The following is a 72,089-nucleotide window of genomic DNA, read 5'->3' on the forward strand; positions in this document are numbered from 1 at the left end:
AGTTTCTTTGTGGAGAAAGGTTTTTGTGATCTGACATTCAGCAAAGATCTTCTAGGTTCCATTTCATTGACAGGCCACAAATAAATGTGGATCCACTTTGACTTTTGGACTTAGAGATGTAGAAAGCAAAGCACCTGTTTAAGTAATTTGCTGAATCAAGCCCACAGTGAACTGAAACATCAAAAAATTATGTAAATATACATTTATCGCTTAGCAGAATGAACATGCTCAATGTATAACTGAAGAAAGCATTTACTGAGCGAATCTCATCTCTCTTTGTGTCTGCTTTTGAAATAGCTCTGACCACATCCTGCTTTTTTTTCTTAATATTTATTTGTTATTTGAATGTAGTCAGCAACTACCTTTAACAAATTTCTTTTTTTATTTTCTGGTCTGATTATTTAACATTTGAGATTTATTGTTTGATGGAATACCTATTGAAAGGACTGGAAAGATTCCCATTGGCTTCAAAGGACAACAAATTTTGCCCAGAGCTCTGGTACAGCAAAGCATTTAGACACATGTTTAAACATTGATGCTTTCAATGGGACTTGAGCACATGTTTAAGATAACGCATGTGCTATGGTCTTTGTTGCATAGGGAAGCATTCAGCACATTCTTAAATGCTTTGCAGAACTGGCACTACAACTACCTCTGCTGCCAGCTACATTTTTTACTTTTATGGAGAAAAAGTAAAAGCAGTAGAAGAAGTTACTGTTACTTTGAGATAAAAATATATCCAGCCTTGAAAGGGTGGATTTGCCTCCTGTTTGTTCATAAGAAAGTTTACATACACTATGATCTATTTTTGAAGATTAGAATTTAAGTCCATCTCAATAGGAGATGAATGAATATTTTTCCATCCCTTTTCAGCAGTTTTAGTTTGACACTTGTTTAAGGTGTTATTAATGTGCACATTCAAGAGAGTCTTAGATCCCTCAGTAGGTCTCCATCATGAAATGCCTTTTTCAGCATGTAACAACTTCTGCCTACTACTCACCATCCACTTTTAGTTGTCTCCCTGTTATCACTTCAAATATTTTCCAGACAGTGAAGAAGTAACAAGAACGCTCAAATAAACGTTGTCTTCTCTAACCGTGTGCATTTTCATTAAGACTGTCTTAGCCCCTCACTCCCACACACCTTTTTCCCTGAAAGTGAGAGGAATGTGCTCTGCCAACTATTTATCCTTCATCAGAACTAAATATCAGCCTAAACAGACAATCAGGAAATGCAAGATGCTGAGTCTTAAAAATTTACTTCTTTTTTTTTTTCTTTGGAGAACTGAGCCTGTACCAGATGAGATGAACACCATCATACTTCAGCTAAAACATGAGCAGCCAGGAGCTACAGAAAGTATCAGTGAGTCCAAGGTTCAAAACCTCATGGTTTTTCACAAACAAAGCATTCAAAGAGAAAGCTTCCCCAGAAAATGGGGGTGGTCATGTTCCCATGCTCACAAAATCTCTGACAGAAATCCTGTGGAGTTCCAGAAGAGCAAAACTATACCACTCACAGATGAGTTTGTCTTTGAGCTTCAGTGAAGAGAACAGTGAATATATTTAACCAGTTCCAAACTGTCATGGGCAGTTTTAATAGTCTTGACTGTGCTTATGATGCAAACAGTGTAAGAATTCTATTAAACAACCTTAAAGTGCATTTGCTCTGTAACTGGAACATGTGGCTGCAATTCCTATTGGCATATCCAGTCTAGCTGCAATAATTGTGCAGCCTGATGGAGTCAGAGCCCAGCTTGCCCTGGTGAAACGTGCTGACATGGCCGAAGGTGAGCAGCCACTCTGCTCATGTCAGTATTTCAGCCAATTCATTTAAAATCTGGCTTTCATGTAATTATCTCAAACACAACAACAGATGAAGATTGCAGAAAGGGGCAAACATGAAACACGTCCACACATTCATGCTACTTTAATGATACAGATAAAAAACTATTTAAAGAGTTGTCTCAAACCTAAAATCTAAAAAGAAAAAAAATGGAGAGCTACAGATAGTCCAAGGCTAAATATATGAAGATTAGACTCAAAAGAACAGGAGACTAGGAAAGACAAAACATCATGCAGGCTACCTCATGTTTGCAGGTACTTTCAGCTTTGACTTTTTGAAATGTTTCTTGAAAGCACTATCATTTGAAAGAAAAAACTTTTTTATTTGGTTACTATTCTTCTCTGAGAAGGGCTTGTGGTTGTTTCATTAATAAAATGGAAAGAGAAAATAGAAGCATAGATTTTGCTGAACTAAAAATTATGAATAAGCAAAATCTTCTTTTCTCATAGGTACATACTGAGGAGAAGTTATGGAAACATGATGTTATTAAAATAGTTTCCTATTTTCCCACCTCTTATTTTTAATATCTCAGATGGTCTTAAACATTTTTTTTTGCCTAGAAACCTACACAACATCTCCTTGAGAAGCTTCACATGATCAAAATTAAAGCTTTCACAGCCAGCAAGAAGCCCAGTTCTGTTCTGACCACATTTGTGTTCAATTTTTCAGGACATGGGTTTCACCCTCTGCATGCTGTAGTGCAGTGAATATGAGCCCATGCCAACTCCTGAATCTCTGGCTACTTTCTGCAGAGCATGAATGGCCTTTGAAACTACCTCAGGTAAGACTTTCTGGGATGATTTTTCTGCTTCTGTGTTGCCAGTGTTAGTGGTTTAGAGCAAAGGCAGGAAACACCTTTAGTATTCAGTAGAAATATTTTGAGGACAAAATAAATAAAAAAGAAAAAATAGAAAGAAGTCAAACAGGTAATTATTTGTAAAGGAAAAAACTATTGATTTTCCTTTTGATACATAGTCTAAATTATCCCTCAAGAAAAGTAGTAATGTATCTTTAAACAGATTTATTACTTACAACAGTAAAAAAGTGGCTTATTTAACTTCAGTGCCATTACTGTTTTAATTTGATACAGAGATAGAACACCAGCACAGACACTGGAGAGGAAGTTTGATCTGGGGATCAAAAAGATTCAAGGAAATTTGAGGTCCCTTCCACAGGGAAGTCCCTTCTAGGACTCCTCCACAGCTTTAATTTTTTCTCCCACTTTCCAGTTTTCAGGTCCCCAGCTTCCCATCCCTCCTGTCGGTCTGTCCAAGAAGACTCCTTTATCCCACAACTACAGGCTCAACCCTTCCTTGGAAGGCAATGTTTTTGCTGCATAGGTGTCCACCACAAGATGTATATACTGTTTTCTACTCAAAGTTATCTCATATACACTCAGATCTGAAGGCAAAGGAAATCCATCAAATCAAATCCAAAATTACACTATTACCATAGAATAATGATTTATAGTTGGGACTTCACACTGATACTTTTCTACCAATCTGCTGCTTTTGCAGTTTTTTTTTTCCCCTGGCATTCCGAATAGTTCATCTGTAAAGGTAGTCCATAAACCAATCTTATGCACAAGGAAAGTTAAAGGAAAAATTACAGCGTGTTACAGTATAAAAAACCCTGCAAATGGGTATGATTTTCCAAAGTATAACCAGGTGTCTGGCTGGCTGGATGGATGTATGACAAAAGAGAAACTCTGCATAGTGTCATTGCCAGTGAAGTTTAGACAGAGTCTGTTTCTCACCTTTGAGCTTCAGGTTCAGATTTACCTGTATTTGCTGAAGGGTAAGGCACAGCAGAATTTTACCTGGAGAAGACACTTCATTATGATTTTGCATTCCCATCATTGTCTTCTCCCACTTTTTCCTGAGTCTCTTCTCTGGAGTCTAATGACATAGATGCATTCACTCTTCAATCAGTCTTTGGTGGGAGTACTAACTTCTGTCTCTTTCTTCTACCCAGGTCATATGTGCATAAACTCTGTGGGACCCTGATCCCCCAAACCCTCAATATCAGTTTGAGAAGGTCAGCAGTGCATCCAGGAGTTTTTAGGGAAAATCTGATCGACACTCAACTCACTCAGAATGAGTGTGGGCTGTTATTCTTAGGAACACCAGGAAATGCATCACTGGAAATGCTGTCTCTTGTGGTGATAAGGAAAGGCTTAAGAAAACGGCCATGACTTTTACCACTCTCTTGCAAGAGGAACAGCAAAACACATGGAGATAATTCTCTTTGAAATAATGTCTTTGTGCTTGAATGGCAATTGGGCAGGAAAAGAGTGATACACACAGATTACATGCATATCACAAAGCGATATTACTGGTATCCTGGTGATATCCCTGTGGGGTGTAACACAATGCACAAAACACAATGGCAGTAAGGGACTTAGAGTGTTTGAAGACTATATAACCAAAAGCTGTCTCCAGCCAGTCAATGTGATGATAATGTGTAAATACATATACATGCATACATGCATGGATGAGCAGCAGTGATGTGCTATTGTATGTCAGCTATTGCACTGGGACCTTTGGACAAGATGGAAGATACAAGCACCATTATTGGAGCAGAGAAGACAGGAGGAAGATTATTTATTTGCTATTGTAAGGGGCCATGACAACATCACTGTGTAGAACACAGGATGAAATAACAATTCTATGCTCTTATTCTCGCTCATACTCAAGGACCTTCATGCACACTTGCACTCTCTTGACATCTGCAGAGAGCAAAGGGAAAGGCAGAAAAACAATGTGTAGACAGCTATAGAAAATAAAGAATCCTTGTTCAAAAAGCCTGAAAAAGTTGAATATTCTGTCCCATTGTTTTATACAAAGTGAGAGAAATACCAAGTAGAGCTTATAATATGGTTTCTAATGATTTACAGTTTTTCTCTTGCACAAAAAAAGTGTTCTTCTTTCAAAAGAATACTAATCAAAATTGTACACCACCTCACCTCTAAGAAGCAGCAAGAGAAAGGTTAGGCAAAAAGCATCTGTGGTTTCCTTCTGGCCTCATGTGATTGTGTCCTAGCCATGCCAGTGATGCAGAAAAGGTCAGAATTCACCCTGTTTCACTTTTCCAAACCATATCAAGCAGTCTTCAGTCACCAAGGAGGGTCTGACCCAGATTTTGTCTCTTTCTTCTTAGCTCTTTGCCTGTACCTTTTGAGCATCTACTTCCCCAGGCCAACTTCCTAAGCTTCATCGTCTCCCTCTCATGTGCCAAAACAATCTTATTGCTTTCAGGTCTTTTACTCCCTTTGATCTTTCTTTCTCTGTGGACATATTGCCCTTCTGTTTCTTTTCTCCCAGAACCCCACTTCTCCTTTCCTCTAGATCCTCCAGGTTGATTTCTTCCTTATCCTTCTATTCCCTCAGGTTTTTCCCATATTATAGACATAAGACCCAACTCTTTATTACAAATTTTTCCCTTAGTAAGGGTGGAGGAGGGAACAAGGAGAAGGTCTGCAGCTTTTCCAAATGTTGTGTTGTTGGGAATACTTCCCTTATTGTGCCTGTCTAAAATATAGTTTATACAGGTGGCAGAATGAAATGTGCCATCTCGTAATTAGTCCCACATGCACTGCAGGCAATTTATCATCAAAACAATCAGCAGTCACCATTTGATTCAGTGAATACCAGAGATTATCAGAAAATTGAGCTGAGGGAAAGGAGGAAAAAAAGATAGAGCACTTTGGCTTTTGTAAATTTTTTTCTCCCTTCTTTTTTCCCCCGAAAATATCACTTTCCCTCTAAAGTAGTGACCAACCCAAATGACTCCATAATGAAAAGATTCACAGAAGAGCTGTTTGTTGGCCTTTACAACTTTTCTCTCCCTCTGAATTTGTTGTATTGGACTGTCTTGTATTCTTAATAAACTGCTTCAATAACAGCAATCAGCACAAATGTGCTACTGGCGAGGAGGATGCTCTTTTTCTTAGATGAGCACTGCTGCTGCTCTTTTTAGTGATGGCGAGACAGATTGTTCTGTCTCTTTTGTGCAAGAAAATGTGCATGGCAAACTCTGGACACTCATTCTAAACACACACACACACACACTCATATATTCAAGCACATGCACTCTCACACATGGGCATAGCCAGAGGTGTTAAATGCCTGAGGCAAAAAGAGGTGTGAAGACATTCCCCCACAAGATAATTTAGGATTATTAGAGTATCATTACTGCTAGTACTTTTGATGTAGAAACCCAATATTTAATGGAAAACCAGGATGCAGGGTGCCCCAGCTTGGAGGAACTGCTGAAATCCACGTATCAGCGTAATCAGGGTACAGAAGAGAAATGTCTGCAGGGAGAGACAGCAGTAGCCCCACAGCCCTGCGTGAGGGCATGTCTGCCCCTACCCTACATGCAGGAAGTGTGGACATATATTATCTTCCTGAAGAGCTATGCAAGAATAGTCAGTAACATGGGGCTTGCTTGCCCTTTGTCATTAAACCTTTCACTGAAGGGCATAGCCCCCAGGGTGGTCACCAGCAGACAGAAGCACACAAGTATTCCTGATGTTTTTGGGAGTTTTTTACTACACACCAGCTTCAGAAAAAAAAAATAGTGCGAAAACCAATAAACTTTTCTCTTATAGTCTCTCCCAATAACTGCTCAGGGTTTCCCCATCAGTACTTCAATAACTGCAACTCTTCCCTATCCCAGCCTCTTGCAACCCCTCCTTGTACCAGATACTGCTAAAAAACCTCACAAGACAGCCTTTAAAAATTCTTCCACCACATGTTACAAACTGATCATTACAGTCTATGAGTCAAACCGAGTTTACTTTTTAAACAAACGATGTGTCAATAAGACAAATGTTCCAGTGTTAACTTCAATTACCATAGACATTCCTGGTGATGAAGAGTGTTTGATCTATTGCTACTTCTTCAGGGCAACTTCTTTTGCAAGAAAGGCTTGTATTGCTGTGTTCTCTCTATCCTCTGCTTCCATTCTATCAATGTTCCTTTTGTTTCAGAGGCTCTTCAGTTAAATTAATATACTGATCAAAAGCAGAGAACTGAGTTCAGGCTGGGCTTAGTAAATCTAGAGTTGCTTGAAAGATAAATTGCACAGCTAGAATGGATCCTTTGAGGTGAAGTTTTACAACAGGTAGATAGGTGAAGGTCATGTTATTTTAGCCACAATATAGCATGACCTAAGTGACTATTTCAAAATAGTGCAATGTTTTACTACTGCACTGTTGAACATCAGCTGTGTTATACACTCACCAGAAGCCAATACATCCTGCATATTCTGCTATTTAACATAAAATACCAAATGCAAATATTTCCATACTCTGCTTTGGACAGTGAAAGTCATCTGTGATGGTCCCAGACTGAATTTGCTGTATAAAGGTCTTTAAGCACAGGACATGGCAAACACAAAATCACACATAAAGGGAGTTCAAAGAAACTTGGCTTAATCCCCTTCATTAAAACACTTCCTTCAGAGCTGACATGAAAACATCACTCCTTCCCTAGCTCTTAGATGAAGCATTCATGGACTGTACATGTGCAGCACACAGCAAAGTGCTATCATCTGCAACTGAGGGTTTACCCCACATCGACAAGACAAATAAGCAACGATCCTTCACAGCTGCTTTAAGACCAGCATTTCTCTCTGTGCCCTAAAGCACTGACAAAGGAAACAAACAAGGCACCCAGGAACACACAATACTCTGCCATTGGGGGAGGAAGGCAGAGTCAGGAAGAGCAGTCAATCATCAGCCTTCCTAGTCCTCACCCCTCTCAGTCCTTTCAAGTATCCCTGCTACTTCAGACAGCAGAGAGGTCTACAGCAACATCCGTCCTCCTCCCCAGCTGTGAAGAGGCTGGACAATCTTCCTTGTGGACACATGTTAGGTCTTGCTCATAAGGCACAGAAATTTTTGTCTCACTTGGAAGTTACTTTACCATGTGACCCATGGACAGACATTTGCAGCTCTTAAGTCAGGGTGGGTCCAAAAGAAGGTCTCAAATCTGCATAATGTGTCCTATTGTAGCCAAACAATAGGCTTCCAATAATAAACTGGAAGACATTTGAGAAAAGCCTCATTTTTAACAACTTTGTAACCTTTGTAATGTCCAGCTGTGCCAATGAAGGCATAAGAAAAGGAATGAGTGGAGGTCCCCAGCTCCCAGCAGTATCTAACAGACCATGGAGTCTGTGGAGGTGGGTGGCTCCCCTGCTGTTTACAAACCAGCACTGGTGGGCTGTTAACACTGGAAGCAACAGTACTTCACCAATGTCATCACTTAGCAATATAATATGACAGCATGTATAGAACCGATTAGCATAAATCAACATAATACCCACTTTGCAGCATTAGTATTGAAAACTTTCATCCTCAAGTAGTGGGGAGGACACAATACGTGATGAATTGTAATGATGTTTCTGAAGTGCTCTCACATGGCAGAGTATGTTTGCACAGTATGTGCATGTGAGGCTGCACACACATGTATTTTAAGAATATGCATAATACTGTAAGTTACGGCATTAGTTTCTAACAATAATGTTCCAATATTTCTGTGATCTTTTCTTAGACTTAAAAAAGAGACAAATTTGCAGGAGCTGCCAGATGATGAAGGGTGGAATGAAAGGGGTGTGTGTCTGTGTCTGTGTGTCTGTGTCTGTGGGTATATGTAGTCATTTTGATTTCAAAGTACATTGACCTGTCTTTCTGTGTCCAAAGGGTCATCATGTATAGAGTCATATAAATAGAGACTGCTTAAAAATATAACTTGAGGTCACTCAGACTCCTAGGTTTGAATTACAGATAAACATATTTCAAAGTGTAAACTTTGGACATGAGGTACAACCTCACATGCCACTTCCATCAATTTTGATAAAGTAGTTTCAATTTTCAGTGTAGTAATTCAAAGGTCTCACGGCTTTTTGACAACACTGAGCTCTGCTTCTTCCCCTCATTCTCTGTTCTTCCCTCCAGTGCTTTGTTCACACTCTGATCATTACCTATTTCAAACCTGAATGCTTAATCACATACAAGTGTAGTTTTGACAAGTCTTCCAAAGTCTTCACTTTAGGCAGCATTTTCTGAACACGAGATCTCCTTGGGGTTAAGATGGCATGCACATTTGGAGATGGCAGGCAAAGTACAAATAAAGGAAAAGTACTGTGCAGGATACAAAAGGAATTCTTCTCCTAGGAGAAAAATCCTAGGGGGAAAGTCTGTAAATTCTCTAGACTCTACAGCAGGTCAGGACAGTTAAATTCTCCATTCCTCTACTACCAATGATGACACAGAAAACCTGAGGAAGATCTTCATGAGTGGTGCTTTAGTCACCCTCCACTGCACTTCCCTAAGGTGACACCCTGTTTCCCAGCAGAAAGCTTACCACAGGCCTTGCTTACCACCATATGGCATCATATCTCTGCACTCACCCTTTCAATCATATTAATGCCAATAATGCAACAATCTTTTTCTTTTATAAAGGTCTTAACCTGGCTTGTGCATTAATTTAGTCTGCCAAGTTATTTATGCACCTATAAAAATGCAGACTAGGCATCCTTACAAGCACAGGCACATCCTATTAATGCTGATCTGAAAGAGTTCTGAGCTCACCGTTACAGGTCCTTGATAGTGTTGGCCCATTACTGAATGTTTTCAGAGAGGCCAGAGGTGAACAAGCTGATTCCAAGGGGGATCCATCTGTGTCTTCCAGCTTAACCTAAAGTTTATTTTATTGTATGGAATTCTATTCTATTCCCATTGGACAGACTCCCTCTTGCTGCACCCAGACAATCTTGTAGTATTTCCAGACTGATGAAAACAAACAATGCTGATGTATGTCCAAACACTTCTGCTGTGGTATTTCCAACTTATTTCAGCTACCGTTTCAGTGAGTGTTGGAAATGTATAGTACTGCTCTGAAATGAAACTGTATTCACAAGCTTTTCTTGGACATTTTGGCAAAACCTGCTCAGAAAACACTGAGAGTTTTGTCCAAGTGAAGCCTGGAAGATTAGGCTGCATGTGGTACTCCAATAATAACACCGAAGTAAGGAGTATTATTAAGAGGCAGTTTAATTTTTGAACATATCATGTAACACACTGTGAAAGTAGCACAAGGTCAAGGAAAACATCTATTATTTAATTTGACTTGGAGCCAAACTAGTGGTGATGTTGAAGACCACACTTCCCACTCTGAATGGAACTTCATTTATTCAGTCCTTGCAACTTCATCAAAACTTTCCACTCACTCAACCTCCATCCATCTCTTTCTTAGCAAATATATCACAACCTCTGAGGGTCCTTCCATCTCATTCTTTATTTCTCTGCCAGATAAATGAGGAACACTCTTTACTCCTCTATAAGCTACATTTTTTGCTTCCATTTCTGCCCTCAGCTGAATCTTAGCAGCTCCAGGAAAGTCAAAGCAGCAGAGATAACAGCAGAACATCATCATAGAAATCAATGTCATTGTCATCTAAACCCTTCTTCCCAGACAACATTGCCCCTCCTTTCTTGTACAATAAGGTGGTGATTTCACATCAAAGGTAACCATGACAGCATCATGGCAGATATATTTGTTTGGTAGGTGGGTTAAAGCAGCTCCTCAGTACTGTATGCCTATTAACATTATTATCCACAGACTCAAAAAAAATCACTATTTCAGTCATTAAAAAGGCACATGTGAATGCAAGATTTACTAAGCCTGAGTGGATGTGATCAATAATTTAAATATTACTGGATAACAAGTAAAGAAAACAAAAATAACAGCTTTGGTTTCAGGATATATGTAGCTGTCCTATGAACGTAAATATATTAAAACTTTTCTGCTACATTTTATGGCTCTATATAAATATCAAAATAGGTTTATAAGTTGAAAGGAGAACATGCCAATTCTAAAATCATCACTCACAGCACTTCAGTTTATGCAGTTAAATTTCCCAGCTAACAGCATTCTGCAGGCAGTTGCTCTCCTGCCCAGGAGGCAAACTACACATCTGTCTTTCCAATACTCATGGTAAATAACATCAGTCAGGAAATGCAGGCCTGCCAGAGCACATACAAGGACAGTAGGGGTAAGGGGACTCATCACAGCCACTAGGTGCAACACAACCTCTGCTGGGTAGAGTAGGGGGTACTCAGACAAGACAAATGTCTGCATAAGGGTGTCTTTGCCTTGGTGTCTTTTCTGTTTCCCTTGGCATTCTGATCTGTTTCTGTGCTTTTACCTGACCAACATCCTCAGACAAAGCTCCTGTCTTTCTCTCCCCTTTTCTGAATGAAAAGGTCAATATGAAAAAAGGTCACTTTGCATCCTGTACTGAACAGACCACCTATCTCTGGCACCAGAAGTTAGGTTGAGTCCAATGAAGGCCACTTTATAAACCTCTATAAAAGCAATGCCTTCACAGGATGTGAAGTGTGCTTAAAATTGAACCTCTTGTGAGAAACTTTATGGGTACCACAACCACTTGGCAATGGGATCCATTTATTGGCCTTTTCCCAACTGCAGTAAACTGGAATTTCCATAACCCAAATGACTCTGTAGGACTCCAAGGTGGTTTGATTAAAGGTTTCTGTGAAATGCACTATGAAGTTCTGCAGTTCTCCTTTCAAGGCCAAGAGGAAGCTGGGTCCCATTTGTTTTTTCCAGATTGTTGTTTCTTATAAAATCAATTTATCATAAAGGAAGTCCTGGAAAGGACTGGAAAGGAAAATGAAAAATTTGATGAGCTTCTGCTCTTTCTTGCCTTTTACTTTGGTTGTATTTTTCTTGGGATTATGGCCCTTGGACAATATGCAAGGCAAGTTTGGCTTAATCTGTACAGCTTTCTTTTTGCATTATCCAGAATCATTCATTTGGCATCAAGAGACTTCACTCAGATAACATAGATAAAGTCACAGCAGAATTATACTGCCATACAAACCCAACTTTTTATTCAAAAAAATATCCTCCTCCATCCCAAAACCTTCCTTAAATCCTAAAGGGCAAGACCAGAACAAATTATAAGGAATCAAATTTCCTAAAGCTGTTCTTTCACTGCACCTTACTACTCAGTACCACTCAGTACCATCTCAGTACTCACCTTAGTACCATCAGAAAACCTGATGCATCTACTGATCATCTGATGGAAGAGCTCACCATCAAGCTTTCCCAACCACTTTCCAAGCTACCTTTTTGACTTATGGTGTGGCAAAAAGTCACTGTCTCCTGTCAGACTCTGTTCTTGGCTGGGTCATTGCATCTTCTTGGGTGGAACCTTTTCCACTCAAGAGAGTGAAATGCTCTCTAGCCCCAGTGGGTACCTTCTGGCACAGTGGTGAATGAAGCTGTTAGAGCTCTGTAGCAGGGTGGTGCAGGAGTGCTGATCTGAGTGGGAGTCAGATCAGTTCCCAGGGGCCACTGTGTAGCTGATGTGGGCAACCTCAACTTATTTTCCATTAGATCATAGGGCCAAATACTGTTTTCCCATGACTGGGAAAGCTCCTGAACAGCTCTTCCCCAAGCTCAGTGTAAGAGAAAGAGCAACAAACAAAAAAACAGGCAGCAGTTTCCCTCAGACTTTGTAAGACAAATATTTCTACTGATAGTTTCTCTGCAGCCCGCTTTGTCATGTTTTTTCTCTTTTTAATTTATTTATTTATTATCATTTTCAGTACTCCTTCTGCACCAGAACTTTATTTAAGGCTGCTGGCTGGGAGCCCCTGGGAGGGTTCCCAGTCCCCTGTGTGGATTCCCCCGTATGCCACAGTATTACGAGTGTGACCTCCTGCCTTGCCAGGACTTTAAAGGGCCCATCTGCCCTGTCAGCATCAATCACATTGGATTTTATAATTCAGCCCCTCCAAAATACCCAAGTTGTAATTCCCAGTCCTAAACAGTGTCCAAAGCTATTCTCTGCTTTTATTTTTGCGTAGCAAGAAAAACACCTCATTTAAAGCCTTAGAAGCCTAAGTTTCCCCCTCATAACATTTATGCATAGACTGTGTTACTGCTATTATATTCTGAAAAACAGTTATTTCACCAAAATAAAAATCCCTTTTCATAAGTGCTTTGCTCCCTATGTTTTTTTTATTTTCCTTTTATGTTGCATATACCAACAGGGGCCAACTTTATTTCAGTATTGACTTGGATTTTGATGAATATGCTTCTATTTCATTTATTCTTTATTTGTGCAAAAGCTAGGCAGTATTTTTACATTGTTCCCCACTTCCTTTTTGATTAAACTGTTATATTTGATTTTCCAGAAATAAAGCAGCACAGAGATAGAGAGAGTGAGAAAAATACATCATCTTTGATTCTCTCCTGACTCACAGCTCTCTAAGCTCTGACCCAAAAGCCCACCTTAACTCACTGGAAATAAGTGCCCAAAGGGAGCCGTCAGAGAGGAAGCTCTTCAGGAAGTGACTACCCAAAGTGCTAACCACAGGAGAATGAGGCCTTTTCCACCTAAAATTAACTGAGCTGCTCAAACAAAAACACTAAACCTACTATAACCCTACTAGAATAATAATAATAATAGATGACCCAAGTCAGGCCTTTTAAACTAAATTGCTATAATCAGTATCAAAGATCAAAGATCAAAGGCCATGAAAACTTCAGTGCCATTAGTTAATGTCAGAAAAAGCATGTCAGAAAAAAACCCAGTTCACACAAATTCTGGGGATAGGTTGTGTATCTTTTTTTCCTTCACATGTAACTTCCCAAAGCTCTCTTCCTTGGGGCTGGGTGTATCCCCATTCTTTGTTTCAGCTTAGGCAAAGAGTTTTCTGAGCAAAAAATATTGCCATCTACAATACATAGAGCATATATATAGAAAACTTCCCTTTTTGCTGTGTACCCATGACAGTATTTGGCAGTAAACTAAGACCAGGACAACAGCAATGGGAGCACAGTTTCACCAGTGACACTTGTTAAGGGAAGGAAATTTACTGTTGCTTCTTTGAGCACCCCCATGGGACATGACTGAAACATCCTAGGGAAAAGGAAGAAGAAAACATCACAATAAAAAAGACCATCCAATGTAACTCCGAAAAGTGATCCTGATGCTACAACACACACAGCTGCACAGTAGCTTCCCTGTTCCCCTCCAGGGAGAGAAGCAGCTGGGGTGGTGTGTCAGGAGCTGGGCTGAGTACAACCCAAGGTGCCCCGCTGAGAAGATGGGCAGGCAGCACCAGCCTTGCCCTGAGGACCATAGTCTATCTCTGTGAGTTACAGCAAAGTGCAGAAATTGTGGCTAAGCACAAGGTAGCACATTCCTGAAATCCCCTGAGCAGATCAGTGATCAGGAAGAGAGCCCAGTCCACCCCAACTACAATCCTATCAATGTCAGCCTTCATCCTTTTTAAGCTCACTCTGCCCTTCCCAAGACCCAGAAAGTGGCATTTGTGCTTTGGATGAGTCTGTGAAAGACCTCCAGGCTGTCAAACTACAAGCTGCCATCAGGTGTGCTTCCTCTCCTTCAGGTCTCTTGCGGTGATGCTGTATGCCAGGGCCACCAGCCTGCTCACCTGGCAAACAGACAGCCTAAACCTGCTGCCTGTTCCAGCTGCCTGCTGGTGGGGCAGCCTGCCACTCAGCTGGAACAGGTACCAGGACCTTTCCTTAGAAACCACTGACCAAGGTATTTATTTACTCGGTAAAGGAGTAGAGTGGTAGACAAAAGTCACCAGTGTAGAAGTTAGCAGAGAAGGCCAAGCAGTCCCTAGTGCTCTGGCGTGTTCTGTACCAAATTTCCACTTCCCAGCCCCTGATGGATAATTCACATGTAAATGGTTGCTTAGAAACATACATGCACCACTCAGATGCTCCTTCTATGGAATCAGCAAGCAGAGTAACTGTGGGCATTAACAGTGCTGCTGCTGCTGTTGCAGCACCTGAGCTGGTTTGATCAGGACTTACCTCCTTGTCAGAGGAAGTGATTTTGGTTCAAGAATGTGGAAATAACTGAAATACATATTGCCAAAGCTAGTATAGCTACAGAGAAGATTTCTTTGAGATTGTGACTGACCACCCAGGCAGTCAAAGCTAACACATATGTGAACAGTGATTTCTAGGAATCTGATTTCATCCATACATTCATAGCAAGATCTAACACTTACCATGAGGACCACAAAGCATTTGCAACCTGTCTGCTAAGCCTACAAGAAAACTGAAGATTAGGTCACAAGGAAGTCAGCTATCCAGTCATGATGCAAAATTTCCTAAAAGGCAGTGATATACATTTAGCAATCCCAAAATCAGAACATCAAAAGAAAACATTTTTGCACTAGTTTTCCTTGCTATTGCCAGCCTATGTCCCTGTGAAGGGAGTAGTGTTTATGGAACCAGTGTTTGGAAAGTAAGCTTGAACAGCAGTGTCAAAGGGTAATTGGCACAAGAGAGATCCCTACATTTGGAACAAGAGGAATTAAGTTTTCCTAAGCACATTGGGACCACAGAGGGCTTGTTGTTGATAGACCCACAAGTAGTAATATTACCAGGTTCATGCCAAGGGTCATAGCATGCAGTGAGACAACAGTTCCTTAGAGCAATGAGAGCAGGGTCATGACTCCTCTGTGCAACTGATTGATCCTCAGAGCTCAGATCTGTGAGACGCACAGGGGAAAAAAATGTGAAATTTCCAACATTCATTTACACTTGGCTTTGAAAGGTTTTTATTGAGGCAATGATCACCTTGCATTTTTCCTTTTCAGTTACTGCCTGAAAGTCAGTGGAAGGATTTGAAACAATATATGACCATGGGATTTTATCAGCCGAATATATTAGTGCACTAGTTACATCCCAGGTAAAGTTTTGCAGCTGTTAGCTTTTCTTCGCAAGGGCTCATATCTGGAGACTGGCCCCTAATTTCCATTTAGCAGAAGAGAAGCTTGAAGCCTTGAGAAATTACAATGAAACTGTGCAACCAGCCCAGGGACTCAATTCTTAGTTTATGTTCTTTACGACCACAAGTAGAAAAGTGCATTGAAGTCACATTTCCACTTTACTGATCTTAAACCTCAACTTTTAGAATGGACTTGAGGAATATTTAGGACAAGCTGAGCACAAATGAGGTTTAGGGTGTTCTAAGTTATGCATTGGGTATAGAATACTGGAGTGCCCTGCACTGCTCTTGTAACCCTGAGCCTCAGCACAAACTGCCTCCTTTCCTTGGGAGCCTCCTGCCTGTTTGCCACCTGAGAGCATCTTGTTATCAAAAGCATACTCTGTTGCTTCTTTAATGGGTCATTTATATTTCTGATGACAGTAGAAAATAATAAGAGTCAAGGTTTAAGAAGGAGCCCATGGCTCCAACACACAACATTAAATAAGCCTGCTAGAAACCTCTGTGAAGCTCAGCAGAAGTCATTTTGGGTCTTGTGACAGTTTTCAGTCACTTTAACCTGTTCTCTGTAATGTCCCAGGTGCATTGGTCCCAGGTAATGTCCCTTAGATTCCTGACCAGGATTATACAACAAGAAGAAATGTAGTAAATTTTGAATGAGCCCAGAGCTAGAGCCTTGGGAGTTTGGCCAGTGCTAAATGAGTACAGATATCAATAAAGCTTATAGCTACATACTTTCCTACCAAGCCTCAGTGTTTGGACTCAAGGAGCTCCTGAAAAGCTGCACACAGACTGGATTGCTATGATCGATACTGGAAAGGATATAATGCAACTGGTCCCATTGAACTCAACAGAAATTCTGCCATTTTCTTCATTCAACCTAGGATTTTACCTAATGTGTCTTTTCCAGCTCTAATATCTGTGATCCTGAGCACATTACCAAATTGCCAATGGGATCTGCCAACCATTACAGTCTGTGATTTGTCAAGTACTCTATTTGTATTCACTACATCTCTGTTGTCTACAGGATTCCAGTAATAACCTATTAAAGACATTTAATGTTACCAATTTAAAACTGAAAAACACAAACTACTGAGGTGGTGAAGTTGCCAGAAGAGACATCAGGGCCTGTGTTAGAATATCTGATTCAACAATACCTATATGTGCAAAGCCTGCAGATTGGATAATTATAGTTCCATCAGTGAGTAGTGTATTTATTAGACCCAAGTTTGGTTATCAGAAGTGTTTACAGAGAGATTGCTGTGGTAGAAAGGGCTGGCAAATGTGGACAAATAAGGATGGCTTATTAAAGCTCAGTTTTTGTGAGAGGTGCACTCATTTTCAATGCAGCTACCCAATAGTTACAGTCCTGAGCAACATGGTCCAGTAGCATACACAGCAATTAAGGAGGACTCTATCATACCTGTTATTTAGTAAAGCTCAAAATCACAGCCCAGCACTCAATCAGATAGAAATATTGTTTTCTTATAGTATCACAAAAGCAAGCCTTTACAAAAAAGGAGAATATCAAATGCCTTGCTAAGTTGTTAATGGTGGAAAAAACACAGATAGCTACATGCTTAGTCTAATTTGGTATCAATTTGTATACACATAGAGAAACAAGTTACAGATGTTTAAAAAGTTATGACAAATGAGAAAACAGTTGTACACTAAAAGCGGCTGCAATAAATTGCCTTTCAGTTACAGGTCTGTGGTGGTCACAGTTGACATATATGGAGTGAAAGTTAAGGAAAGGCTGATAGTCCCACTCAACTGATACAGGCAGCATGCAGCAAATAATTGTTAAACAAAGGTGTTGTGAGAATCCTAGACAGGCAAGTATTCAAAAGCCAAGGAAATGATCAGTCCTGTAAGTCAAAAGGCTGAAGTAGTCAAAGCAATGAAAAGCTTCCGAAAACTTGAAACTACTGAAGTTTATTATCATTTACAGTTCTTGCAGATTCATGCTCCTTCCACTGCTCCTTAAAAGACTTACTCTGTACCCTTCACTAGCTTCATTACCTTTCTGGAGAAGGCAGAGAGAGTAAGTCCTGTAAGTAGACAGTAAGTAGAAAGTAGAGAGTAAGTCCTATAAGGCGCAGCTGAGGGAGCTGGAGTTGTTTAACTTGCAGAAAAGGAGGCTCAGGGGGACCTTATCACTCTCTGTGACCACTTGGAGGTTGTAGCATGATGGGGGTCAGTCTGTTCTCCCAGGCAGCCAGTGACAGGATGAGAGATAGGCTCTGCGCCAGAAATTCGGGCTGGACATCAAAAAGTTCTTAATGAAAATGCTTGTTAAGCATTGGAACAGACTGCTGAGGGAGTTGGTGGAGTCACTACCCCGGAAGTGTTCAGGAAATGTGGTGATCAATCAAAGGTTGGACTTGATGATCTTGGAGGTCTTTTCCAACCTTAATGATTCTGTGATTCTGTAATATTCAGGAAGCTCCACTGTGTTTGGCTCAGCCTACGTGGTTGGTGCAATTCCAGCAACAGATTTCTTCTATTTGGTTCTCAACGTCTCTCATTGTCACTTGAGATCAAACAGCCCTGCACATACAATATGATTGCTCATGAACAGTTCTGACAATAATTTTTGTTATTTTTTTTAGTTTCTTACTAAGTTCTAAGGCAAAGTCAAGCATTTCTTTGTATCACATTTAGTGCCTAGTGGGATTCAAAATATTCATCTACTTTGGGAGCTTTTCTTGCATATCTTTTCATTTTTTTTTTAAACAAAAGTACATTTTTAGAGAAGAGCATCCACTTAAGCAATATTGAGACACTTTAATTTGGGCAGGGATTGGATAACTCCAGGGGTATCTTCAGTCTATTATTCTGCAATTCAAAATGTCAAAAAAATCCTTTAAAAGTCATTCAAACCGATTATTTGAATTGATAGAAATACATCCTTTTTTCCTGTTTAACTAGACTTATACTTTTCAGGATGAAAAACTGACTAAAAATTTTCATCCACATCTAACTTCTTCTTTGAATATATTTATAGAACTACACTTTTTATTTTAGCCCTTCAGGAAATAACCTGTTTGCGAGTCAATTTATCAAAATTACCCTTCCAATGCATAAAATAATAATGTATTTCAGTTAGTGCTCTTGCATCATTTTAAAAGCAGAAGAACTAGGAAGAAGAGAAAAGGAAGAGAAGACAAAAATATATTTTAGAGCTTTTCAAAGTCTTTAGAACAATATTCTTCCGTATGGGCCTGTTTTCGTCACTAATCTGTTTTTTTTCTTTGGGACTTAGAAGTTCAGATAAACTTCAAGAGTTGCTCATGACATGTTGTTTAACTGTATAAAACTTGTTTAACACAGTGCAAAAGGCATCCAAAAACCACTAACCCAACAATGTAATACTGTTAAGCATTTAAAAATTATTTTTTTCCTTTAAGAAGACAAAGAATTCCTCATTATATTTAATGTATCTTACCTCTCAATAGAGCTTTCAATGATTTTACTGATACTTTCAGAAGTCAGAAAACATTTTCTTACTTAAAATGTTGACATGCTTCATTAGAGAAAAAAACCAGATACATTTGGAATATTTTATGAGTTTAAAAGCAAACATAGATTCTTTTGTTTATTTAATTATTTAATGTTTGGATAGCGCTTTGCAAGCATAATACACAATTATTTTTAGTATTATTTGTGCATACAGCATTATCAGCAAGATATGAATGAAATGCTCTCAGCTTTGCAAGCAATTTTCTTGATTAATTTCTTTGTATAAAGCAGCAGAGGGAGCTCATACATTATTTTTGGTGTGTCACACACAAAAAAATGATAAATTACACGTGCACACACATGTGCACGCAGGCGTGTGCGGGTGACACGGCCCCGCGCACGTATGTGCACACGCAGTCAGCTCTGGGACAAGCTGCACAGCTACAGTGGCTGTGCCTGCACTTGTCACGCAGACCAATAGGAGCAGATGTGTTCAGCAAAAGAGCTGGGAGTGAGCCCTGCATGGCCATAGCACACGTCCTCCAGGCAGTCTTTCTGGACTAGTGCAGCCTGCTCCCATCACGCTGAGACACCCATGTGTGCCTTGGGCGTGTTCAGTGAGCTCCCAGAGTGCTTCTTCCAGATGGATTTTACCCAGGAGGAAGCTGGCTGGTGCGTTCTGACCTTGATCCTGGACACAAACCAAAGCTCAGCTGGTGGGGGTGATCTGGAGGCCCTGTCAACAGCATGCACTTGATCCAGAGAAAGTCACCAGCACCAGAGCTATGTTAGAAACTTCTAGGTACCTACCTGAGCTGATCTTCAGGTGTGTAAGGAATCAGATGGATGACATCAATTTAGGCAATTGCATTCTGCTGGAATGCCTTTTTGAATTTTCTCCTCAATCTGTGTAAGTTTTGCAGGAAACGTTTCACAATGGAGGTACACTGAGAAAGAAGTGCTGAAGTCACTTAAAGGGCTGGACAAACTTGGTAAACTTCTTGGTTGTGCCTGATTGAATGAGTTCTTGGGAATATATGCCCTCAAATGGCCCCCTGAAATCAGTAAATCTGAAGCATAAGGAGGGCTTAATGTAGTTACTGGGAAGGCCTTAGCACTCCCTGAACAGCAGAAGTAGAATTGTTACTTCCTTTAAGGATATGTAGGGTATATCATCTTCTACTTCCTGGGCCAGCCAGAGCCTTAGGAGCATAATCTGGCTTCCCTAGGCACTCCTGTGAAAGTCTGGGAGGAAGCAATGGGCAGTGGATAATTTGGTGGAGTGCAAAGCTAGAAGGAAGCAGTTGGTGCACTGGAGTACCCCATATCCTACCATATACAGATGAGCACTGTTGAGGCCAAAGACTGAAAACAATGGGAAAACTGGTCTGCCAATACCTTTTATTTCCAGGATGGGCAGAAGTACTGGGAATATTGCACTACAACCTGCTGGTTTTGCTTCCAGACCTGGACTGAGCAGATATGAAGATGGCAACAATGGGACTGAAAAAAACATGAAAAAAAAAGTTTAGAAAACGAGAGAATTTTGGGGATGGATGTGAGTTGGGGGATGGGGCACAAGATGGGAAGAGAAGACAAAAATGGCACAAACGCTTTGTGATTTTAAAAAAACTTATCCTTTCAGGGTGGGGCTTAGGGCAAAAAGAATAGATTTGGGGAGAAGTACTTGTCATACCTAAACCAGCTGGCTAAACTTGTAATGAAAAGCACGTAAACCATCACTGTGAGAGAGGAAAAGCCACATTGTTTTTATTTGTCTGTAGAGCAATATGTGTCACTGTATAAATAGTAACTAATAACATGTACTGCAGCACTTCTGTGGTATTTTTTAATAATTACTGTTGTTGTAAAGGAGTTTAGTATGAAGTAAAACATCTCTATGAGGGAAAAAATTGCTGCCTCTTCCCCCCTGATATTTGTGTAACTGAATTAAAAATACACAGATACATCGAGTCAAAAAAACATTATTCCTAGTTCAAGGAACTCAAGCTGAACACCTTGAAAAATCTCTCAGCTACATTGTTCTCTCATATGTTATGAGGATTTTTATTTCCTTTTAACAGCAGTAAATCGTCAAATGAAAGAGGCTTATATTGCACATACCATTGCGAGACGTGCTCATCATGTAACGTCAGAATGAACTATTTTTTAACCTAATATACAACAATTTAGCAGCATTAGAAGAACATAAAACAGATAAAACTATAGCTTTTACAGCCATTCATCAATGGCCTTTTTTTGAAGAGTGCAGATACCTCCTCAGGCTAAGCATACATCTCTCTATTTCACATAAATACACAAAGTGACAGGGCTTCCAGTCAAAATAAACATTTGCTCAGTGTATACCTGATTTCCACCCATTTCATTCAACAGGAAAGATACTGAGGTTAACAAACACACTAATCTCTCATCTGCTCTAGGGATGAGGATGTGCTGTATCCAACAACTTGTGATTGAGTGCGTTTGCAGTTTGCTGCTCCCATGAATGTCCATGCCTCTGGATTGGTACTATTCAAAAGGCAAACAGAAGATGTGGATCCAACCAAAATTACTTTCAGTTTCTAGAAAATAAGAATGGTTCAAGGGGGAAAGGACAATGTCTCAGGTTTGGTAACTGCACAGGTAGTGAGAATAGCTGAAGAAAGCATCAGTCGGATGAAAATGCAATAAAGGTGATATAACAATATCATGGCACATAAAAAAACAGAACAAAACCGAACAAAAAAAAAACAAAAACAAAAACATCATATTGAACAGCACATAACACATACAATTCAGAGTAAAAACTTCCAAGAGTCTGAGGCACCCAAATCTCACTAAATCTGATGAAATCTGTGGTACCTAGAACAGAAAGTAATTTTTTGCATTTGTGGCTCTGGCAGCATTGCCTTTGACCCTCTGTGGAGGGAAATACGACCTTGGTGCCCTGGCTGGTCTCTCCAGCAGTTTGAAGAACAGGAGCTGAGCGCAGGTTTCTTACCTCCTGGGGCAGGGCTCACTGAGCATCACTGCACTACCACCATCAGAGCTGGCACCCTTGCCGAACAGAGAATGAAAGGAAATAGTTGGTCCCCTCTGAGTCCTGTACCTGGCTTGTTAAACCTGTGTTGTGGTGCTTTGTCAGGTAAAATACATGATTTGGACAGACTGTTTGATGATCTCACACTAGGATTTCACACCACACTATCGAAGAAAATGTTGATTGAGTTATTTTAACAGCCATGATATTAGTTAAACCTGATTAACAGATTATTTTCCACTGACATCACTTCTTTATTCTATTTACAAGCTAAATAGGCCAGACATTCAATTGATAAATGCTCATTTCCCTCCATCTTAATTAACTAATATTCTTTTACTTAAACAATCCCTCATTTTTTCAGAGACACAGTAATAGATCCATTAGAAGGGTCTATCTGATACCAGGGATATTTTATTTATGAGGGCAAGTCCAAATGGTTACTATTTTTTAATGTTTTTATTTTCCTTGATACTGTACACGGTGTAATGGCTTTGGTCCAAACAGTAATCACACAATGGGTGCCGTTTCTTCTTTCTTGACCTATCACACTCCACATGATTTAATCCATTGTTTTGGATGTTGCCAATGATTTATTGTATGAAAAATGTAAATGATCTGGATGGCAGATGTTTTATATTTTCTGACCATTCATTTTCAGTGGGAATGTAATTAAAATTTATGAAGTGTATCTGCTGAATTGCATTGGCAATTGATGATCTCCTCCAGTGCTGTCTGTCTGGAGATGATGAGTGATTGTGGACAGTGAGATGTGTTGACAAGGGCAGAAACAGACGTGATGTTACTGTCATGAGCGAGGCTACCTGCAAAAAGGCTGCCGTTTTTTTCTCCCCTTTTTTCCCACAGGAAGAAGGTGGCAACCAGAGCTGTCTTTCTTCTTGCAAGACAGAGTATAAAGCCTCTGCACACTCCTGAAAGCTGTCACTCTTCACGAGTACAATCTCTGTCTTGCTCAGCAATGGGCATCTGGAAGCCACGATACCAGTTATAACAACCCATGTCAAGGATATTAATTAAATTCCTGATGGCCACCCAGAGAAGATAATGAGTGTAAATTTCACAACATCCCAACTCATAAGGCAGCCCACTTAACCTTTTCAGCGTTGATATCCTTCCTCCAGGAGGGAAGTAAGGGAAGTGAACTGTTTGCCAAGAGAGCATGGAAAGGAGGAACAGGGAAAGGAGGAGATACTTGGTCTGGCACAGTTTAAAATACAAACAGATGAGAACTGGATCTGCTGGATTCAGATATGCCACAACAGAATGTGAAGGGGTTTTTTTCAGAACTGAGATCCCAGACAGCATTTTGCACAGAACCTTTATTGCTATGAATCTGAATGAATCTCCTCACCTCAGCCTCCTCCAGCTCCACGAGCAAGAGGAGCAGATCTCTTTTTAACCCAAATGAGGTATACTTACTGGACTTCGAATTTCCCCTGCTCTTTGCATAGCACACCTCTTACGTTTCTGAGTGCTGTGGAGGACAGAATATGTAATTACTATCATCCCACCATACATACATCCCACCCACTACAATAGATGTACAGACAGCCTAGATTAACATGTAGTGAATCATGTAAGTGCTATGGGACCAACAATTGGAACTGGGGAATTTCTGACACCCATCTTTATCATCAGGGATTTTGATCACTTGAATGTTCAAAGTGTTTTCTTAATTCACAAACCTCATTTACGATATCTACCATTAGGCACTAATAAAAATGCCTTCACTCTAAAGTCATGTGGCCACCTCATTACCAGAGGCTGGTAAATGAGGATTTTATTCCAAAAGCAAACCCCAAAGGTAGTTTGTCACAAATGCCCCAGTCCCACTGCTGTTGCTGACACCACTTCCAATATATTCTGCCACTGTGGGTGGGGTGCAAATGAAGGTGATTGTAGCTGTCAGTTCTTGAGCTCTGCTTCTGCTGAAGTCAGTAGGCATTTTGCCATTCATTTCAAAAGTAAGCATTACAAGCTCAAAAACTAATCCAAGCTTCAGGCCTGGTAGCAATTGTGACATTTGACAATGTATGATTCAAAACAGACAAGGGATTGAAACGGCAGGTGCAGCAGATGGTCAAGATCCTATTACACAGAGGCCTTTTTTTTTTCCATGTGTGCTCCTAGCTCTGCTGCTTCAGTGTGTCTCTGGCCTGTGACGTGCAACTGTGGCAGGAGAGAAGAAGAAATGAGGTAGGACTAGGGTCACAAAGTCTGGTTAGGTGCATTTTAGAAAATCCCAAGGGGATACTTTCAGCAGAACTCACACTACAAAATGCATAGGAAATACTGCAGAACTCTGGGTGCCAACAAGGTTAAATGCTTCTTTTGGTTTCACTGATATCTTGTTGGGTGCCTCAGTTTACCTACATGCACTTTTAGGCAACGTGCCTTACCTGGCTTTGTATGCCAAAATTTCATTCATTAATACTGATGTCAAAGAGGACATTCAGCACCTCACAGGAGGCCCAGTGCACCTGCATTAGTTAGCCATAAATCATGGGAAACAACACTTTGAAGTGTCAGGGAGATTTAATGTGGGATACAGAACAGAAGGGGAATGTGATGAACTGAGCCCCAAGCCCCAAATAAGGAATTTAAAATGCACCTTACCCTTAAAAGTGTCAGCAAATGAAGAAAAAGAAGAGTGGGGAAGCCCCAAAGGCAGCAATTTTGAATGCTTTAGTTTTCTCTATTGACTTTAATTAAGCTCACCCAGGATTGCAGGCCTGTCACTTGGGGAACCTTTCCATAAAGAAAAAAGGAGTTTGCTCCCCAGGTGGGTTTTCCCAAGTTTCTCAGGCTCTCACCACAATATATGCCTGGCATCCATGACAGGGTCGTCAAAAATAATAGCTAAGGAATTCACTGTCTGTCATTCCAAAATAATTATGTATGGGGCTTTACTTGCAGTAGAGATGGGTTATATATTTCATTGAGAAAACCCATGTAGACTAAAACATATATTTATGTGTATGTATGTAATATATGATGGTTGAAGAGATTAACAGTCAAATAAAGAATATAGGGGAACAGTGTCTGTATGCATACATGTGAAACACGTTGAGAAAGAGGGTGGAAAGCACTGCAAGTCCAAAATTTGTTAATTACCAAATGCATTAATGCTTTATTAGCCATTTATCAGTAATTAATAACCTATTCTGATGTAAATTTCAAGCTTACAAATGCACCATGAAAATTGCCCCTTAAATATAAGCCAAGTTTCTAAGGGTCAGCAAAACCATAGCAAAGACAGCAGCATATTCCTTTCAGCTGCCTGGAAGAGTTATTTAGTGCCTCAGCATCATGCCTGTGTCTAGGCATACAATAGTTTTTGGGTGCTTTCAAAGTCAAAATAGCGTGGGGAAAAAAAATGAAGAGAGCTTTCAAGCAGAAGGGGAGGAGGTAGTATACTCAGTGGTATTCTTCAGGTGCACAGTTTGAATAAAAATGCAAAACAGGATGCTCCCATTCAGTAAATATTATCATTTTTATTCACTCATTAATTAAGTTGCTTAATTGCTGCTGTCAAAAGACTCTTGAGTTTGTGACTGGGGTTGTTGCACTGTTTTGATAGTAGCTGAGGAAGGAAAAAGGCAGTATCACTCGGCTTGTTCTTTACTTGATAATAAGGAGGCACTGGTTGTAGTAGATCATAACGAAGCTGCACAGTTGCATATGGAAAAAAGACAGATATTTACAGGAAAAAAAGGAAGGGGATAGGTAGGTTTCATTTAATACATCAAATGTTATTTCACTGATGTGATGAATGCACCATAACTTGTGCATTATTGTTCAATTTGTTACTCCATGAAAATAATTTTAATACAAAGTATTTCCCATGTTTTAGTCTAACTTCCCAAGAGAGTCCAGAAATGGAAAGGGACTCAAGCTATGTTGGTCAATACAATTATATTTTTTTCCAGATCTGTCTCCAAAAGATTAATATAAGCTGGTTCAGGTACTGTCTCTTCCAGGACACCAGATTGACAAATGACCAATGCTTATGGTATATTATTCATACATTTCTGAGACAGTAGCTATTCATGCCAGGATGATGACCAGTCCCATGTCACTCAATTCTTAGAATTGATGCCCACTTTGCTGCAGACATCTCGCATCTCAGCATCACACTGATGAAGTGCTGTGGTCATGACATATGAAGGTGTCTATGCAAATGAAAATGAGACTGATACTGCTGACATGGTGGTCCAGGTGGGCCAGGCCCACCAATAAGCATTTATTGATTCTTATTACTAAACAGACTAAATGGAAGACAGCTTTCAAAACAGATTGCTGATGATGGGCTCTCAGTCTGATCATAACATGTATGGAAGTCTGGAGATGTCACAGGTTATGCTTGTCTCAGGTTGGCTCAAGATCACAGAAGGAATGACTGTTGTCCACAGACAACTAAGCAGAAGTTGCTGATCAGAGAGAAAGTAGTGCTGGGATGATGGATATGGCATATAGCCACCAATTTTACCTTACGGCTAAGAAAGAAAGGTATTTCTTTCTTATTCATCAGTTCTAAAGTCAAGCCTGCAGTTAGATGTGTATGTCTATTCTCTGTTCCCTCTTTTTTTAATTCTCTGTAATGAAGCAGGTGATCACCTAAAGGATTTACTTGTGCTCAAGAGGAAGAATTCTGCTTAGTGATGAAACTTCTTTACCCAGGCACAAATGGGTGTGGCCTGCTCTGTGCACCATGCAGGGACTGCCATGACAGGGTCTTTGCAGTTTTGGGTGTCTCACACTGCCTATGCTGCTGGCTGGGATAAATTTCAGAAATAGGTTATGAAGGCCTTCAAAACTCTTTGACACATTGAGGTTTTGGCAAGACTTTCATTATATCTCAAGCTGTCCAGATACACCCGTTGAAGCCTCCCTTCCTTCTGTTGATAAGACACTACAGTTAGCACTGAACTGTGCAATGAGTTTAGCAATGGACACAAAGGTTCTTAAGGAGAGAAGCAAATCCAGTACACTGCTATGAACATCTCATATCCAAATGTGAACATAGGTTTTGTGAACTGAAAGGCTCTTGGTCCACAGCACCACACAGTCTTAGCTGTCTTACAGGTTCCTTGGGAAAAAAAAACCAGGGACATTAATGAAATTACTTAGAGGTACTTGCTGCACTCGTTACTTTTCATTCCACCAGAATGAAAGGAAAAGGCAAAACTACTATGAAACATTCCATTCTACACACTGGACGGCATGAGCAAAGAAAAGTTTTCAAACATTTCAAACCTCTGAGTTATTATTATTCTGCCAAAAAAAAAAAAAATCATAAAATATACTCATTCATCTTACTAGACTTTATGGGTCAGTATAGCCTCTTTAAAATCTGAAGGTCTAAGAAATGTAAGGGTGCTGACTGATGAGCTGGGACAGCCTTACCTCAGGATAAGCTGAAAAGGTTGGCAGCTCCAGCTGTCTTCTCTGCTCCTGGTGTCCAGATGTCTAAGCTGCTTGTCAATCAGCTCCCAAACCACTGCAGTTTACAGGGCAGACTTCGCACTGCAGCCGTCACTGGCGTTGGTTTGCCTTAAAATGCTTCATTGTAATGGCTAGCTGAATTCTATGGATAATGACACAGGACAGAAAGAGATACCTCTACCACCAGTCCCCATAAAGGCAGTCCCGAGTAGTCAGAGTACAAATGTACTTAAATGTACTCTATATCTGCCATTGTACTTTTACAAAAATATCCAAAGCACTAAAACATGCATTTAATTGCAATACAAACTTAAAATATTCACAAGCTGCTTTTCCGTAGACTTTCTGCTATCAGCAGCTGGAATTGGAAATTCTGGTATTAAGAATTGTGTCTCTCAAATCCTCCTTTCCTGACCCTAACCACCTTTGCCAGCCTGCAGTGACAGTGTTGGAGCACCTGACTATCTTTCTAGTCTGGGACACAGGATGCTGTCACTCATACCACTCTCTCTGTACCTCCTGTCCCTGTTTGTGAATGCAGCAGTGAACTCAGCCAAGGAGTTTAAGTGTAAAGCAATATAAGTTTTGTCTCTTCTTCTCTGATGTGAGCAAATACCTTTGCTTCACCTTTTCCTTGGCCTTCCTGATATCTCTTGTCATACTATGTTTTCCTTCTGTCTGCTACTTCCTTCATCTAACATGGAGAGCAGAAGCTACTAGAGTCACTGTGAAAGGATACTGATTTTCAGAAGAAATATTGCTTCTTAGCTCTTCTGATCAGAGTTTCTCAGGTGTATGCTGAAGCTTATTTAGGCTTCTTTTGTCTCCAGTGACCAGTGGTTAAATTATGCTCTGATAAAAGGAGAAATGAGCCAAAAGAAGGGACCTAAATTTAACTACAAGGGAAGGCAGGTGATGTAAGTTCTTGATATAAGTTCTCAAACAGCCACCTGGACCTGAGTAACTCCTTAAGTAATTCCCTGATATAGCAGTGGTAGGCTCTGCCTAGAGACAGTGTAATAAATTTCCGGAGCACGTTATTCCCGGAGGACCCAGCAGGCGAGCATACTGAAAGCTTCCTTGGAAAAAAAAAAAAAAAAAGAAAAAAAAAGTTTAAAAAAAAGAGTACAGAAAAGCACAAAGGTTCAGCTGCTGTCCTTGTGCTTCTATTTCCTTACTGTTTCCTCCAGCACAACACAGTCAGACCAGATGATTCAGAAACAAGAGCTGACACCTTCTGCACCCTCTGTCACACGACTCCCAGATGTCAGCACAAGCCCCCAGCCTGGCAAGGGCCTCCAGAGCCATCAAGCAAAAGCTACTGCTCACTTCTCCAAAACAGAGGGGACATCCCCATCTGACAGCAGTCAAAGTCCCAGAGTGACTCACAGTCTTCCTTTGGTTTGTGCGTCCAGGGACAAGCAGAGAGCGGCAGTGGGGTCTGGAGGGTCCAGGCCAGGAGGAGATTAAGACTAAATTGTTAAGAGGTGGCTGCACCCTCCTGCTTGGGACAAAACTGCTGCCAAGGTTCTTGGGCTTGGTGCAGAATCTGAGAGAAGCCAGCGGGGCTGAGCTCAGCCATGCCCCAGCCCCGTGTCCGGGGAATGCGGCAGAGGTGGCTCAGGAGGCCCCTGGGCCCCGCGGAGCCCCGGTTCACGCCTTGGTGCATGTGTGGGAGTTGAAGAGGGGGTCAGGGGGTGAGGGAGAGTTCATCCCCGGGCTGAGCGATGGCCCTACCCGCACGGGAGGGGGACGTCCCCGGCCTCGGAGAAGAGTCACTGGAGGTTCATCCCGCCGGGGAGGAATTCTTCCCAGCAGTAGCCGTCCTGCTGATGAATCGCCCCGCGCACGGGGCTGGCGGCCTGCGCGCCCTGCGGCAGACGCGGGCCGCCACCCGCCATGGCCGTGACGGGCGCCCGGGACGAACGAGCCCCTCAGAGGGAGCGGGGACGGCGTGAGGGCAGCCCGGGGCGACAGCGACTGCTCGCTGCTTCACCCACGCCAGCTCACCGCGGGGGAGAGGCGGTGCTGGAGCTGCGTGGCTTCCTGGGAAACCCCAGCAAAGCTTGCACGCTGCCCGCTCCACCTGTTGCTGAAGGGAGCGAGCGAGGGAGGTTTTCTCTTTGGTCACTTAAAAAAGGAGATGAAGTTCTGTTCACACAGAATCACAAAGCGCTGACTATCTGGCACCAGCCCTGGCTGCACCGGGCTGGGATCATGCTCCAGGTGTGGGAAGACTGGACTGCCCAGCTAGGACCATGGGTATCCCAACAATGATGGCAGCTTTCAAGCTTCCTCGTGGAGCAGGCAAGAAACATGACTGCAACTCAAGCGATGGTTTTGCAGCAGATTTTAGCAGCAACAAGAATTTTCTGTTTAAAGGGGCTTCAGAACAAATACTTTGAAAATTTTTAAATATATGTATTTTATTATATGTTTTTATAAAGAAGTAGTGAGAAATGGAAGTGATTATTTTATCTTCCAATTGAACCATGGTGGATCAAAGCAAGAAAGTATGTATCTCAAAACTGACACATCCCTAAAAATTTCATGATTGTTGCTATTTGATGTGACACGTCACAGAATTTTATGTCAAGCTGAAGAAAATGTGACAACTTATATGTAGCATTTTCAGAAACAGAGTTTAAGTGCAATATTGAGAAGTGTATCTGCAGGGTTTTTAGATGCTGCTTCTTCCCAGACTTTAGAAAAGCAACCCCATATGCTTTAAACTTCTGCACCCCATTAATTAAAGACAGAGCTTAAAAAGTAATACTAAAAATAATTGGCTGGATTAGAAAAGGCTGTGGGTGAGCTGAGAAGTTACCATTGCACAAATATTAATAAATCACTCTTCCTGTAATTAGCAGGGGGAGAAAAAAAGAGTGCAATGTGGTAAGCTAGTAGTTGTTTGCAAAAGTATGTTGGCTAGAGCCTGTCATCCCTTTTCCTTTCCCTTTCCACACATCCTTTCAAACCAAGAAACAGCTGCTGATGCCATTCATAAATAAGAGACCAGCAAGGGCAAAACTGGATTTTCAAAAGGTCAGTAGAAAATGAGGAAATAAGCCAAATGACCAAGACTGTTAATAAGTGATTAATATTATGCTATTGTTACCAGAAATGGAGCAGTTCAGCCTCACAATCTCTAGACTAGTTCTTGAAAGGTGCAATTTTCTAATGATGTTAGGCAGTGTAGCAGAATGCTAAGCACCCCTCGTTCTTTGATCAGCACTTTCCTAGATGTAGCTCATGTGGAAAGAAAGAATCATAAAGTGCTCTAAGCCTTCCCCTAATGTTGGGAGAAATCCAACATTTGAAGGCTTCCAAAATAAAGTCAATAAATAAGAGCAATGTTTTGTAGAACAAAAATAATCTCATTTAAGACCATCAGTAAGAACACTATCTAATTGTTTTGTTTTGGCAAGCAAGGAAAATAGCTATATAGTTTTCTTGCTTGAGCACACACAAGTAATCCAAGGTGCAAAATAATCACAGCCTCCCTGATTCAACAGATTTCCCAGAGGTAGATTCTGACGTACAGTTCTCTTGGATGGTTTGTACACCTTCCCTTGGCTTATGATCATTCTGCTTTCTGGGTATCTCTCTTTTAGGCTCAAGAGCTCACCTTTCTGTTTCCAGCAACATCTCTTCCTGCCTCTAGACTACCTCTTGTGTCTTTTATGTATGCTAAAGGTTCTTCTCAGCTTTTCTAAATAACCTCTGCTCTTCTATTTTACTATCAGGGAAGCTCCCTGATAAAAAGCTCCCCAAAAAACCAAAACCCAAAACAACCAAAAACAAAACAAAAGCCCCACGCACATAACACAGAAAAAAAAAAAAAAAAAAAAAAAAAAAGGGAAAAAAAAAAAAGGAAGAAGAAGAAGGAGTGCTTCAAAGCATCAAAGCATTCAAACATTTAAAAAGTACATGTATTCATTCTGGATATCCCCTGGTGTTTTTGGCTCTTAAGTCACAATATTATGAAATTCTGCCACCCTATATCTCTGCCCTTTGGCACATACAAGTTCCATTGACTTCAAAGGGACCTGTGCATGCACAACAGTGACATGTAAAGTCTCCTCAATCCTTTAATCTTCCAAGAATTTAGTATTTATTACTACCTCAAAATAAAAGTATTTTCTTTTTCTTAAGAGTAATCTAAGAATATTGACCATCTCCCCAGAAAAGCACTTAGGCATGTGGTAAAGTTTAGGCAAGAGAATAGTTATATCCATGTACTATAAGTGCACTTTTAAGGCAATAGCACTGCTTAAATGTTTGAGGCTGGGCCTGCGTATAACCACTGACCAAATCGGAACCATAGGAGAGAAATTCCCTCACCAAAGCAACCAGATCACAGGGAGTATAATAACTCCTTCTTCACCTTCACATCCCAAAAACCTGGGGTAATAACGACCAGCATTTTTAATGTTTTATTCTGCTTCTGAATGTGTTGGTTTTGTGCATTCCAGAGAATGGAGGCAAACTGGAGTTGGTCCTGTGCCCTTCGCATGGAGGAGGAGTGAAGTGGTTACATGGGTGATCCCACCACGGGGCAGCTGCACAGTGCCATCCTGTTCCACAGAGGCAACCTGAGGCACTGCCACAGTTCATCTTCCACCAGATTTACATGGCCCAAGGCAAACCCACTTCACAATGTCATCAGTGTCAGAAATCCCATAGACTTTAGCTACATTCTTTGGGTAACAGAGTTTTATTTGGAGTAGCCCCTCAATTCCACACATGTCTTTACAGCACTTAGTACACTCTTGATATTCCATATCTGTCATAATTATTCTTACATACTCTGCAGTTTTTATTAGCATCACCAAACAATGAGAACCAGATAAATACTAATATGTACCAGAAGTGATGCAAGAAAAGAGGGTGAGCTTTTGGGTCTGGGGAGTTTTTCTATCCACAGAGCATTTTTTGCAGCAGAGAAAGAACAAAGAGAAATGATGCTGTTTATTTTGATGGTTCTGAGAAGCTAACATTCACCGTGCTCATCCCAGGAGCAAACAGCTGGCAAACAGCTGACAACATAGATATCAGTCAACTCCCACATAACTCACAATATAATACAAAAAAATATAGGTAATAATGATACGACATGACAGAATGCATCTTTGATTGTGTGTGTTAAAAAAAATAAAAAATCTTGCAGTATATGGAAAAGATTCCAAGTAGTCTTCCTTTCTCTTTTTGCCTCTTGCTTTCCTTCTTTCATAACATAGTTGCATATTTGTGATTTTTCTGTAAATTATGGTTTCTATTTGAAACATTTTTCTTTAATTTCCATATTCCCAAAAAGTCATTTTACTATTTATGTGGTCAAATCCCCCCTAATGTGATTTGATGGCACATAAATAGTCGTACGACTTTTTATGTTGTCTATTGCTTATGTAGAGTTTCCAGAAACCCTATATTATAGCCTTGTATTAAACCCTGATAATTTTCAGGGGTCATCACTAAAATATATGGCTGGAAGACTGCTATTGTGATGCTGTTGTCAGCCAAAAACCTTGCCTTCAAATGTGTGCCGCAACCATAGTATAACATAAATCAAAATATGCGTCTGCCTAGCCATATATCTGTTCTGTGACTTTAAATATTTTTATAATCCTCGGTGCAGGACAGAACACTGAGGACTTTCTATAACCGATGTTGGAAACAAGTAAATGTTGAAAAAAAGAAATTATTATAAATGTCTAAATGTTAAAATCCTATAGCAAAAATGAGCATCCCTGTACATTTTTAATAGGGGTCCAAGCTTATTTTACATGGTAAACCTCATGCTACTGTGTGTAATTGTCTATCTCAGCCACTTATTTATTGACCCCTGAACAAAGCACTTGATAACTGTTTTATCCTTTTCTACACACTCACCCATGCCCCACTCTCCTCCCCGCCAAAATACAAGAATTTCTGCAGTAGTATATAGTCACCTCTCTGGGATGATTAAGGTAGCTGATACCAGCTGACAGGTGATGCCAAGTGGCACTCATGTTTGGGTGGAGGTGTTGGTTTTAAGGGTGGCCATCCATAGGGTGCACAGATCTGGTATTTTGGAACAGAATCACATTCTGGTTCAAAGACAAACACTAAACCTATCTATAGCTAATGTGTTCCAGTAGGAGATTCTAAGACATTAAAACTTTCCTGCTCCCTTTTGCATTTCCAAGTCTCCCATCCGCTCAGAGTATGAACACCAGACAGCTCTGAATATTTCCTTTCTGGAATATGGGTCTCTCTTCACTTTCTTTCAGGCATTCCTGGACATCACAGTGTGGCCATTTCACACTTCTTCTAGTGCAGGAATAAGGGGGTGAATGTGAACCTAAGGGAGCAATTGTGAACCATTTATATGCAATGAGTGCTGTGTGTGAGTGTGAGCATCTCTCACTCACAGGTACCAACAGACCAGGGCTCTGTTCTGCTCTGTGCGTGCTGTTCGAGTCCTAAAGTACTTTTGGAAAGAAAACCAAAACATTATCCACTGCCATCCCCCTTCTGCAAGGTAATTACAGAATATGTGGAAAATTCCAGAGGACAGTGGCCTCCATCACAGCAGTAGAGAAGTTTTTATGAAGCTGTCTATAGCTTGTCTATAGCCAAATTTTGCAAAGCTGTATAAAGTGTGCATCCTCTTCACACCACTAATTCTATCAAATCTGTTCAAGCTAACTGTAGGAGTTAGGAATACAAACACAGGATCAGGACTATAGCATGTGAAACCCTCAGAGATGAAAGTGCGACATAGTTTGAAAATAGTATTTCTATTAATAATTAATGTTCTCAATTTATACCAGATTTTGTAATGTTTCTGGGTACGCAGTGTTCCTCTGTTGTTGTTGTCCCAGATGCTCTCCTTTCTGACTGATTTGGTTCCCTTTCACAAATGAGCACCCCCTACTCACCCTGGGGAAGGCACTTGTGGGAAAAGGGCAGTTAAAATTACAAAACCAGGGAACTGACTGTAATAAAGTGCAGGCAAATTCCATGCAAATGTGGCCCTTAATTTCTTAGGCCTCTGCAACTTATCAGTACCTTTCAACAGGGCTAATGTCAGGTACTGTACAGCATTCCTTATTTTCAGAAAGCTGTTTCCTAAGGTCCAGATGATGTTATAAGTAGTATAACATGACTCAAAGTAGTTTTGCCAGATGTGATATCCCCTGTTGCAGCCTCAAATAGACTGAGAATGAGGAATGCATGCTCCATTAATTTCCATTGGAGTGAAGAATGCATTACTCCTTTGCCATTCCCATACTAAGAAATCTTCACATAGTCACAGCTTTATTTTCTTTATTCAGGAAACCATATATTCCAGCATTATCCTGTATTTGCTTTTGGAGGATGTTCACTGACTTTTCCTTTGTCACTTCTGCAACACATATGCGTAGTCCTGTCTACACACACCGACACAAATTATGTTCTCGAGGGAATATCTACAATGACCTGTTACTTTCAGTATTTCATAGCTGGTTTTCTCCTTCCAGTGATTAAACCCACAAATTTAGTTAATGTACAGAGCAGGTTTCGTGCATAAATCTACCCCCCATAATTGCTTTTAAAATGCTGGAACCACTTTCAGATGCTGTCATCCATTTCTTAGGTGGTGGCCTCCTTCTTTCCTGCATTCAGTGAATCAAAATTTACATGACTATTTCCCACCAGACACTTGTGTAAGGTAGATCAGTTCTTTGTGTGGTCTTTTAAAATAAATAAATAAAGCATTTTTGATGGATTAGTGAAGAAAAAAAAAAGACACAAATGTGAATAAAAAGGAATTACTAGGAAAGCTCCTAAAGGATGGTAACTACTAAACATGTTAATAGAGGAAGAAACTCATGACGTCTCCTTCACATTGTTAGACTGGCCATTACAAATCATTCACCTCACACTACCATTCTGAAGAGTTGCTTTATTATTAAAAGTGTCAGTAACTTGGCCTTTTCTGAATTAACTCATCTTCACCTCTAAATGACAAGGAAAAGGGATGTGTATCTTTTTAGCCAGTCAGCAGAACTATGCTAAGTCACACTTTGCTAATCCCCAAGCTCCACTATTCACACACAGAAAAGGGTGTTCTTCCATGGTAAATCTTAAAACTACACTGATGGTATTGCAATTGATACCATGTTACTACAGATACCATGTTACTAATAGATACTACAATTTCACTGATATTATAAATATCTATTAAAAATGCTTGTGCACATACCGGAGATGTGGTTTAGGTGAAATCAAGTTGCTTATATTGAGAAAGAAGTAGCAAGTACAGTCTGCTTTCTGTTTTCATAATTTCTAAATTTTTCTTTGCTTGACAGCTCAGGATCAGTAGCTTACCCTGGATTCCCTAATTCTTGCTACACATGGGGGAAATTTCAGCCATATTTTTGCCAGACTTTGCCAGAGATGTTATTAATTTTCAATACTCAGTGGCTGAATCTTTGTTTAAGTGAGTTTGAAACATATCTAGTGTTTCTCACAAGAAGAATATAAAGTGCACCTAGAGAGGTTAACTCTCAGTTCATCTCAGGTACTCACTTCCATCATAAAAATGTATTAGCAGAAAGCTGGAAATGCAGCCCAGATCTTCAGCTGATGTAAGCTGATATACTTCCGCCAATTTCATAAACTATGATGGGTTATTTCAGAGGAGGATCTGTCACAATTCATCACTGCTTTGAAAATTGTATGGGGTGATAATCACAGAGAATATTGCTACATGTCTGACATATTGCACAAATATTGCTCAAATGTGGTGTGTTGTTTTTTCCTTTGTAGCAAGTCACTTTGCAGTGCATGAACAATACTAAAATTAGCATGATGCTAGTAATTTCCTGATTGCTAAACTAATCTCTTAGGCTGAAACCTGAGAGCGGCAGAAACAGGTAAGAAGCTCTCCGTTTCAAAAGAAGGAAAAACCAAGCCCTTAAAATATAATGAAACTTTCCTAAAGCACAGATAGAGAGCTGAGCTCAGTTTCATGAAGATTGCTTAGTGACTTACAAATGACTGAAGTGTTACCAGCATAACCAAGGTTCCAAGTTTCACCTGCCAAAATATTTCAGGCAAAGGGGCAGCAGAAGGTGGCTGTCCTCCCCACTGTGAGGCACCCATGCCCTGAGACCCATGAGCCAAGGCTGCTCATCAGACTCCTTTCTCATGAGCACAACCCAGCCGTTCCCTAAGTCTTGCCTGCATTTCAGGTGAGTTTTGAAAGCAGTGAGTAGTGTAGATGCCCAGCCCAAACATGTGACAAATTGTAATGAAACCTTTCCTGCAGGATTTCTCAACCAGACTAAGGGCAAAAGGAGTGTGGAAGTCTACATAATGGAAATTGTCCTTTGGAAATCTTCGATGTTCTCTCTACCGCAGTGGTAGTCCTTCCTGTTGCTGCCTTTGCTTGCCTTCTTATTTGGCTTCTGCTGCTTCAATCACTTCCCAGACAGGGACCTTGTGATATGTTTATCAATGTAAACACAACCTGCTGTTGTCCACATCTTCCTATACCTCCAGTGGCATCAGCATATGCACTTCTTTTGCCCTTTCCTGTTCTGTTCATCATCATGAGCAGTGGCAGAATAATGATCATGTCTTGCACCCTCCTCCTAGGATATCCCATGACCCTTTTGCTCATTGTCTCAATTCTGCCTGTTCTCATTTGCTGCTGTTGGTTGCCCACTCCATGCCAACTTTGCCAATGCTGCAACACTCACTGACACCTCATTTGAAAGTGCACCACATGCATTACTGTACAACAGAAGGTTGGGCTGCAATCACAGCACAGTTGTCACCATCCACATTAGCCTTGCGTGGCTGAAAAGAAGCAACATTAGCAGTGAAGCTGCAATTCAAACCTCTTATTAGTTTGTCTATGAAAAACACATTGGACCCTTTGCTGTTGCATTTTCCTTGATAAAGAGCATGTACTAACTCACAGAGAGCCTGCACCCTCAAGTTTGTAACTGTTATATCTAAAGAGGAAGGATGCAGATCCAGGGGCAGGGAAGATGTTTCTTGCTCCACCACAGGTTTGACTTAAAACACAGGGAAGTCATATAGCTCCTCAGATTCTTGTTATAAAATGATGTGGGGCTGGGGACATGACAGATCACATCTGAATAACTCAATTACGGTGGCAAGGTTGCAAAAAATACTACTCTACTTTAAAACTGGATTTATTTATTTTTTCCCATGTGAAGTGGCTCAATCAGGCCAGCTCTGAGTGATGCTACTCGGATTGGGCAGATGTTGATAATTTGCCTCTTGCATCTGCTGGTTAAATGCCACTGTATCTATGCCATGGAGTGCAGAACTGAAGGTTGAGAGGCACTTGCAAACTCTGGTTATAGAGATCAATAAAGAGCAGAGATTGTTACAATTCTCCACCATCTCAACTCCTAAGCCCTCCTTTTACAACATACTATTTGACTTTTCAGTTTTATGAACTGCATTGAGCTGAATGAAGAGTTCAAAGCAGATGGGGTAATTTACCTCTTTCTGCTCACAGTCATTCTATGGATGGACTGTGGTTTCTTCCCCTTTACCAATTATGTGAGTTTATCTGACAGAGTGTTTTTCATAAAACAGTTAATCAGGACTATTCAAAAGTATATGCCAAATTACTTAGATAATACTGGCCACATGAGAAACATGTTCTTTTCCTCTCTCAGCTGATTGGATATACTCAGACACATATCCACAGTAAATGTTTATATCTACACTATTAACATTCTACTTCAGCCTATTAGAGTTTTGGTGCTCTACTCAAATTTGTAGCTCTAATAATTTAAAAACTCTCTTAAAAAATATATTTCAAAACATATATCTCTATAATAAATAACACAGATAGATTGCCATCAATCTGGGCACTCAAAAATTATTGCAAAGCATGAGAGTTTCTACCTTCCCTTCAAATGATTTCTAATGTGGTAGTATAATCCTTCCTTCTCCATTTATTATCCTATTTATAATCTTCTACTAACCTTTATGTTACCATTTGTTCCTAGTGCTTACTCAAATAGGGAACCTGAACTTAAATCCTTCCCTGGGGTCTGGTGAAGATTTAGGTGGCACTGACTGCCACTCTGCCCTTCCTTGCATGGCAGACCAAAAAGTATGTGGATTTATTCTTGCCCACAAAGATTCCTTCCCATTCAAAGATATTCAAAGTGCCACAGGCACATAAAAGGTATTCCTTTGGCTGTATGGGCCCATAAACACTTCACTGAGAGCAGAACCTTGTTTTCTCAATGGGCCTATGTGGATAAAATTGAATACTATGGAGGGAAGTAAAATCAGGTTATAAAAACATACCCACCCATCACTTCATGTACTGTACATGCCACAGCCAAATCCTGTCTTGCGCTGCTCTGCATCTAGAGTAGCTCCATTAAGGTCATCATGTTTTGGACTTACTCCATGTCATTAGGAGGCAGAGTTTGATTGCATGCAGCCACTTCATATAATTTTTAAGCAGAAGTAACCTTACTGTGGACTTTCCAATCCCAGCTACAAAAGACATACTCAGACATGGAAACCCTAATGTCATCAGGCAGATGCATCCCTTTGCCCAGGTGATTTGCAAGTACTGACACACGTTTCCTGGTCGCTCAGCACCTATCCCCCCTCCCCTTTCATTTCTGCTCCATGCTTTTGGATCTCAGTCTGTGAACTATTTCAATTCTAAGCCTGAACAGACTGCACAGAACTGCTCCCACAGATGATGACATGATATGAGATACAAGATGTGATGACACCAATATCTGTATGAGTATATATGGCCTTTCTGACTGGTGCAATGAAAACATGGAAAAAATCTTGCCTGAGAGGAAAGCTTTTCCTCTTTGGGTTTTGGGATTTTGGTGCATTTTGTGAGAATTTGTTCAGCCCAAGACAGAGAGCTTCAATTAAACTTTCCACTGTGACCAAACCTCAGACCATGATCATGACGCTACTTCTACAATCTCAGCTGCCCTGTGTCACATCCAGCAACAAATTAAGACCAGGACTAGTGGAGAGGTGGGAGAGAGGAAGATGCTTTCTCCTCCACCTGCTGCAAGCCTTTCATCCCAGCACCACATTCCATATCGTCCTTAGCGCTTCCCTTCTCGCCTCTCACTACCACATCCTGTCCCAAGATGGCTTGTTGCCAAGGAGAATGAAACAACCAACTTCCCGACACACCTGTGAACTGCAGCAGTGAATCCAGGCTCAGCTGCAAACTGGCATACACCCACTGTCAGAAGCATTCTCTTTATTACCAGAATAAATGGAGCAGGCCTGAAGCACTGCCCTTGCCCAGCCAAAGCCACGGCAGGCATACCTTGCCCCTAACATGTGGGGAACTTGGCAGCCCAGCACACCTCCAGCACCAAAAGTCAGTGCTGAAAGCAGACAAGTTCCATCGCTCTCCCGGAGACACAGGGAACAGGGCAGGGAAAAGGAGAAGTTTTGCTTGGGGGGGGGGAGGGGAAAAAAGGGACTAAGGAGTACATGCACCCACATGTGAAGCTCTGACAAACAGTCGTGTGATTTATCATCATACTCCCACTTGTAACTCTAACCTAACAGTGTGTCATCTTTACTTTTCATGTTATTTATTTACAAGTGCATTTTCAGTATCAACCCTTTCATTCATTAATCCTAATGTGGCCTTTTTCAATGTCTACTTACCATTTTAAATACTTACTATAATTTACAGGGCTTTCTTGAACACATCCAAGGTATATTATATGGGGCTAGCTTAATGGAAAGTCTTGTACACCAAAGCAGGAAAAAAGCACATTTAATTTATGATGGCTTTGAATTTTGCTCATAATTTACTTCTGGAGAACTATTCATATAAAGCCACACCAATGAGAATTTTCAGTGGCAATGTAGAAGGGAAAAAAACCAATAAATGCTGATCTTATTATTCATTTTTATTTTGAAAGCCTTCCCATGTTGCATTCTGGGATTATGTAAACTACTACTTATAACTGGCAAAGAAATTTTTGCCTCTCATTATGAAAGAAACGCAGTGTAATGACATGTGGGCCATAGCAAGATCTTGTTTCTGGTGTGGTCCTAAAAGTAGTATCTAAAACATTTTGATATTAAGAGTCATAACATTTCAGTTGTATTCATCCTTCACCACACCAATGTTCAACAGGACCTGAAGAGTTTCAGCACAAACTCATGCCTAAAATTTGCAGCAGTCCTACACAAAGAAAATGCTCTTTCATCTCACTCTTTCCTTCTGCTGATTCACTAGCAGAAAGGGGGGATCATCAGTTTCTGCTCCACAATATCAATTCCAATGCAACCCCATGAAACATTAAAACAGATGGGGCTGATGATGTAATGGACAAAATAAGAAACATTGCATGTGTATGATTTTTTTTTAAATAAGATTTTTTGAAAACCATCCCATTATGGGCAGACGTCCTGCTTAAACCATAGAGAAGCGGGACCCTGAGAAACCTTTCCTACCCAAGCATCACAATTAAATGGGTTGAAGATGGGAAAAAACTGGTCACTGAATGCAGGCATGAAGCTGAGAAGCAGCTCGGGTGATGCTGTTGGAGCCCCTTAGGAGTTCACCTGCCTGAAGCAGTCATGGTATTCCATCCCACAGCTCAGCTCACAGCCCAGAGTGCAGTGGTTGTAGTTCGCACTGGCAGAGAGCTGGCATGCCTCAGACTACAGAAAACGTGGATGGGGATGAAATGCACAGCCATAATTCTCTGTGCTTCTCAGAGGAAATGTGCTGGGTGCAGGCAGAGGATGCAGCCAGGTTGCTGTCAGTGTGTAAAGCGGCTCACTTGCCTGCATCTGTCTGTCATGTAGCGGGCAAGAGCTCCCTGCTTCCTCTTGCACTTTGTTTGATCCCCAGCATCTTCTGCTCCCTCACCCTCTCCATCTACCCTTTCCCCATCCCCCTGGCAGGATATTCATGATGTGAGAAGACAGACTGTAGAGAGACCAGAAGAAGGCAGGTATGTTCTGCTGTGAGCATTTCTTGGGCTTCTGCCACTGTGCTTCTGATCCTGAAGCCTGACAGGCAGAGAAATCTGGCCAGCATGATCCCGTAGTCTAATATTTTCCATGAAGAGGTGGAGCAATGGCTGGTGGAATGTTTTCATAAGTCACCAAAAAAAAAGGCAAAGCCTCTTCCATCCCTCCATCTCTAGCTGCACAAAGAGCCTCTGTTTCTTGTGTGAGCAGACCTTTTAACATTTTGCCTTTGAGAAAGACAATTTCTGGTCACTGTTTGCAAGGGACACAGGAAATTGCTTTTGGAAAGGCATACTGGAGGGCTCGGCCAGGACACATGTCCTTCAGGAAAATGTGGTCCTGCAGACCTTCCTCAGCACCATTGTAAACCTGCTGCACTAGCAAAGAGACCCTAGAAAACCTGCACTCCATGGATCACTTTTATGGCAATACCTTGAATTGAAATAATAAAATTTTGGAAATATTAACATAACTAGTACAGAAGAAGCAGTAAAATAAATACCCTCTTCTAATTTTGTCAGAAGGCTGTTCTCCTCACTAGGAAAATATCTGGCTTGAACAGAATGTGTGATATCAGGGCTAAACAAGTTAATTTGATTTTAAACTTTCCCATGAGTCTTGGCATTTTCCCTTTCACTGAATATTATGACACAGGGCCACTGCTGTTTGTAACGGATTTTAAAGATTGAATGTGAAAGATCCTGCAAAGCAAAAAATATTACTATTTGTTGTTAATTTAAAGAATAGCATGAATGCACAGAATGTCTCGCCTCAATCTTCTTTTTTTAATGACCGCTGGTTTGCAGTCATAGTTTTGTGCCTGCAATTAATTGTGCCTGCTATAGAAACTCTGGGTTGCACTTAATTGTGACTTTGGCTGATAGCAGTTTGACATCTGGCTTCTTGGTTATTCTTGCAGATATGAAGGCTCTTTTAAATACTTGCTCATTTGTCATTAAGTTAGTCCAAACAATTTCAGGAACTTGGAATGGATGCATTAAAGAATTTGGAAGATAAATACTGCTCCAGTATTGACACTTCACCAAGACCAGTCTCTGGTTGCTCTCTACGGCTTTGCCACAAGCCATGAGTAACATATAGCTTACACTGTGTTGCTTCAGCCTACACTGTCTGCTTCAGAAGCAGACTGGGAATTGCTGGGATCTCCACTACAATCAAGGATGTGATTTTCACATATAGAGGAAAAACCAATTTGTGTCTAATTACAGAGAGCACACAGCAGAGCATGGGATAAGAGCTTGTACCTTGCCTCTGTTGCTCACACCCAAGACCAGGCTCCTCAGCATCAATGTTTCTGCAGTGTCAATTAGATAAATAAATGTCAGCTTTGGGAATCTCTAACCCTCCTGCTTTCACAACACTTATTGTAACCTGGGCACAAAATTTCTGTCTGGTCTTTGCTTCTTTCTGCAGTTGAGAAAAAATGTGGATCAACCATGCAAAGTCTGCAGTACCTTTCCCTGGAGTGTCTGGTCCATTACAGCACACTGGACAACTGGGAAAAGGGTGGAGTTCAGCTTCTCACCTGAACCTCATCACTGCTCACCCAGTTTTTCTTTCTGGCCATAGCTGCTTTGCACTACAAGTATGGGAAGGTGATCATGGCCTTCCTGCAGAGCTGGAGGAATGTAAGGTTGAACTGAGAATGCTTTAAGATCCCCTGGCAGGAAATAATAGTGTTCTTTGTGTGAAGTTTTAGCAAGACATTTTTTCTCCAAAAACAACCAGTCTTCCCTATCTTCTCTTTAACTTTACTCCTTACCCAGGTGTACCTTAGAAAAATGAAGTTGTGGTTTCACATACAGAACTGAAACAAATTGCAAAAGATGGCCAAGATTACATTATTACCTTTGCCTTCTTGTGTGTCTGTGTTAAAGAAGTCCTGGTAGCTTCTTTGTGATTCTAAAGCCTGTTCTGGAGCACTTGTGATGACTTAGAAAGACTTCAGCAGAATTCAGCATTATTAATGTGTTACAGGTTCAGTTAGGTCCAATCAGAACTGACTGGAAATGAACACAAAGAAGAAAAAGGCCTGAAATTGAGAAACAGGTTCTTGGTAACCTGTTCAAGGATGAGAAGTCTTGGAAAAGTCAAAAATAAACATGGAGAAGATATCAAGGTAGATCACAAGCAGTACCAAAGAGGAAAACAAGTGGTGAAAAAATGTTCCCTGTGATTTTCAGGGTGCAGTCAAGAAAGGTGCAGTGGTAGAGAGACACAGAACACAGAATGTAGAGACAGGAAAGAGAGTGCTGTTTAACACAGGGAAAACTGAAGAGCAGGTGAGAGCCTCTGCTCACTCCTGATGGGGGAGAATAATTCCCCAATGTGCAGGAGTGAATACTGTTGCACACCCTGAAGAAGAGGATGCGTAAATGCTGCGGTGTGGAGCATGGGCTGTTGTGGGAAACCAGATGTTTCACTCGAAGGATGATCAAGCCAGAGCTCTGAACCAGGAAAAGGGTTTGGGAACATGTGGGGTGCCGTGGGAGGAGCCTCTGCTGCACCAAGGACACTGGAACTGATTACATGTGATCAAACACATTTATGTGATAATTGAAACAAAATCTGGCAATGCTGCACTGGAAATACAACAGAAGAAACATTAGTCTCCTGCTGCAGCACCGGTGAGACTGAAGGGAGCTGACTAACAAAACCACAGAGAAAGAAATTTTTTTTTTGAGGGAAAGTGTGCATGAGGGATTAATATATCTGAGCATTTGTTTCCCTTAAGTTTGGTATAATCCTCTCTATGTTGATTCAGTGAACAACAACAAAAAAATAAAGTTAAAATAAGGTTGAGCACAGCCATTCAGCTGTCAATCTAAAATCTTATTAGACATGTTTGTCCTCAAATTCAAGTATAACATTTTTTTGATTGATAGAAAATGACAGGTAGTAAAGTTATGCAATTATGCATGGAGGTGACATTTTTTCTCCAATAACACTTTAGGAATGTAAGAATTTTGTCATCCTCACTACCTGCCTTGTTGAAAAGATGTGATTTACACTCTTATCTTGGGGGAAGGGAAAAAGAACTGTTGCTACCTCGGAGAATGATCTGTGCATATTTTAAATTGGAATATACATCCTTTTTATAGTGCTGTAGTACTGTATGCAGACATCTTTTCTGAGGAGAGTTTCTCTGGGACTGGATGCATTTTTGAGCAGCAGTGGCAGGAAGCACTTGCAAGTGGAGCCTGCCACTGACACTTGAGCAAGAAGAAGACCTGCCACAATACCCATGTACTGCATGCTGCTCGGAGTCCAAACACAGTCTAAACTTTTGGCTGATCCTTTTCCATCTCAGGGTGTAACCACTGACTGAAACTGTCTGCACGTACATTGTTTTTTTCCATCTTCTGCTGCCTGGCACCTGACACCTGCAAATTGGATGCATCACAAGGACCGCCATGCATCCATTACAAAGTCCACGATATTCAGCACTTGTAAATGAACAATAATTAAAATTAACAAAGCAGGCCTAAGAGTCTAATGCAAAATGTCAGTTCTCTCCCTGAGTGAAACTGTGATCTACATACATTAGAAAAGAATGGGTAAGGTAGAGGAAACCTTTTAAAGAAGAGTGAAATACGGAAGGGACAGCAACAACAAAAGAAAGGACTTTTATACCATTCCTAACACCCAATTTAGAGAGCAGCCACCTGTGCTCTCAGTCAGTGGTAATGCCGACTGCTGCTCTGTATCCAAAGCAAGGCATCTCCTCGTGCCCTGTTTCATCTGCCCACAGTGACACAGGCCCAAAGAGTGGGCAGGATAAGCTTGCCCAGAGCATAGGGAGCATCTGAGCTGGATTGGGCTGTGCGCTTCTGGAGATGGACCAAGAAAGAGACACCCTGTAGCCTTCCCTCCTACATGGAGCAGTCATTAAGGCACGCTAATGTTAAGGCAGCATCTCAACATGCATCTGGTAATGTATAGGAATTAGGCCAATGTGAAACTAAAGGAAGTATTTGAGACAATCTATACTAGGAAATATCCCCGTATTTGATTGTAATGTGTATCTATGACTCAAAAAAGATGTGGCTGCACAGCTACCAGTATAGGTGGTAAAAATACATGTTAACTCCAAGCACATGGTTCTCACTAGAAATCTAAGATTACACATCTCTTCACAGTCCAGTTTTCTGAGATTAATTTCAGTTTAAACTAACATGACAACCATCAGCCTTTTAACCTAAGTAGGTCCTTAGATTATGTAAATTAGAGAAACACTTCAACACCTCACAACCAGTTAGAATAATGGAAAAAATTATTAGGTCCCAAATCAATGAAAACATTCTTATTTCTTCCATAGAAACTGAAGAGTTTCACTAAGAATGAGATTTCTTCAGCCCATGAATACTTTCAGTTCTGAATTCATATGCTTATTTAAGCTCCTGGAGCATCTTAGAAGAAAATAAACAAGCATTTTCTCAAGACTAATTTGAGAAAGGTCATTTATTGCAGTGTCTTCATTAAGCATAGGTCCAGCTTTCTGCATTTATCCTTTCATACCTTGCTGTCTTTTGATTCTGTCTTTATCATCATACCCAAGCACTGACAGCTGTTGTACCCAACAGCAGCAGACTGCCTTTTATTTTTATAGAGAAATAAACAACAGGCGTGATCAGCTAATGTAGCTCGTCACCCATTGGGTCACCCCTGGGAGTTCCCTTCCTGACTGATGTACTCATTAGCTGGGGTTAAGGTAACACTGCCAGAGGAGTGTTTTGGGGAGTGGAAACCACATGGGGCTGACTCCCTGGGACTGGGGCTCTCCCACCTCTCTACTGAGATAGGAGGCATTAAAGGTGCAGAGACTCACTAGATCACACTGTGAGATGCTTCCCTGCAGATGGATAAGTATTTTATTCTGTTCTACGTGACAACTCCAGAAGTGAGAACATTCTCCTTGTCTTCTGAAGTCCATTCTGAAATCAAAAAGGGGAAAATATGCAACCATGTAATCCCCCAGAGCTAAGAAATGTTTCTTGATATCCTAAATTCTCTTTTGATCTTCATCCCTTCAAAACCTCTGGGGCTATCCTAAATCACTCTGTTCCCTGCTTGGTGTTTATGTCTTTCTGTTACTTATACACCATTAAAATGCACTCCTAATCAAAATATAATTCACCTAATCTTCTTTATAAATGAATCCCCCGAGACTCTTAATCATTTGGATTACTCTTCTCTGGACTGTCTCCAATTTCTTGACAGCATTCTGATATTGACATGTCCCAAACTGTATGCAGCTCTTTTGATGCAGCCTCAACAGTGCTGTAGAAAAGGAAATCATTGCTGAAAGTTGTCAGAGGGACTCTTGGGAAAACCAAATGCCATTGGCTTCATCTCTCGCTTCCATAAGAAAGCATAATGATTTAACATCTTCAGAGTGAAGTTTTTTCATTTTACTTTTGCAATAACTTCCCTGAATAATAATTTTTATGATTTGAACACATTCTGCATCGTAGATGGCTGCAGTAGCCACTGATCTCAACAGTTGTATTGAGTTTTACTGTTTTATTTTGACTTATCTACATACACAGGCTATCATTTACAAGATTTATTGTTAGTTTATTATTTACTGTTATCACTTAGCATCTTTGCTTTAGTGCATACCATGTAGAAACCCATTGTGCTACTTACCACCTTTGCCACATCACCATCAAAAATCTTAAATAAAACTAGACCTAGCTCATATCATCACTGTAGGTAGTCCTCAGTAACTGAACACCTCAACTTATTATTTTCCTTATTTTATGGACATTCAGTTCACTCATGGTTTATGGCAATGCTGACATTCACATCAAAGTTAATTCACACTTCAAGTAGGATTTCAGGAGGGTCCAGATGCATTTCATTCCTTTTCATTGTTGCCCACTTTTGTAACTTAATCTGAAAAGTCAAGGTTTGTCTGTCATGATTTATTCTGTAGAAAACCTTGCTGTTAATTTGGCTTATGGTTTGATTTCTGACTTAATATACATGCCATTGCCTTACTGGAAACAGAAGATGGACCACTGAATGCTTAGTGCTTATATTTTTTTTGTCTTTTTTTTTTTTTTTACATTTTACCTTTCAGAATTTCAGTACTTCCTTTTTTCTCTCATCTCTCTGGTACCTTCCCATCACACTCTGTAACTTTCTGTAAGTAATTGCTAGTGTTTCTGTAAGTTCATTAGTTAATCCCCTTAACACTCTAAAATTCATGCACACCTGCTGATCTGTATATATATTCAGATGTTTTAAGTATTCTCTTACCTGCTTTTCATCAATAGCTTTGACAAAGTCGTTATTGCTACTTAATTATCCATTTCTCCTGCCCTTATTTTTCTTGTGTAACAGATTTTTATAAAGAATTTCAGTAGTTTAGCTATTTTAGACCCATCATTGATTTAATCTTCCTCCTCATTTATTAATGAGTCTACTTTTTCTCCTTATTTTTTGTTCTCTTAATATATTTCATATGATTTTCTGTTTCCTTGAAACCTTTTGGTTGTTGCTGACTCATTCTTCTTCCTGCTGTCCTAGCAAGGCTAAGTCAGAGAAGTGTTCTTCTTGGTACTGTTTTTTGATACAAGGCAAAGGTGATATTTATTTATTTATTCACTTACTTACTTCTCTGCTGCTGGTAAAAAGCTGTGGATTTGTGGTTGGGGTTTTTTGTGGTTTTTTGTGGGGTTTTTTTTGTTTTGTTTTGTTTTTTTTTTTAATTTGCCCCTCCATTTGTTGCTATACTTACAAGTTACTGCTGTTATAGATTGGACTCAATGATCTCAAAGGTCTTTTCCAACCTAGTTAATTCTGTGATTCCATGATTCTGTGTCACTCCTGTGTCCTTGGTCCCAATGGGATTGTCATCTGCTGAAAATTCTTATTCCTTCCTCCCCACCTTGCTCCATTTACTTATTTACTCACCTGTCTTATATTTTTGGCCTCCAAAATCATGGTCCAACATGCCTAATCTTTCAGTACAAAACAGTAGCTGTCAACTCCCTGTTTGGGCCTTTAATCATAAAAAAGCTGGGAAGAGTGTGGATGTGATCCTGATCCTACCTTCTTCATTTTCTTTTCCCTTTCACTGATGACGTCAATAAGATCTGGATAGTTTATCTTGTCCAAGCTATGAACAGTTACTCTAACTCGTGACTGGAGCAAGTTTTTGGAGTCAATATTTTGCCCATTGACTGACATCTCTCTCCCCATGACACATGAGAAGCAATCAGTCTGGACTCCCTGGAAGCTTTCAAGGAACCAGCCACTTAGCTGAGGAGGTGGGAAACTAGGGATCAGAAAACAAGGGATTTTCCATGGGAGATGGTGATTAGAGCAGGTTGGGTACTTTTCTTTCTCTAAAAGTTGAAGCTCAGCTCTAACAATTTCTTGGGCAATACAGGGAGAGAGCAAAAACTAGCCGGGTGCACAAACAGCACATTGTACATGGACATGTTCATGTAGATTGGGCACAACAAGGAGCTGTTGATAAAAGAAGTTTTGCCAGAGAGAATTCAAAAGAGACAAGTTACAAACAGACAAAATAAATGAGTTTTCGAGGGACAAAGCAGAGATTTACATACCAAAAGTAAGAGTAGAACCAGAGAGAAAAAGGAGGGACAATGACATGCAGTAGTGGTGAGAAGTTCAGAAAGAAGAATTTCATTCAGGAAGAAGGGAGAGAGCTGAAGATCACACAAAGAAGCCAGTCTGTCTGACTGCAGATAACCAGGAAGCCTCTCTCCAGGGGTGATCTACAAACTGGTAAACTACACACCAAGGAATGTAAGGTAGTTTTGGATCTGGAAATGAAAGTGAGGAATCTACTGCCTATCTTGAGCACCAAGAACATTGTCAGATCAAGGATGCTTTCATTAGGAAGGACACTCAGAGTGAGTTATCTGCCAGACGCCTTCAGCAGGAAAACACAAGTGCTCAGGGATTAATGAAGCTACTTAAGAAAGTCACCTGAACAGCAGAGAACACAGACTGTAACATGAAATAAAGGGATTGCAAGGAAAGTCTTGAGACTTAACTGTGTAACCACCTCAAATTATACTGTTAGAATGAAGCCTGGACTCAAAGAAGGAAAGCGCCTGAATGGTAAAGAAATCTATTTCCTCAGGCAGGAAATACAGATATGAAGTGAGAATCTCCCCAAAAGGAAAGTTTTCTGGAAAATTAAGCTGAGTTAAACCTTTCAGAGGTGATTAAAACAAATAGCAGCCATTTCCTCAGCTGTATAAATAAAAGGAGAACACTGAATGAAGAAATGGAGCTGCTATAGACCGAGAATATAGCAGAGACCTATAAGTGGCCCAAAACTAAATTAATACCTTTGCCTCAGTTTTCAATTAAAGTGGCGTGAGGACAAAGGGTAATGAGTGGAAAAGCAGGGATGAAAACCCACCACATTCACTGAACAAGCAGAATTCAGATAGTGTAGCATTCACCAGTGAGAGAGGTGTATAGTCTGGATTTTGAAGGCACTATTCCATTTGGAACAAACATTCTGATAATAAACATTCCTAATTTAGATATCCAGTCATGATTAATACCAAGTCTGCACCCTGCTTCAGTTCTCAGTATCGGTTTCCTTTCCTGCATCCCTTTGAATAATTTTTTCATCTTCTCTTTAAGATTCCCCAGACTTTTTAACTCAGGCAGTACATATCTTTTCCTTAATTCTGTTCCATAAACCCATTTATTCACCTGAAGATTTTGGGGAACAGTTTTCCAACAGCATTGAACACTGGATCACGTGAAACACTTCATGTAAATCACCTAAGTCATACAAAATTATAAGCATCTGAAAAACAGAGGCTTAAGATGTTAGTAATGTACTAATATATGAAATTATGATAGAATAGAATTTCAGTGAAGGGTGGTCTGTTTTACTACACTGTATTTTCTCTAAGCAAACCACTCCAAGTCACAAAAATGCCTAAAGGGAAACACTTCCAACACCTTCCAGAATCTTACCTCCAGCTAAAGGCCTCCTTATAAGTCAAACCGTACCAATAATGTGAAGGATGAGATTCTGACAGAGTTAATAATAAGGAAGCTGTAAAATTTATACTGAGTTGAGTGATTTGAGAAACACTGTACCCCCTTTCTTCTCCCCCAGAGAATTTCATTTTTATCTTCGTTATTGTTAAGTGTTCTCTATTAGTTACGAGCCAAAAGCAGGGTTTATTTTACATCACCTTTATTCCTTCTTCCCTAGTGCTACTTAATGAATTGAAGGGGCTGGAAACTTGTTCTCAGTGAAGCAAATATCCTATGAGTTATAAATGACATTTCATCCTTATATGCAGATTCTTCTGTGCCTAAGTGAATTATTTACAAGGTACAGCTTGTGGGCTCCAACAGTCAGCTGCCAGAGATTTACACCTACACTGAGTCCCTGCTCTCCTGCTGGGAAAATGTGAAGTTTTCCACCACCCTTTAAGATCTGAAGACTTAACAGATAATAGCTCTCCCAAAAGCTGGCGCTGCTTTTCTTGGGATGGTGGCTAACTAGGCTTTGCTGAGGGACAGAGAATAATGGTGAGCTGAGAGTCACTGCTTCAGTAGCTTTAAATAGTCTCCTTTTTTCCCCCTCCGCATGCAGCTGCAAATCAAAAGTATCATGGATCATTTAAATATTGTACTTCCAGTCCTGTATGCATAATGGCAAAGGTGGTCATAGCATTGTTTTTTCTCTTTAATGAGGAAAAAGCTCATAGAAATTGGATGCTACTATGATCAACAGAATAACAAGGAGGTGGATAAAAACAATAAGAAAATTATTAAGTTCCCTACCAAAGCCTACTATCATTTTAAAGGGGACCAGGAGAAAAGCTTTAAAAACATATCAGATTTAGGATAAATTATTTAAAGTAAATTGGGAAGTATTTTGAAAGCTCTGTTTTTTCTTCATGAGTCTTTTCACATAAGATAGAATTGCAGGGAGCAAAGTATTGTGAAATGGGGTTGTAGTTACAAGAGCAATGACAGTGTGGTGCTGCATTGGCAGCAGCCAAGTTGCTCTGGAGACTGTGGGTGTGGAGTGCATGTGGCTCCTTCCTGCCGCCACAGGTGGGCTTTCTTTCTCCTCTATAATCTTCAGAATTTCTCACGAGCTTTCAGTGCTTCCATAATGTTTAGAAAGCTAATGATGTTTACATTCGTGTGGGAAAAAAAGAGAGCTCTGTTGCAACTTAATCTCTCAAGAAAAGCAGTAAAAGCCATCTAAGTGTTATATGTAGGTAGCAAAAAAATGTAAAAGAGTCATTTGGGGGGAACAGTCCCTTTGTGGCAGGAAGACGGTTCAGAAGACATAATAATTTTTTTTTTCCTATTTAAGTATCTCTGATCATAGAATACTCAATGTGATTCTCTTTTTCCTTCCATTTGAATCTCCACTGACAAGAGATAATCTGCTTTTTTCATTTCCCTCTCATCCAATTTATTTCTTATAATGTTAGACTGGGTGTAAAATTGTTTGAGTATGCTTGTACCTAATCAGCCTTCTGGAAAAAAAAGACTGACTGTCAATCTCCAGATAGATAGATAGATAGATAGATAGATAGATAGAAAGAAAGAAAGAATACTGACGCTTCCATGAGGTCACATGTGGCAGAGTTTATGTAGAGGCTTAACATTCATACTTTTCAGGAAAATATTTTCCTCCTTCATGGCTTTGGGACTTGAACCTGCTTGAAATTTCAATAGATAAATACATGCTTAATTATATGTTACAGAATTCTCATTGAATCTAACAGTCAATGTGTGTGTGCTGCTGAATTTGGGGCCACAACCACATCTGAGACTCACTGTCTGTCTGCAAATATCTGACTCTGTCTACTGTGGCCTCTGTGAGACCCCAACAGCCTCACTAACATTCTTTGCCTCTGAGCAGGATGTGGGGAGTACAACCAAGATAATCACTTGTGTTCCAAAGGATAGTGCATGGCAGGAAAGCCTGGAGTAGCTTTGTGAGAGAAATGTCCCCAGAAAGTAGCTAAAATTTTCCTGCAGGAACAAAGAGTGAGGATTTTTCACACATCATTCCCCTTGCTGATAAAAGGTTTGAGATTATGTTGAGAATCTTCCTCAGCATACTAGTAAATACCTTTTTTCCCTTTAAACCAAGGAACAGTAAAATGGCAATTAATTTAGACTAGGTAAAATATATAATTACCTAGTCATAAAATGGACCATAAAAGTACTACATTGTTGAATCCATTTCATTAGTAGCATGTACATAAAAACTGTTTCAGTGTATAAAGACGTAAGTATTGTGCTTCATTGTTTTCAAGTGACAGTGCCTTGCTTTTTCTTGGTTTTGCAAACAGACCTCTCAGCAATACCACTCCAGGAGTTGTTTAAACTTCTTTTCCTTGTATTATCCACATTATGCTAACTTCATCTTGAAGCAGCTCAAAAGCATCAACATAACTTGGGAACCCAAAACCAAAAGTTGTAGGTCACATAAACCCAGACTGAATGTTGATGAGGCAGTTTTCTCTGAATTGGAGGGGGGGGGAAGATTTTTATGCCCTTTTTTTCATTCTGTTTTTATCCCTAACTTTGGGGGTGTTGCAGACAAATAGGTGACTTATTAAGTAGTGGTAATCCTGTAGAGCTGCCTTTCTAACTTTCATCTCTTTATTTGTTTGCTGTTTTTATTCTGAAAAGCCCACAGGTCTCAGGTCTTTTAAGATCCATACACCTTAACAAAAAAAAAAAAAAAAAAAAAAAAAAAAAAAAAAAAAAAAAGAAGAAGAAAGAAAATAGAACCTTAGGAGGTGAGGAAAGTTGTTTAGTTGTTTTTCTCGAGTTTTAAATCTCTGGTAAATTCAGTGTAGGTGCTTTGCAATGTCACCAATTCCTGTGAAACAGAATATTCTTCAGTGATCAAGAATACAAACTGGCATAAAGAACTTCTTCATTAGGATATCAAAACTGTAGGAATATTTTCAATTGTTGCTATAACTTTTTCTCCAAAATGATTTCACTTATTTTGTGACCACCTAAGGCTCTTTAAGATACACAGCAACACAGTTTGAGACATCTCTGTGATGTTCTGTACATCACATAGTTGCTAACAACCTGTCAAAGTCATCCTGACACCAAACTGAGAAGCTGATGGTTTTGGTAACATATTAGCAGAGATGAAAAAAGATGGTCCTCATTATTGTAATAAAACCAACAGAGACACACTGAGAATCAATTACTGATTCTGTGACCTGTTGAACTAACCCTCAGTCAAGTGGGGGAACTGCACAGAACATCTTACATTATCAAATGATTTAGGATGGAGCGCTGTCTGAAGACTTGCAACAAGTCAAGGCAAATACATTTCTGTAAATTGTAGCTTGCTTAATTACCTTGTTCCTGAGCACAAAGATCAAATTGAGCAACTTAAGGTGCTGAAGCACTCTGCCAGCTGGTCATGAGAAGGAAATAATTAACACACACAAGAGCTAAGTTTAAGGATGAGATTCCTACTGACAACAGCAAGGAGATCCAAAGTTAAGGCAGACACTGTGTCCTTGACTAGATCCATGTGCCTACAATTTGCAGCACATATTGGATTGGGGAAGAGCACCATGTGTTGCAGCCATTTCAAGCAAGCAGATGGCTTTTTAAAGCACTCAGTGTAGGGAAAGCAAAGCCCTTTCAAAGGTTGGCATTTCACTCTCATTATTTGTCACAGACTGTTCCACCTCTTGCCTTCACAATGTCCGAGTATCACTAAGAAAATTCTTTCTCACGGAAGGCACTGTGCAAGCACGTGAAAAACATCCCCTGGTACAATGAAGTGGCCAGTGAGACCGGAAATTAGTAATAATATTTTATGTTTAGAAAGCAATCCCCAACATTAAGTTACTTTTCTCTCCAGGATCCCACCCAGCCTTGAGAGAGGAAACCAAAAGTCGAGAAAACTCTGCTTGGTGCCTACCTAGACTTCCCAAAGGTCTTCATGCCCACAGCAGAATCTTTTTGCCTGCTCTGAGCATCTCTCAAACCTAAGACCTATCTTCCATTACCAAATTCACTTATAAGGTGTAAAACTATTGTTTACTGTGGAAAGGTGAACCTAGGAGCCCAACTTTCATCCACTACTTCCCACATTTTTTAATAAGATCTCTCATGCCTGCCTGAATAGTCACCCAACACGAAGAGAAAAAGACACCTAATTTTAACATATCATCTTGAAGGACGGACTCTTTGGAGTACTGCTCACTACAGATTTGTTATGATCAGAGGGGCCAGATGTCACCAGCTGAGCCGTTCATTTGATGCTGCGCCATTGCTCGGTGCTGCTGCCATAGATACTGCCCTGCCCTTATGGTGGCTGCTGTGATTCATTGAAAGTAATATCATCCCAACTGCCACTCCGGGGAATCTTGCAGGCATGATTTTCTAACACAGCATGACCCATTAAAAATAACTGCCAGGAATCCTGCGCTTTATAAAAGGGCATCTTCATTAGCTCTCGCGGTGGGTCGCCAGAAAGTCCCAGGCGCTACAGTAGTCATAGGGTAATTTGTAGTTATCAGAAACATTGCATTTAATGCTTTTATTCCTGTGGAGCTGGAGCCCACTGGTTACTAAAGACAGACTCCTCCTCTTAAATCACAGAAATTAAAGAGGGAAGAGACCCATCAGATTATTTTGTCAATCCACTCTTTGAATGCAAAACTGGCAAATGTGTAGTCTTTGCCACCAAGATATTCAGTGCCAGGGACACTCACCACTCTGCTACGGGCCACTTCACTTTTCAGTGCCTACTAGTGTTTGGCCTTTCTCCTAAAACAATGAATTCCTGGTAATGCTGTGCAGCAGTTTGTCCTTCACATAGAGTTTCATCCAAAGAACAGACTCTAAATGACTGTGGAGGTCTGTAGGTTGGGCCTCTCATCTGCTCTCTTTATTCTTCCAAGTATACTGGAATGGAAGCTGGTGTTTTACTTGGATAGTTAAACAGAAGAAATCCAAACTTCTATTTCTATAAGGTTTAATGGAAACTTTTTTTCTCAGATCTAAACAAACCTTCTATATAATATAAAACAAAAATCTTGGTTTAGTGCCATATGGACATGTTCTACAGCATCAAATGTCAACAAATCGTAGATACCTCCATTGTTTATTAACACAGGTACACACCTCCCTGAAGATCTGTCCTGCTTCCCAGCACTGATGCTCATTTTACGGTGAGTTGGCAAAGGCAAAGATCCCCAAAGGAGATAAGAAACACATCACATATTATACATTAGTTTGTCACCCTGGTCCTCAGATGCTATGGTGATAAATGTCCTACAAAAAAATTACCCCAAACTAGAGTAGGAAGATTGTGGTAACTTGCACTAATAAGAGACCTGAGCCCAGAAACACATTTTTTTATTCCCTTCTGGTAAAAGCATTTCCTCTTGTACTCTAGGTCAAATATCGACTCAAATGCAGTGGGCAAGTGACGTTCTGAAACTCAGATTCTCTCCAGCATTGAGTATGAGCTATTGCCCTTTGGGCCATAGCAGCAACTCATAACAATGAGCAATAAAAAAATAAATTCCAACACATGTCTTTCTCTCCAAGGGTGTGGACTGAGCTTCAGTCCACAACTGCAAGCTTCTTGCAGGACTGAAAAAGGCCTCCAGGCTGTGTTGCAGTTTCTGAATGATGTCCAAGAATGAGTTGTAGTTCTGTGGAGAGTATATCAAATAGGGAGCAATTCTTTCCATTATATATTACCTCCCCAGTCATTATGAAATCATTTGGTATTCACTGTGATAGCACCAATCATTAATGCACTCATTTGGCGTTCTTATGGCTTGTCTTATGCACTTCCCCAGGAATTCCATTGTAATTAACCATTAGTTAATGTAAATAGCGATGGACATTTAAACTAAAGTGTTACCAGGCAGGGTCAGTAGTAGCAGAGAATCAATGTGTTCATGAAAACAGCTACTTCAAAAAGCTCCTTTAATGGTAATGAAAGCCTAGTAGTAAATATGTTGCTTAAACAGAATCGGGGGCTGTTGAAAACATTTTACAGTATTTCATCTGAAAACCATATTCAGCATTCCTCCTCCTCTTCATGCATCTCTAGAAGAGTGGACACATGGGCAGCCTTCATACTATGCAGCAAATAGCAAGGATTGCTACAGAGCTTTTCTCTGCAGAGCATTATACATTGCATCAAGCACACCAGCAGAGCATTGGATGGTGTTGGCATGTTGCACAGGTCCTATGAGTGATGGGTCACTGGTTTGAACCAAGGAAAAGAGCAATTAAGAAAAGTGAGCCTATGAAAAGCTGAAGTAGTTTTACTGTTCACATGGCATCAGTCCTTGAATAGACTGAGGTAATGAAATGTAATGGAATGGGATCTGGTATAATACCTTCTTCCCTTCCACACTTGTATTCCTAGAGATGTTTTAGAGCTGGAATTCACTGACCTTTGTACAAGTGACACAGATCTAGTTTTCTGGTAAGAAGACACAAGTTATCATTGAGTGGAACTGTGAGGATAATTTCTTGCAGAAACCAAAAGTAGCAAAACTTGATGTTTTGCCAGATTATAAAAAGCCAAAAAATTTCACTTTTCGTCCAGGGCACTAATGTGAATTATTATTGTGAGAAAGAACTTATTTTTGCCAACTGTAATAGAAATGGGAAGTTTTCACTGTCCTGTGGTGTGCTAGCCAGTGCTCCTGTTAATAACAATAATAACAAATCTAAGTCCACCTCAAGAACCCAGTGGAAATACAAGGTGCTTCTTCGCTGGGTGGCCCTGCTGGGTGGTAAACTTCATTTAAAGAATCCAAAACCAAAAACCATGAGAGCAGAGTGACTGAGATTGTGGTATTTCCATCAGTTCCCCTCAGTGCTTATAGGGCTATGCTTTTGCACATTCCAGCTTTTCATATTGACACTCTGAATGGTCCCAAACTGTGAAGCACTTTGTACAGAAATCCAATTGTGAAAAAATGCAAGGAAGAATTTCATATTGCCTTTCCTTTAAAACTAAATATTTTCTTCCTTTGTCTATTTTGGCTTTTTCCTGAAAGAAATGCTGTAGAAATCTTTAATTACTCAGAGACTTCAGGCTTCAAAATTTATATATAATCTGGATTTAAAGGAGCATTTTCTGAACAGATGTGCTGGTATGCAAACACCTGCTTCTTCCTTTCTCCTGAGCATTTTAGTGACTTATTTATTTTTTTCTCCTCTTTGTTCCTGTTATCATGATTTCATTTAGGTCTTTCTGATTCTGAACAATGCCTTTGCTCTTTCAACTCCACTAGACTTGCTGAATATCAAAAGACACCCTGAGGACCAGTAGGACCTGAGAAGAGCTGATAATTTCTCTTCCTTAGGAGCTGATCGTTTGGGGCTCGGGACAAATGGTCGTGGCCCATTTCATCCTGACCTCCTCACTGTGCTGATCTCAGCCATACTGCTCCAAATGGAAAGTGATGTCACCACTATCAGTGCAGGAATGGCAGCAGGTCCTCTGTCCCACTTGTGTTGAACTGGCTGCACTTACCCTATTCCTCAAAGCAGTCAAACTGGGCTGAAGAAGGAAATTTTTCTCATTACCAGCAGAAGACTAGTGCAATGCGGTAAGTTTTTCATCACTTCTTTCTCAATCTATGCTACAAGACTGATCATAAATAGTTTCTGGGTGCAATAAAATTGGGAGCCAGGCTTCTAGAGCAAGAGGGGAGAAGTAGGAATCTGGCAGAGACTTTGGAGCAATCCCAAATATTGGGTGGTGGGTGGCAGGAAAGTGAAAGCCATCTGGTAGCTCAGATTTCCTGTATAAGGAGGTCCTCTGGTTTTGAAAATGTGGGCCTCAGCTCCTCTGGGAAACAAATGCTTGCAAAATGAAGAAGGAAATGTAATGGTTTGCCTGCAAATTTTGATACGTGATGCAGTAAAAACAGGGTTTCTAATAATGACATTTCTACATTTCTTCATTATGAGTCATGAGTAAACATGACATTTCTGCAACGTGATCTAGATATGTGATCAAAGATTAAAATGGAGCCATTTTAATATTTTAATTATTTCGGCACTGTCAGGCTTCAGAGTCTGTTATGCCAACACCCAGTGCAGAGGAAATAATTTGTAAGAAGGAATTTTATCAATTTTAGCTGCTTTTTTCTCCATGTGGATTGTGTGTGAATGGGTCATTATTTTCTCAGATTTGCTCATTATTCAAAATGATCCACAATGAATAATTTATACAAATATTTCTTGTTCTGAAGCTTCTTTACCACCAGTTTGTAGCTGCCTGGGCTAGTATATCTGAACAAACATATCATGTGGCCTCATTTCTGCTTCCAGGTTGGCTGATAGGTGCTTTGCTGGGTAGGGTGCTCCCATTTACAAGTTTTATATGTGCTCTCGGCAGATATGTCTGCTCTCCATTTAAAATGCTATTCTACAAGAAATCTTAGGAACCAATTCATTAATTATGATATTCATGGGGAGTGAACAAGAGTACAAATGCAGCGAGGAAAATTCAAAATTTTATCCCCGGAATTATTTTGCTTATTTTCCTTTATCCTTTTTTTTTTTTTTTTTTTTTTTTTTTTCTTTTCTTTGTTTTTTGGAGCTTTCAGCCCACCCTGACACCTGCTTTCACTAACAGACCTGTATAACTGGAGGAGTGCCAGTGAGTTTATCTAGGTGCAAACATCTTGTGAATGTGCATGAATAAGAAGTGAAAAGCTTTCTCAAACAGCCAGTGGCCTACAAATTACTGATACTTCAGTGCAGGCCACCTGTTCCTAAAGGGTTAGGAAGAGGTTTTCCTGTTAGTCCAGTAGTTTCAGGCATTTAACAGTGTCTCATGAAGCATTTGACTTAATAACTAGGGAGTAATCCCAGAGGGCTAAGTATTCACCCTATTATCCACAAAACCTAGTAGTGTAATATAGGTAAAATGTGAACATGACCCTTTCTTAATATGGTAAGTATAAAGAGCTCATCTCTTACACAGAAGAGATAAATCCTTCTTCGTTAAATCTGTAAGTCTTCTCCCTGCAGATCTTGATTTTTCATGCCACTTGTGACAATCACTCCAAATTTCAAATGCTCTACCAGTAAGACAATTTCACTTGTGTGTTCCCTAAACCAATCAATTTATTCATGACCCTTTGTTCTGGAAATAGTTTTTACCTAGCACTTTTATGGTGGGCAGAAGATATCAGAGGTAGGTGTCTCCTCCTCAGACTGAATAAGCCTTCCTACAGCAAAACCCAGTTTGATTTGTAAATTGGGCAGTCTGAAAAATCAATTTTTTTCATCATCTCCTCAGTCATACAAGTTCTCAAAAGTCCGAGGTCTCATGAGAGTGCTATCCCCTTCCATGACACAAGTAAACCCAACCTTATGCTGGAAATGATCCATTTGTGGTTCATGTTTGGAAGTAATCCAAAACCAAGGAAAGATGTGGTTGGAGCAATATGCCCATCAATTAACATTACTGAATAATTGCTGAATTCCTGGTCTGCCAGAACAGTAGCTTGCAGTGTGGTTCTGGCCATAAAACCAAGGGTGAGGATGAGGCTTGGGGCAGAGGGAATCACAGAGCTTGCTGCTTTATTTCATGTTCCTGTGCCACATGGTGCACAGGGCTTCAAGTGCGAACCGAAACTGCTTTAGAGAACGCCTGTTCTCCATCAGTCAGCCAGGCTGAGTCACGCACACCGACACTGGATCAGAAAGCCTTCCATTTTGCAAATGATAAGTGATGATGATACTTAAGCAAGGGAGTCCACTGTGACTCTCCTATTCCAAGATGTGTCATTATAAACCTGATGGAGCGCCCGCAAAGAAAATACCGTGCTCCAACTGCTTTGTTAGTTGTCCTTTCCTAGATAAAAGGAACATCCATACACATTTTAAGTTTCACCTTCACATTCTTTTATGCTTTCATCCTCAGAGGGGTGACTATGGAAAATGTCTGTAATGCAACTACATCTATCTATCAGCCTAGCTTTCCCTGCTTCATCCCAGTAATAGCCAATACCAGTGGTTATGCAGAAGCTCTACAATGGTACCTCCAGGAACAAAAAAAAAATGTGGCTCAGAAAGATTTTTTTAAAATTACTAAAGAATATTTTTTCATTTTCCATCCTCTATAGATGTCATTTTCTTCTGATGAGTGCCTTTAAATTTTGCCCTTGAGTCATTACACACACAGTGTAAGTAACATGCTAAATCCAACAGGTTATTCTGACCACCAGATGGAAAAGTTTCCCTTCAGCACCTACCAAAAGCATACATATGGGAATACAGATCTCATTAAATATTAGGTATGAGTATGTAGGTATACCCGCAAGTATCAGTAATCATGTATAAAAAGAAATAAAGAACACATTAAAATGCTAAGATTCACCAGAAGATGGGCAAAATATAAGGAATCAGTATTAAGGTAAGCAACAAACTTTTGTTTGGCTTCTTTCTGCTTATGTGCCATAGCACAGTCCTTAATTACATTACTATGTCTTATTTTTCTTCATTTTCTTCCTCATCTAAAGAAAACAAGGCTTATGAAAGTGGGCTATTTTTCAGTATTACATTTTAGCTTTATCCAGCTTGTGGCTTCATGCATGCACTGTCCAGCTCTGCACTGGATACAAAACTATTGTTTTCTTCTCCCCTTCCTCTTGTGGGGACATCATAACAGTTGGTTATATTTTTTGCTGCATTTAAGATTATACTTCATGATAAACTATGAAGAAATGTGAAATCATTGTCTCTGGTTTACATGCATAAAAACTGAGGCAGAGACTGATATGAACATGTCACTGAATTCAGGATTCCCAATTCCAAAAATTACAGTCTGATTTTTAGAGGATTTGGCATGTTCACAATACTTTCTCTGTTCAGAGCAGAGCTCATCTTGACCTCTCATGTTTGCGGGAAGTCTGCAGCTCTAACAACCAGATCTCTGACCCAAAAAAGTCAGGCTTCCCATGGAAGCAACTTGCCTGTCAACAGATGAAATCTCTGGACATGAAGCCTCTGGACATCCAGTTCTGTACGATGCCCGCCTTTGACAGAGCTCTACAGATGACTGTTTTCTTCTCCTGCCTTCCTTATTCCAGGCACGAGATATCTATTCATTCCTACAACACAAGCACCGAGGATGTCCGCCTACAGTCACCACATTGCTCAGATACATCGCCAGAGCACACCATGTCCTTTGCAACAAACCAGACATGGGTCCTAAAATGAAAAGTAATGACATCACAGAGACAGTACTATGCAGATAGGAACTAGGGTGATGATTAAGTTGCAGTGCCTGGTATTTTGTGACACTCTTCTTTTGAGCTCTCAGCCACAATGTAATGTATATGTCATTGTTCTTAGGCTTATTTACATGTTTTTCCCAATTCCAAATTCTTTGGTTTACTTTTGTTAGTTTCTTTTAATTTCCTGTTCCTCAGTTGCACCCATGATGGAACAAAGCCATTTCTTAGTATGGAAATCACCATATAAACAGTTTAGACTCGATGGGGCCCAAACAGGAGAGTCTTCCTACAGACCATGCTTAGCAACACTAACTTAAGCCATTGGTATCACTGAATCTGTAGGTCTCCATTCCAGATGGGTTGGTTCAAAAAAGAGAATGCTACCAAAATAAGCAGAATTTGAAAGACCAGCCCGCAAAATGTATTATTTCTTATGACAGGACGCTGTTGGGCCCATCTATTTTCATCTGCCTGCCTCTTTGCAGGGGCCCTCCACAAGGTGTCTGCATTGGAAAGCATGTATTACATGCATAAGATTCTTCTCATGCACTCCCTGGGGTAGACACTATCCCTGAGAATCTCAAACTAGCCTCACATAACTTCATGGCAATGGAGTAACTGAATCCCTAAAGCAGCTTTGAAAACCTTAACTTGCAAGCACTATTGTTTGAAAACTATGACAGTCTGTCTGGGTGGTGATATGAATAATAAACTGTAGCATATATGCATTGGTCATTTAATTTAGGCTTGACTGGAGTCTTAGCAAGGCCATCTTCCAGCAAAATTGAATGCCTGTGAGCAGTGCAAAGATCGCAGAAAGAGACCTTCCTAGTATTGAGGTAGGATCAAACTAGGATTACAGTCTTTTCATGTGAATTTAAATTTAAAAAAAAAATTTAAAAAACAAACACGAAACAACAACAATAAAACAGCTCAACAATGTGCTTGATGAGTTTAAGACCTGCAGGAAAATATTTAATGTCACACAACAATGAAAGGAATTGGTACGAAGCATAAATGGCAAAGCAGTGAAAAGAACTGACACAAAGCATACTGGCATGTACAGCAACACCCACACAATCAAAAGCATTCAAGGAAATTTAAAAAAGAATCAAATGACTAAAGATCTAGCTATGCAAGGGAGTTGCATAGCAAAAGTAATCTCCATCCACAGCTATCACAGAGATTTGAATGAGCTGGAATTTCAAGAATAGTTTGAATCAGTTGGCAAAAGAAAAAGAAAGATAATTAATTAGGGGTAGAAAGAGAACTGAGAAATACAAGCAAATACCCCACTCAACCTTTTAAGTTCATCTGTAGACACATTTAGAGGTGCACTTGACCCCAAAACTTTGGGGGTTAGATTTTGGGGTGCTTCAAAATTGATGAGATATCATAGATAAGTTTGTATTTGGCCTCAGTCTCAAGCAAAAAAATATATATATATATATCTAAAGCACATCCCTTCCAAATTCTGGCTGTTTGGTTTAACACCCCAATTTGGATCCAAATCTATACTGAGTCTTTACTTCTGTCACTTTCTATCATGTCAGAAAGGAAGAGCATACATCTGGATGCAATGTAATAATGAGACAAAAATTAACCACCCTGCAATGGCCACGTTTACAACTTAAATGTTCTGGGGTTTTTTCATGTGATAAGCTGTGCACTGGGGATTTTTGGAAATTCAGGTCATAAAATGCAGGAATGCCCAGTAAACCCCATTCAGTTCTGTGACAGCATTTGTCTCTTAGTTACAGCAAGGGTAATGTTATCAGCACCAAGCAACCCAGAAGAAAATTATCAATTGGTTACCAAGAAACCTAATGATTTCATCAATATTATTTTACCAGTTACAAAGGTCATTTGGAGAAGTAATGCCACACAAAATGTGCTTGTGAAGTGGGTGATGTGTGGGTGGCTGTTAAGGGTCAACACTTCATTTCTCATTTCTTTAATTGATACTTCTGAATGAGTATTAATTGAGCTGCAATGAGAAGAGTGTGCAGTTTGACAATGCAAGTGACAGGATGGAAGTGCCATTTTCAGAGTGTATATAACCACAGCTAACACCCTCAAAGCGTTAATTCCATTTTATGTCTTTCACATTTAATAGCAAATTTGCCATTTAATCTTTAAGACAGAAGTTACTTATTCTCAATCTACCTCTCACTTGCACTGATATAATCTCATGCCACTCAGACTGGCCTGTGGCATGAAGCACATCACACTTTCAAATCAGGTCCATTTTTTCATTAGCTCATATCCTTCCTGAGATGCCCTCCTTTACAGATGGCTGATCAGCAATCAACACTAGTTTGTTTCAATCAGAAAAGCAGCCGTAACTTCTCATTTAAAGACTGCTCCTGGAGAAGCGCATTAGTCGAAGGCATAAAGCTGGCACTGGGGCAACAGTGACTCTCACAACTGATTTCTTTTTGGATTTTTTTTAAAGAGATAGACCTCTTTTTATGTGGAGACCTGGGCTGGTTTTTTCTTTATTTTAAAAGGAAGCATAATGAAATCCATGCCTTTGCATGGGAGCTCTTCCTGTGGCAAGGCCAGGTGCCAATAGACTGTAAATCTGAAGAGTGAATACAAAAGGTAGCAAAAGCCCAAGAGGAAGCCAGGGAATAGTTCCCAGATGTACGTGCTGACACTTTCTCCCTCTCTGTTCCTCCTCCAGCAATGCAGTGTGTTGCCCTTTGAGCCTACTTGACTGAGGTTAAGCATTTACACTTTTTCAGAGGACAGTCAGTCCACTCAGGGAGATACTGGCTTTCATAGCAGGAGACTTCAAAATGATTTCCTCTCTGCTTGGGCAGCTCAAAAACACACGTGCACAGAAGCAAAGGTCAGATGTCATCCAAGTGGTGTGAGAGTGCCAGCTAAATGCTTGGGATATATTTTTTCTATTGGCCTCAGTTCAGCCTCCAATTCTACAAGAATCTACGTGGCACCCACAATTCTCTCCAGTGCATTAACCCTGGGTGCAAGTGATAGGATTTAGCCTTCCAGCACTGACTAGTGGGAGCAGTCAGATAGCTAGATAACTTAATGATATCATTTGCACTCACAGTTAACTACAGGTAGAAAAGAAAGCTGGGGTTGCTGGAAAAAGACAGAAAAAGAGACAGAGGTCTTTTTAACTCTCTCCCTATCCCCCCCAACCAGATTTTTTGTATTCAGTGAGGATTTGCTTTTCAGCTTGCAGTCTTCATTGCTTCTTTCTCTGTGGTGGCCATTTGCAGTTGGGTGCATCAGTCTCCTGCTCAGTCTTTTTCCTTCTGTTTGCACAAGCTGGCAATCCACAGGCTACCCACCTTTCTTTCCTTACTCCCTGCTTTCTTCTCTTTCATGTTGCACACGTACCTGCTTTTATATTTGAGCTCATCCCAGTGGTAACTTTTGCCTGTTCCCATCTGCCCCTACCCTTCTGATTTTTAATTGTTTTCTAATTCTCTATGGCTTTATTCCGTTGTTTTTTTGTTTTTTGTTTTTTTTCCCAACTGCTGATAATTTTCAGATACTCAGTTATTCAGCCAGATCACTCAGCCAGATCATCTTTTACTCACTAATCATTGTATTCACTAGGCTTTTACCCACATCCCTTACTTTATTTTCCTTTGCCATCTTCCAGTTTCTTATATACAACCAAGCCTGCCTTCAAAGAAATTGAGGAGAAATCTGTCTCCCTGCACACTTGTTTCTGTTGATTTTTTACACAAGTAAAAGTGTGTGTGATGTCATCCACATGTCATCCATGATTGCAAAGGGATGGCATTGGATGATTGCTCCACAGGCTCATGGAAGAAGGGACTAAAATATCCCCTTCTCTTCAGTAACTGAGGTCTGTGGATTCCATGAATAAACATAAAGAAAATAAATTAACAAAATGATGCTGGTCAAACCTGCATTGGCAAAAGGCACCCTGGAGAGGAAAAGCTTCTCTAAGTGGGTGTGGACCTACCTTGCATGCCTTCTTCAGTTTCTATGAACTCCTGCTACTAAACCGAATGTGAGCTGAGTCCAAAGACTGAAACTTAATTACTGCTCCAGTTTAGTATGAAGCCAGTGCTCAAATGGCTGAATTATACCATTTGGAAAGGACAATTGGTTATTACACTTATCAGATTGTTTGTGACAGGAATGGGTTAATTTTCCTAACCTTTTCTGTTCTTGTTCCACTCACAGGGTTGTCAAAAGGATGGATAAACGTGTTGCTATTTTCTGGTTTTGTTTCAGTGTCTATCACGAGAGTGGACCAATTTCATACCATTTGCTGCTTTCATTACTGTCTCAGGGTTGTCACAAGAATTGATAAATTTCAGACTGTTTTTCTTGTCCTCATTACAATCTTAAGGTTGTCATGAGAATGAATTGATTTTGTGCCATTTTCTGTTCTCATTACAGTCTTTGTCATGAGAATGGCTTCATTTGGGGCCATTTTTGTTCCTGTTACTTACAATCTTTTGTCACAAGAACAGGGATTATTTGATGAAAATGAGAAGACAGCATCTCAGACACTGAAATTCAGGGATAACTTGTTCTTGTGACAGAGATCATAACGAGGACAGAAAGCAGTACAGAATGTATCCATTCTCAGGATGATTTTAACGGTTGTGATTTTATGACCCTGATTGTGCCAACTGGCTTCGCCAGGAGATTTTACCACTTTCACTGTAGTAACCACTACTTCATTCAGGCTGCCAGTAGATTTCTTCCTGCTCAGCAAGGGAAGATATATTTATACAGGGGCTGCAAGAAGTATTGCAGATTAACAATCGGTTCATCTGGGTAGGCTTTGGTATCCACAGGAACACCTATTTCAGACTCCAGCTAGGGCTTCAGGAACCTTTCATAGGACTCAGGTAGGAATCACCACTACGAAGGCAGTTGTTGAGTACACAGTTGCATTTTGGAGGGTTAAACACACAGAAGAGATGTGTGTTGGAGTGCCTGGATTATTTTGGGTTTGCCTGTGTTGCCTGCCCAGCCAGCTTGATCTGAGAGCTCTGGGACTCTGAGTTCAAATGAAGGTAAAGGATTGACTGCAAACAAGCGCCTACAACTCAGCTAAGAATGAGTTACTGCAAATGAAAGGGCAGAAGTGAGAGATCAAGGCATGTACAACATCCAGGGCCCAGAAAGCCTAGAAGTAATTATTGCGTTCTCAAAGGTGATCAAAGAGAAGCAGCAGGAAATGTTAAATAAAGCAGAAACTCATACAGCACGTGAGAAGAGAGTGGGAATGAGAAAGGCATCACAGTAAGACAGAAGCTATGGACAGGGAAAATGAGAAAGTAGTTGCAGAGAAAGGGACAAGAAGCTCCACCAGAAGAATGAATGCTAAGGCATAGCTAAATACTCAAGTGCTCAAATTTGCTTGGTGCAAGACAGAGAACTGAAAGGAAGGACAAGAGAAGGAGAAAACTGAAGAAGAAAAGCACTTTCCTCCATGACAGGATGGACAAGGGAGCTCTAAAAAGGCACCTGTGTTTACCAGCTAGGTTTTTGGTAATGTTAAGCAAGTGGCAAACTACTGCTTTGAAAAACCTTTGAGAAACCTTGCATTAACTGCTTTTGAGCTTGCCAGCTTTTATTTTGCAGACTGTGGAAGTTTCTATCTTTCCATTTCCCATATTTCCCCCAAGGCCAGGGCTCTGCAGTGCAGCAGCAGACACTATGACTTTATTCCTGGTTTTAGACTCCTGGTTCCATCAAAAATTGAATAGGATATTCCCTTTGGCACACCTCATGAGGTAGGTCCAAAGAATAAGAAAGGTGACTTGGGAGCCATTGCCATAAGGGGGATCCAGGCTGTGAACCAACCCAAAAGGAGATCATGCTAACTGGAATACACCACTGGAACTGCCTGGGTAATCATTCTGAAATGCTATTTGAGAAATAATCAGAAAACCCACCTGAAAATAAATGTACCTGAGCAGTGAAAGACATCACCAGTAAAAGCAGAATGAGGGGGATGGACACTCCCCACAGACTAAGTAAAATAAGGCAGGAATGCTGCAATAAATAGACCTGACAGATGACACCTCGTATTTCCTGGGCCAATTTCTATGAACGTTTTTTTGTTCTTTTGCATTCTGATTTGTCCATCAGAGCCTGTGATCCTTTGCTTCATCTGTCCCATACCTCCCCCCCAGCCCTCGCTTTTACCATATGTACCTAATCTCACTGCTCTGTCTACCATCTGCCATTGTTTGAAGTACATGGGAATATAAGTTTAATCATAAAAATGGTGGCCCTGGCTGTGTGTACTACACGAATGTTCAACTTTCAGAAGATGAAGTGACCTCCAAATGGCTTACTGCTTTTCATTAATTTCTCTGTATAATTGAACATTTTTCGGCATCTCATTTAACAAACTGTTAAGCTCCTTATTGCACAGAAGGGCTGTGTGATGCGCAGGGATTCTGAAATGCTTCCCCTCATTCACAGTTCTCCTACTAATATCCTGGGCATTATTAGTAGTTCACAAAGCCAGCACATTTTCTTTTTGATAAGTGTCCCTGTTCTGCCCTCCTTTGTCCACCTCCAAATGCCTCCTAGTACTTACAAAGAATAAAGCCGTGCTGCCTAACTAGCCTGGTGCATTGGATTGCTACCCCTACTCACTCGGTTGTCTGTAAGGGGATGTACTTATATCATGAAAGATAAATCCCAGCTAGAAATACAGGTCCCTGACAACCTAATCACTGAAACCCTGTCAAGTAACCCCTAATTTTAAAGCAAGTGGTTAATTCCCAGCAAATTGATTTATGCACTGTTTGAGGTTTGGTGAGTTGTGTTGTTCATCTGTTATTACCACGAACTTAGCTCAGCCTATTCATTTAGACCACTGACACAACACAGTGCATCTCCCAAGAAAATTTCCTTTGTCAGCACATCTAGAATTTGCTAATTAAATCAACGATGGCATTACTCACTTTCTGAAAAAAGCAACTTCTCTCTCCTGCCCCCCTCAATAAACATGCATGTACACACACAGAGCATAATTTTTGTAATGTGCTCAGTTCAAAACTTTGAATTATCTTTATTAACTGTTTTAGTCAGCTCTAAAACAGTCAGACCAGATAATCTGGTCACCTCAGCAGACACGAACTGTCTATATGCATGTGAATGGGGCAACAGAGGGAGCCATGTGATGCTCATATGTAATCACAAGTCTCCCTTTTTCAGAGAACACCCCAAAGTGTGAATTTTGATAAAATGGTAGAGCTGGCCAGTAAGTTCTTTTCTCATCTGTGTTATTGCAGCTGAAGTGAATTCAAAACACCAGAAAAGACAGGTTATCCCCCAAGCCCTGTAATTATGGACCCATAATACCACTACATCTCTTTTTACTATTTAGGGTGCAAACAATAGAAGAACATAGAAATTAACCTTTCTGAGCACCCAGTAAATTTTTTCAAAGACTTCTTATTTGAGAGGGTAAAAGCTCTGATTAAGTGACCAAAATAAAGCTATCTAAGCTCAGACTCCTTCTTCCCTCAGTGCTAGGTGCCATGGAAGGCATTTATCTGCACATAGACGTGTCCTGGCAAAGGCCCTTGGTTGTGCTGGGGTACTGACTGCCTTGCAGAACCACCTGAATTTGGTAGTACCTTCCCCTGGGGGCACAGAATGGCTTCTACCCCCATGATGAATCCCATGTTTCCTCAGCTGCTCTACAGACCACTTATTAGAGCCAGGCTTATTACAGCCAGGATGTTTGCAATGCAGCTGAGGAGAGAGGTATTTGTGACACTCTATCTCCAGCTCAGAAAGGTGTTCTTGATTCTTGTCACTCCCCCTCTGTGGTAGGTGCCTTATCCGCCTTGCCAGACCAGGACATGTCTGTTATTACAAGGACACAAACAAGAAGATGACAAGGAAATGGGAAGCTGTTTAAAAACCAAATGGCTCAATCACTCTGGTCTGTACATGAACCGGAGTGTGGCAACACACCAACATTACCCTCAGCCTCTAATTGCAGATAGCAGCTGGCTTTTTATCCTTCTGAAGACTGAATTAAAACCAAATTTCACTTTTCAGGATAAGCTCACCCCTCAGCAGGCTCAGAAAAATAAACCCAAAAAGAAACACTACACACCACGCCATAACCTTCCCTTCAAAGACAGGGGTGTGCAGGGGTATGCAGGGGTGTGCTCTGCATACAGTTTTGCTGTATACCCACTGTCTTCTGGCTGGCAAAGACTTTCCAATATCACTATTTATGACTGACCCATCTGTGTTACTGCTGAGACATAAGTGGTGCATGGTACCACCCCTTCCAAGCAGGTCTTGAGGTAACACCTCCTTAATCAAACCCAAAGTATCCTCAGTTTTTTTCATTCCATTTAATTCTGTTTATTGAAGCCATTTAATACCCTTGTTTAGTCAAATACAGTCTTGATGTATGCTCTTGGCCCGCTGTGGAAAGGTTACAGCATTTCATGCTTTCATTCTTCATATCTGAAGCAGCCGTGCAGTTTTTCCACCAACTCATTGCTTGCTAATGAACTTTTTTTTTTTAAGCAGCCTGTCATTTTGTTTAATGTTGCAAAATAAGGCAGTCTTTAAGTGGGATCTGATTTTGCTAAGAGATGTCTAAACTTAAGTGAGATAATGGATGTAACAAAATACCACCAAATATGACAGCTTTGTTCTGCCAATGTAATTTGCTGATTCTGGAAACCAAACGCAGAACAGTCTGTGCCAGTCTTAGAAAAGAGGCTTGTTTGACAGATATAAACCTGCTTAAATATCAGCATACACTACATTAAATAGCAGACTTCTGCATTCATTTGTGGGTTTTAGTCACTTGTCATAACACAGGGTTTTTATTTTATTTTAAATGTCTCATTGCTCCTATCACTCTGGTGCCCAAACGCAGTTGGCTGCTTCCCCCTGCCCCCCACACTTAAAGCTGGAAGGGGATGGTTTTTAACAGAGACACCAAACTCCCCTAATTATCATAAGGTTAAAAATCATACTTACCTCTTCATTCATTTTAGAAAAAAAAATGTTTCTGTCTGCTGTGTTGTGGAGAAACTTTGGCTTGGACTTGGCCATGTTCTTTCTGCAGGTAAAGAGAAAATGTATATGTTCAGAAGGAGGTCTAGGAACACAAACTGTTCAGAAACTGCTGGTTTTTCTTATTGACTGTGTGCCATTTAGAGATGCTCCTAGAACCATGAAGCAGAGCCCTCAGTATTTCCTGGTAGTCGGACTCTCAGAGGTCTGTAACAGCATCTGTGTGTAGTTCAGATTCAGAGTTGTAAAGTATGTGACCAAAAGTTATTGGATTTACCAAGCTTCTGCATTCACTTGGATTTTTTTAATATCCTCCAACACATACACATATATAGACATACCAGGCTATCTTCTGTTTACTTGCTATTGACACTTCCACATTTATCAGGCTTATTTCACCTTACCTTAGTCCTGTCCACAGACTGCTTCCACAGGCTCTTCCTCCTCTCTGCAGTTCTCCCATATTGCTTTTTTACGCTCTCCATTTTTCATATTTAAAGTTTTAAAATGCTTGGACCTTGGTTTTTAACAGCAATGTATTTCTTCACTTAAACATTGGTAAGGTCCTTGTGACTTTCCAGGTGCTGATTCTGACACTCTCAAGTAAAATTAACTGTAATTGTCACATATTACATGTTGCCAGTATTTCCACAGTAAATTCTGCCCAGGAATGTGATGTTGGCAACCCTTTCTCCTGCAAAGGAGGTGTTTTCAAAATGATCACCCATGTTATAACTCTCCAGCACTCAGACCTGCCTTATGCTAGTTTGCTTTCAGACACGTTGGATCTGAACATTAAATGATGATTTTTTTTAGATCAACAAAAATTAATGGTGCTATGACATTTCATCTCATTGAAGGATATGCATCAAAATATGTTGTCCTGACCCCACTGGAAAGAAAAGTATTTTTCCTAGAGACCTGGATTTCACTTTAATTCTGTTCTTTCTTATATGGATTAAGCTCAGGGAAATCATAGGTTTGTAATTTATTTGAATCAACCGACTTACAGGCCTCTTATTTTAATAGCAAATTAATAGCTATTTTTAGGCTAAATGAGTGACTTGTGGGGGAAAACTATACAATAATTAAAAAGAAAGACAAAAGTCAATCTACCCCACAATTTAGAGTTA

The 72,089-nt window shown here is 40.3% G+C and overlaps 2 long non-coding RNA genes across 20 annotated transcripts; one reads left to right on the forward strand and one right to left on the reverse strand.

Moving 5' to 3' along the window:
* Nucleotides 1–14,803: 14,803 nt before the first annotated feature.
* LOC135307459 (uncharacterized) lies at nucleotides 14,804–29,357 on the reverse strand. 19 transcript variants are annotated; one of them, XR_010368232.1, is made up of 8 exons: nucleotides 28,807–29,348; nucleotides 27,590–28,707; nucleotides 26,513–27,272; nucleotides 23,603–23,657; nucleotides 21,915–21,984; nucleotides 20,521–21,651; nucleotides 19,933–20,069; nucleotides 15,346–18,210 (listed from the first exon to the last, which is right to left on the reverse strand). It is a non-coding gene; the product is annotated as an uncharacterized LOC135307459 (long non-coding RNA). The 19 variants fall into 19 exon arrangements; XR_010368236.1 differs by lacking the exons at nucleotides 21,915–21,984; nucleotides 26,513–27,272 and having other exon boundaries at nucleotides 14,804–18,210; nucleotides 20,521–21,704; nucleotides 23,603–25,850; ... (1 more) ...; nucleotides 28,245–28,707; nucleotides 28,807–29,357; XR_010368196.1 differs by lacking the exon at nucleotides 26,513–27,272 and having other exon boundaries at nucleotides 14,806–18,210; nucleotides 21,915–22,179; nucleotides 23,603–25,850; nucleotides 28,807–29,356.
* Nucleotides 29,358–29,647: 290 nt separating this feature from the next.
* Nucleotides 29,648–32,809, forward strand: LOC135289059 (uncharacterized). Its single transcript, XR_010351863.1, has 2 exons — nucleotides 29,648–30,673; nucleotides 32,104–32,809. It is a non-coding gene; the product is annotated as an uncharacterized LOC135289059 (long non-coding RNA).
* Nucleotides 32,810–72,089: the final 39,280 nt, after the last annotated feature.

The sequence above is a fragment of the Passer domesticus genome, chromosome 1 (assembly GCF_036417665.1).
Source record: "Passer domesticus isolate bPasDom1 chromosome 1, bPasDom1.hap1, whole genome shotgun sequence".
Classification (NCBI taxonomy): domain Eukaryota; kingdom Metazoa; phylum Chordata; class Aves; order Passeriformes; family Passeridae; genus Passer; species Passer domesticus.